Genomic DNA, 72089 nt, shown 5'->3' with positions numbered 1-72089 from the left:
TATTTGTGAGCCAGTGGCATATCAATATTCTTATTCAATATTCTTTCCATCATCTAGCCCTACAACACTTTCCATCTGTGGTAATAAGCATTGTGGATGTAAGATTTATATGAATGAATACCATTGGTGGTAAGATTGTTTTCCCATGACCCAAAAGTTGCCACTGGTTACTCCACTCACCAGTTCATGTCTCTGCTTTAGATCTGTAGTGACTTCCTTAATAAAAACGGGAAAACAGCCACTAAAAAAGGAAAAGGCATCGCCGATGCTACTTTCTTGCTATTTCAGCAGTGCTTCTTTGACATAATATGCTGAGCAAGGGAGGTTTGTGCAGAAAACCTTCTTTGGGGTTTATTTGAAGAATTGCATGCCCTGCTGAAAAGTACATACAGTTTTCAGCAAAGAGCATATGGCACAGTGGTGACCAAGCTGGTTCTCTCCAAATGTTGAACTACAACTCCTAGCATCCCTTACCATTGCCCCTGCTGGCTGGGGCTGCTGGGAGCTGGAGTCTCTCAACACCTGGAGAGCAGTGTGTTGGCTCCCCTTGATACATGATTTTTAAAGCTTCATACAGCACTTTAGACAAGTTTGTTCTGGATCCTGGTAGGAAGCAGTTAAAGCGTCCCTAAAACCACTGTATCCTCTTCCTCTCTTACCCACTTTCCATTATATGAAATTTTCCATTGTATGGATTAGTTCCCCATTGGTTCAGGATGGGGTCCACAGAAAGATAGTGCTGAAGGGAAAATCCTTTTTGGAAATTCATATAGGGGACATGAAGTCCAATAGGGGAGTTTCACAAGCTGTCTGTCATGTCACCACATAATGGAACTTACCTGGGAACATCTGGAAAAGCCTTCCCTGATCATTCTTAACACATGGGCAGGCAGATATGAGAAATACTCATTCAAGGATTTAGGTCCCAAGTTGTGTAAGGCTTTATAAGTCATCACTGGGTTCCAACATAAGGAACATAAGGAGGGTTCCAAGTCAGCAAAGGCTGATCTGGGAGATAGTAAGGCAGGAGGAAATTAAGGTAGCAGGGGGTGTAAGGAAAGAACATTTCATTACTTTGGAAAAGCTTGGCACCTGGAATGGGGTATCTTCTAAAACGTTCCAGCTTTATGTTTTCATGCCTCCATCTGCCTCTCGCTTGATGTAATTTTAAACATTCATGAGATGAATCATCAAATGAAATAGCCACTGGTTGGACCAAAAGGAAAGGAATGCCTTCATATATCTGGAGTCTGAACGTTAATTCAGAAGATGTTTAAACAAAGCTCTGTTGTTTTAAACTGGGCTGGCATAGAGCAAGCAGGCAGATTTCTATAGGCCACAGTGAAGAAGTCCAGGAAGCTCTGGGGATAATGATATTAAAGCTTCTCAACCCCCCCACCCCATCACCACATGCCCACAAAAGCTGAATGGCATCTCTCTCTCTCTCTCTCTCTCTCTCTCTCTCTCTCTCTCTCTCTCTCTCTCTCTTTCTCCCCTCCCCCTTTTGACGGCATGTGTCTTTTGTGGTAATGACGTGCAGAACTTGTGTCTTGTGATAGTGCAGTTTCAAAAAAACTCTTCAGTAACAACACCCCTTAAGGAAACAATGCAGTCACATGCTGAGAGGTGAAGTCTCAAGGTTATGAAACTGGATAAGAGTGAGACTTTACAGTACTTTCACATGCCATGAACCAAGCGCCAGATCAGTGGATTTGCTAGATGACAGAGTCTGCCCGTGCTGTTTGGATTTATGCCAGGGTTACCATCAAAAGAGGCCCAGCGACAGGCGTAAGTAGGTGGGATATCTTGGTATGCAAATGCATCTCTAGATTTATAAACTAGGCAGGGCTAGACTGATAACTTTCTTTGATGTCGAGTAAAATGAACATTTATCTTTTATGAAAACCTTCTGCCTCAGTCTAATGAAACGGAAACATTCTTTCGCCGGCTCATCTAAGGAAAGCATTCCCTCTAATAGCAAACTGTGGAGTTCAAGTGCCTTTCCGGTTGGAAATGAGACCACTAAAAACAAGGCAGCAATCTCGACACACATGAGGGACTCCTTAGTATGTAAGTTTGTTAAATATATCAATCCGAAGCAACTTGACGGGGCCCAGTAAGCTTCCTGGCTAGCAGGATGTAGGTGATAATTCAGCTATGGGGATGCGTAGAGGGATGGCTGAATACAAGGGGAAACAAGAGTCTTAGGAGAGGGTTAACCAACATGGCGCCTTCCAAATGTTGTGGACTACAAATCCCATCGTCTCTAAATGTGCTGGTTGGATCTGGTGGAAGCTGAAGCCCATCAACATCCGGAAAACAATGCATTGTCTACTCCTGGTCTAAAGAAACCACAAGTTTTCTATTTGTGTGTTCAGGAATTTGCCAGAGCATTTGAATACGGAAAGTGTGGTACACATAAGTAGCACCCCAATGTATTTGTACTGTTGTGCCCACACCTTTGGTCCGTGGCTTTCCATGTGTTGCACAGGAAAAGTGTGAAGGGGGCTTCTACTTGCACTTGCTTGAATGCGAGTCACTGTACGGTATTGGGGATCCTGGTAAAGTGGGGGTTTCTGACTGTATCAGCAAGCGAATGCCAGTAGATGCCCCCTGTAGCAGGCTTTATGCAGTATGGCAGAAGTTGAGACACTGAATGTTAGGATATCAGCTGAAAGGAAGGGAAGAAAAGATGGAGGGCAGTGAGGGAGAGGGAAGAGGCCTGCTCAGCCCCCTGACAGCTTGTAATATCATACCTTCCGACATCAGGTGATAGCAAAAACTGCAAGGTTTTTAGCGGGGGCGATTAGAATAATTTTTTGATTATTGATGTAAACCTCCAAAATGTATTTTGCATAGTTAAGTTTTTACCTCAGTACATTTTATTTTATTTTATTTTATTTTATTTTATTTTATTTTATTTTATTTTATTTTATTTTATTTTATTTTATTTTATTTTATTTTATTTTATTTTATTTTATTTTATTTTATTGCTATGGCCAGTGGCTGGTGCAAATAAACATTCTTCTTCTTCATAGCCTCCAACGTTCTGCAGATGAAAACAGGGACGTTTCTCACTCCCCACTGATTCCCCCTCCTCGAACCCCCATTTTGTGTGTCTCCCCACCCTGCAGAGCATTTCCTGTCAGAGGAAGGGCGAGGACCATCACCACCATTCCAAGTAAAGGGACCCCTGACCATTAGGTCCAGTCACGGACGACTCTGGGGTTGCGGCGCTCATCTCGCTTTACTGGCCAAGGGAGCCGGCGTACAGCTTCTGGGTCATGTGGCCAGCATGACTAAGCCGCTTCTGGAGAACCAGACCAGAGCAGCGCACAGAAACGCCGTTTACCTTCCCGGCGGAGCGGTACCTATTTATCTACTTGCACTTTGATGTGCGGAGCGGTACCTATTTATCTACTTGCACTTGGATGTGCTTTCGAACTGCTACGTTGGCAGGAGCTGGGACCAAGCAACGGGAGCTCACCCCGTCGTGGGGTCAGCAAGCCCTAGGCTCTGTGGTTTAACCCACAGTGCCACCCACTGTCCTGAGAAAACTTTTAATCCTTTTAACTTTTAATCCCGATTTTATTTTATTCCTGGGCAGATGTACATAAAGAAAAGCACACACCAATAAACTTTGGAAAGGAGCAAGGTTAGACGTGGATGCACAAAGCATTTGTTGTTGTTTTTTAAATCAAGACTCCTCGTGCACTGCTCCGCTCCCCCTTTCTTTTCGCCCAGGGTGGCCCTGCCCTCTGCCTGCCCCTCAGAGCTTGCACATCACACAAGGCTGGGCCTCAGCGGCCACAGCCATTCACCCTCTTTGCCTGCTCTCCAGCAGCTGCTGAAAGCTGCCTAAGGGAGGAGAGGCCACAGAGAGGCCACAGGAAGCTCCCTTGCAGCTGTCACTTCTACTGCTGTCACAGCTCGGGACAAGCGCTGGCTCCCTGAGCTCGGCAGCGACAGCACTGGTGGGGGAAATAGGGACATTCCAGGATGAAATCAGAAGCTTGGATGGCTTTCATAATTCTGGGACTGTCCCTGGAAAACCGGGACACTTAAAGAGTATGTAATATGTATTCTGCGGGTGGGAGGGATCACATTATAAAGGGCAGCTTCAGAAGGAAAGGAGAAAGAATACCTTTTCTGCTCTCTAGAACTGCATCCCCTCCCACCATACAGCTGTAAAACACTCAGGGTTAGGTCTGTCGTCCTTCTAGCAATATATAGCACAAGATGAGGTGGCTGGGGTTGAGGAGAGAGAAGGTGTTCTTTATCCGAGTCTCACTCCTATCCCCCATCCAGAGTACCAGACAGCACTACAAGACTCTTGTTCCAGACTGAACGGAGCCATGAACACACAGGAGCATTCTTCCTAGGCCTAGAGAAACACGACAACATTGTGGCTCTGTACACACCATCCATTTCAAGCATGCTGTTTTCTACAAAGATTCCAGGAAGCTGTAGTTCACTCATCACAGAGCTACAATTCACAACACCCTTAACAAACAACAGTTCCCAAGATTTTTGGGGTGTGTGTGTGTGTGTGAAGTCATGCACTTCAAAATGTATGGTGTGCATGCAGCCTGTGTTACAGCCCCTCCCTTTCAATTTTATATTTCTATTTTAAAGTACAGCTCCCTCAGAATGGATCTCTCATTTTTATTTTTTTTTACACAGGAATAGTCTGCCTTTCCTCTTTATGAATTTATCAGCAACGTGCGGCAGTTTGGGGCTTGGAAGTTTTAACTGTGCTCAGATGGACTATGAAATCTTTATAGCCAAGTAATTTGACAGTGTTTGGATTGGCTCAAGTCTTGTCAGTGGATGTACAAAAAAAATGGAGGCCTCTTTGAGCAGCCAAGTTGCTTCACTCTGGCCAAAGTCTCCAGCCTCTCGCTGCCCAAAAAGAATTTTGCTCCTCATCAAAAGAGACATCTGTAAGTTAATTGAGCACTAGCACCAATGAAGTTTTTAAGTTTGCAAAACCTGAATTTCCTTTAGCAACTCTTGTTACACATGTTATAAATGGTGCACACAGTATTTAGTGGGTGTGACAGAAACTGGAAATCTACCTATATTTTCAACAGCTTTGTGACAAAATGGTTGATTGCCAAAACTGGGATTTTGAGGACTTGGACTTTTGATAAGAGACACTCTTGTTAATTTCCTGGCAGTGTTGTGCCCCAACTTATATGTGTCAGTATCTAATTAGACTCCTGCAGTGGGAAGGGATTCGTTGATCAAAAGACAGTATGTGTGAAATGTGCATTTTACAGGCAGATCTGCTTTCAAAGAGTTTGGGGGAAATGTACCGCAATGACCCAGTTACCTGAAGAAACCCTAGAGCTGAGATTATTATCTCATAGACACTGGCAAGAATATAACCTGCCATTATGAGTTCATCTGCTCAAAGATGCAAAGCCCAGAATCAAGTGCAGGGAGGAAAGATAATTAGACTCATAGAGTTGGAAGAGACCACAAGGGCCATCCAGTCCAACCCCCTGCCAAGCAGGAAATTATTTAGGCATGAACACCTAACTATTCTCACAATTATGCAGAACATGTGAAATACGTGTTGGCAATTTCTGAGAGCCTTTTAGAAAGTAGGAAGGCTTTCTTACACAAATCGCTTCCAATATGAGTTGTGTTAAGTTCTTCTCTTGTTTCTAATCCAGCTTGTTGTTTACTCTCCTTCTCAACTTCTTGTCTGAAAATCCCATTTTCATTTCAGCAGTGGCTGACCTTCTGGGCAATAATGTTCCTGAACATCTTGAGAAAAGTTCAGCAAGGGAATTCTCACAAATGGTGCAAGTTTTGTCAGTGAAGTGAAAGGTCGGTTTGTCTGGAAAATGCCACATGGGGTCTTGGAGTAGGAAGAGCTATATCCTCTTTTCAAGAAGCTGGACAACTATATGGACACAATGGGATGAAAGGACAGGGAAGCTAGGGAGATCTTGTGGGGTTGGACAGAATTCACATATTGCTTTCACCTTATTAGGAAAACTAAAGTAGGTTCCTTTTGTAATTAGAATAACACGGGAGGGGAATTTCTCTATCTTTAACCTAAGATACTCTATTAGACTCAAATCTTGTGGTAATTAGATGATTCAAAAGTCAATGCCAGAGAAGCACTTGTTAAATCAAACAAAACACTGTCTTGAATAATTTAGACTGGCCAGCTTTCCAATGCTGTTCTTCCATTGTTATTGAGATACTAAATCTTCTCCCTCACTGTGAATAAGGATATAGGCATCATTCTGATTGTACGGCTTTTATCAAGCTTTCTTGTGATATTAGAGTATCCAGCGAGCTCAGAGGACATGAAACCATTCCAGAAAACAGATTTTCCAATTAATGGAAAGTCTGATTAAATAGTTTCACATTGACACATGCAAATACACTATGGATATGAAAAGTAAGACATATTGATAGTTGAGAATTTGCCTGCTTTCAGTGGAATTGGATTTTATTGCTCTTCATGACAGTTTTAAACATTTATTAGCTGCTTCCCATCTCATACTGGAAGGGTGGGGAGTTGCTAGCTAACTTCCATTTTCCTTTCCAGGAAGCTGATCTGCCATGTGACTGAATTTGAGGGTGTCTTCCTGATGTTGAGTCTGAAGGACAGAATAAAGAAGCTATCGGTACCATCCACTCTGTTTCCCAATAGTGTTGGGATACTTTTAACATCTATGCTGAGACCAACTGCACATTATAAGCTCTGGAATTCATTGTCCCCTGCCATGGAGCTGTATCACATATACAAAAGCTCCAACCTGTGGTAGGACATGCTCTTGATCTGATCTTCTCATCAGGGTGTGAAATCTGTTGGTAGAGGGGTTATAGTAAGCTTGTTGTCGTGCTCTGACAGTGGCAGGAACCACAACAGTGATGGGGGTACATTAAGATGGTCCACCCACAGCTTCTCACAGAATCTAATGGATTCCTGAGTGCCCTGAGGTATTTTCAGACTGATATGGTTGGTGCTCCTGTTGATGTTCTTGACGGGAGCTCTTGACAGGGTTGTTCCTAGGTGCCCTCTCTGATGTGGAGCCCATAGGGTCCCTGGTATTCAGGAGACCTGCAGACCATGAAGCAAGGATGGCACCTATAGTGCAGGTGGCATGAGTCTCAGGATGAATTTGACGGAACTCAGGTAAGAGTACACCTTCCTTCACAACATGGACCATATTTTCTGAGGCAAAAATAGGTGGAGCAATGGATGTTGTACGGTAGCTATATTCAGGCCATGCAAATGTCATAAGTTTCTGTATCCCCACATAACACACATTTCTCCATTCAGGTAAGCAAAAGGCAGTATTACAGTTCAAGGACACATTCCAGCCAGGCAAAAGCACCCAAGAAGGCAGAAGAATAGGGCAAAGTCTTAAGAGCCAGATAGAAATGCCCCTGGAAGACTGAATTCCCCATCCCTGAACTAGCTAATACTCCAAGTAGACCTATTATTTAGTCAAGTCCCTTTCTTTCTTTCTTTCTTTCTTTCTTTCTTTCTTTCTTTCTTTCTTTCTTTCTCTCTCTCTCTCTCTCTCTCTCTCTCTCTCTCTTTCATTTTATCACATCTCACATTACAATATCTTCCATTCATTATATCATCGTAGTACATAATACATAATGCCTAACATTTATCCTTTGATAAAGTCCATTGATTTCATTGCTTCATTGGTATGACTTAGTTGGGTGCCACCTAAAGACAATACCAATCAAATCTCTATCAGAAGGGAATGCTAGAGATGGGTGCCACCACTAAGAAGGCATTATTTCATATAGAGGAGGAGCACTGAGGAAAACTCCAGCAGATTATCTCAATGGCTGGCCAAGGTTTATCTGAAAGCAGGAACTTTGACTTGTGCCTAGAAACTTTAGTCAATAATAGCACCACTGTGTTTAACTGCAGTTTCTGAACCATCTTCACATTGTGACACCCATGACGGACTTTTGGACTAGGGGAACTAATACTTTGGTGGTGGTGGTAGAGCAGATTATTTGCCTTGCCCCATAGTTGCCAATCAGCCTTGCCTTCAATGTTGCCAGTTCCCTTTCCTGCAGCTTTGGGCTCTGTAGGAAATGGATAGAAGTGACAGTACAAAACATCCCTAGGGCTTGAAATACTGCTGGAAAGAAAGGTCTCCAGTCATGTGGCCAGTGCTGGATTAATGTATAGGCTAAGTAGTCTGAAGCCTAGGGCCTCTAAATCTAGAGGGCCTCACTAGCCTGCCGGCTCTCCAGTGCCGCAGTCTCCCCTCTCCCAAAATTGCAAACCCAAGACTTCATGTGAGGGAAGGGCAACTCAGGCCCAGCAACTATGAGACTCAGGGCTAGCCAGTGGGGCCCAATTTGAAGCAGTGGGGCGCAACTTGAATTTTTTTTGTAGGGAGCCCAGTTCACAGCCAAAGTCTGCAAAATCTTATAGCTATAAACAAAATCCATCTAGATTGCCCTGGTGTGGGGGCCCCCTTAGGAGTGGCACGCGGGGCCCAATTTGGCCAAATTGCTCTAATTGCCTTAAGGTCAGCCCTGATGAGACTGTGCAGGGGTTGGACTGACAAGCCCTGCACCTTCTAGGTCCCTGGTGTCACTATTCAGAGTACAGACTCAAGGACTTGTTATGGAAATAAAGGGGGGCACTTATTGGAAATCAGTTTTGTCACCTCTCCCCCCAAACCCCGAGTCAATGAGCCCAGCCACCTTTTATTCACAGTCGCATAAGCACTACACTGTAGCATGGCCATAAACCTGTATGATCAACCACTGAAATATACACCCAATATATAGCAATGGAGATTATGTTACTGCATTGTGAATGAACACTGTGTTTTATGAATGGACTCTGTATTTCATGAATTTCCTAAGAGCCACCAATAGGGAGCTCTAGAATCTGACAGCTAACCAATTGGGTACTACCAAGCAGCGGCCCCTATTGCTGAAAGCAGGTAACCAGCAGGGAACGCTTCAGCTCAGCCTTTGCATTGTTCACTGAACACCCCCTGTTGTGCAGATAATGGAGAAAGCTCATAAATTGTATCCCTTCTGGCATCCTGGCCAACTCTATTACGATGTTGTAAACCCTGGTGCACCAGAAGCCCAGAATAGCAGCAAATAAAATCCGCTCATACGTCAACCAGTTCTTCCAAAGTCTTCCTAAATTATAAAACTCCAAAATACAGGCCAAAAGAGAGCAGGTCTGGGAAGAGCGAGCCATACAATGGGCACCACCAGTGAAAAGGCCCTGCTCCATGTAGCTCCTGTCCTGTCATTTGATAGGATGCCCACTTGCCCTCCTTCTTGACATGGAATGCTCTCTATTGGAGTCTCCAGGTCCAATATAGAGACCATAAGAAGGGATAGCATGGACCTTGAAGTTCCCAACAGCTGTTAATCAAGCAAGGAAGCACACAGGTCACCTTTGTCACAGTCAGGATGCCTATGTCCTGGCCAGGCCTGCACCCAACCTTGTTTTTGTACAATCTTGTTTGTTCTCAATAACCAAAATTATATTATCAACACATACAAGCAGAAAAGTTGTTTTCCTTCATTTGCAAGGAATCGTACAAAGCCAAGTGGCACTAATAAAGAAAAGTTCCAGGGTGGCAATAGAAAACAAACTAAAAATGCTTTTGCAGTTCATCAGAACTATCCAGCAATATCAGGTTATAGGAAAACTGATGCTACTGTGTTTCCCTGAAAATAAGACACTGTCTTATATTTTTTCCCCCTCTAGAAAACACACTATGGCTTATTTTTGGGGGGTGTCTTATTTTAACCGCTCCGCATCAGTATGCCACATAGCCATGCCTATCCAGGCCGTCTTAAGGGGGACGCCACGTCACTATGTCTTATTTTTGGGGTATGGCTTATATTGTGCAAATGCATAGAAATCCTGCTACGGCTTATTTTATGGGTATGTCTTATTTTCGGGAAAACACGGTATTAACAGTAATCCTTCTAGTTGGTTAATTGGTTTGGCAACTTCCATGCACATGACGTGCGATGCTAATTATTTCCCCAAATAGTTAAATGATAACTAATCAGAGGCAGCTACAGTTGCAAATGGCAACAAAATATCTGTGAATGGAAGAGGAGCAGGTTTGCTCAAGTGTGTGGCAGGTAGAAATACCATTTGTAATGAAGTGAGAGCAGTAGTTTACTTGCTCGAATTAACAAATGAGAATGTTTTGAGAATTTAAATTCTAGATTAAAATTGATTACTTAACTGAGAAGGGGACTGCAACAAAAACACTGGGGCCTAATTTGAATAGTAGACTGCCTGGTATCTGGTGGGCAATCTCATCCTTTATTTCCACACTGTGGCTGCAGACCAAATCACCTGTCAGGAGAGTTATGAGATTCAGGTGAGGGTCACATGCCTTGTCAATCCCAGCAGGTATATAAGAGGCCTTCGCCCTCGCCAGGCCACTTGGTGAGTGGCATTGCAGCTTGAAGGCTGCTGATATCCATGGTCAGAAACTGGCTGATGTCTAGTGATGGAAACTAGCAGATGTTGGTTACTGGTAACCAGTGGACTTCACATTCAGAAGCCGGTGGATGCTGGAAGGTTGAAGCAGGCTGATGTTTGTGGGTGTGAGTTGGTTGAAGTTCTCCTTCGGTTGCTGGTTGAAAGAAGCTGGTGGATATTTGTGAATTCAAGCCAGACCACGAATGTGTATGAATGAAGAGTGAATGACGAATGAATATGCCCTCTGGTGTTCTTCATGGATGTCAGCTGACATATATTGTGTGAGTAAATTGGAGGCATTGAAGGTGGTCGATGTGAAATGCTGTGTGAATAGGATGTGTGAAAGGTGAACATTTATAAATAGTTGAAACCTGTGGGGGAAGCCATGACCATTAAATTGGTATATTAGTGCTTTAAATGTATGGTGTGGAACTGTGGATTTAGTCAAAGATAGTTGTAAGCTTCTTCCTGACCAAAGCAACTGCAGTCTGAATTTGTGAGAAGCTTGTAGAGATAAATACTAAAATAAAAAGGAGTGTTTGTTCATACATTGACTAATTAGCTAATTTACTTTTTTAATTAATAGTTTTTATAAGTGTGGGCTAATATGCTTAATAAAATAATTGCAAAGTTTGGAGCAGCATATATCAGTCCTCAAGTAGAATGGAAGATGAATGTTTTTAGACATTTCCTCAGAAATTATCAATGACTTCCAGAGGAGGGCAGCATTGCTACAGCTGAACTGATAATCTATAACTTTCAGCAGGTTACTACAGGAAACAGAAGGGGGACTGCTGTATATACTGTAGTAGGATTTTCATACATGGAAGACATTTACAATACCCTGTTAGCTTTGTGCAGATGAACATGTGCAATGGCTGCAGACATGTAAATTTAGCTGACCTCAGTTCTGACTTTCAAGAACATCTACACCATATTATTCGCATATTGAAATATACACAGGTGTAATTTTGTCCCTTGCGATATTGACCTGGATGCCTTTCACAATAAGGAGAAATAATACATTACATTCCAAGTGTACATTTTGGGATATACCTCCTGGGGACATTTGTTTGTGTGTGTGCTGCCTAATTTCTGCTGTGTTTGCTTGCCTATTTTATCTGTTTATGGAAAGGCCATTGTCCATATAGTTGATATAACGAAGGTTTCATTTATTAATGGCACACATCCACACCATGTTTTTAAATTGCTCTTACACCACCTTAATCCACACTTGGTCCTAAAATCAATCCCATCCACAAATTGTCCCCCACAAAAAGTATTTCTAGGTGATCAAATTCAGGGTTAAATATGTCTCTGGGGTTAGGGGAACAGTGTGCCTGCCAGAATAAAACTCCCCTCTCTCTGCCTTGTCTGATGTGACCAGCGAAGAGAATGATGGTTTTAAAAGGCCAATATCTGCGTACATTTCAAAACTTATTTCTACAGTGTGTTTCACAAGTTTCCACAGTATTTCATCACTATGTACTGTAATTATTGACTCACTGAACTGGTTTGTAGCAACCTGGTGTGTATACTGTATGTACATGCACATATTGGACTGCAAGTAATGATGTTTGACTGCAAGTAATGAGCTACGGTTGTGAAAAAGGAGTGGAAATCTATGGGAATGAAGAAACAGGGTATGGAAAAAGAGTTGCACTCTGATTCAAAAGCTAAAGTCATATGATCCAGTGGAAACTATACTGCGAACAGTCCCAATGACTCTCAAGAACAATTTGAAGTTTCCAAAGACTTGAACCAGGAGTAGCCAACATGGTTCTCCTGCAGATGTTGTTGGACTCTCAGCTCCCATCAACCACAGGCACCATGGCCAATGGAGAAGGTTGATGGCAGTTGTAGTCCCAACATCTGCCTTGAACTTGGGAAAACTAAAAAGTAGAGCCCATAATGTAGAAAGCCGGCCAGCAGAGTGACGGCACTCCTCCCCATTTGTGATCCACAGGAAGTACCGGTAGTACTTAAGGGCACCTATTTTTTGTGTGTGTCTCTCCCTCCATTGACTGGTGTAGGTTTGGGTTTTTTGCTCTTTGGGGGATGGGAAGGGGTTGGGAGAATGAGTGGCCTTCGGATCCTGCAGATCCAAGGACTCTTTCATCCACCCCACTATGTCCCATTTCCAGCTCTACTACCCACAGAGCACCATTAATAGAAAAGCAATTCTGATAGAGCTTCCCACTGCTGCACCAGGAAGGCTTTGACCTGCCAACCTCCCACCTTGCTTATGGAGAGGAAAGTCCACAGCATCTCACGGTTTCTCAGCCATACCAATGACGGTATTCAATTCAGTTTTACCCATTGAATGGAGACCCATTGAAATTAAATGAACCTAACTTGGCCATGTTCATTGATTTCAGTGGGCCTACTCTGAGTAAAACTTCATTGTCTACCACCCAAGTACACCTAATAATGTGCTTTTGCACTTGCAAAGCAGTTCAAGCTGGGGCTTTTATGCTTCTCTTTAGTGCAGTGCCACAATTTGCAACACCGTATACCTGGGAAGGCATGAGTTTGGCCAAACTACGGGAGGCAGTGGAGGATAGGGGTGCCTGGCATGCTCTGGTCCATGGGGTCATGAAGAGTCAGACACGACTGAACGACTGAACAACAACATACCTGGGAAACAAATCCCATTCCCAGCAAGTAGTGTTGAATCCTAAATTGCAAGCGTGCTCTGTCTGTTCTAAAAATAAAATGTTGAACAACACATTGACAAAAGCAGGCCATAACCCTGAATTCTTGAAGTTTATTGTAATAATCCATTTTGGTAACATCTGACTGCCTTATTCTACTTGGGTAATCTTTTGGACTTCCATAGATAAGTTCCAAACACTGAGATGTAAAGTGAGCCCCTCCGGAAAAAAACCCTCCCTCCCCTGCTTTCAAAATGGTATAAAGGTTGTGACTATGAAAACAACTACACAAATAAGATATATAAAAATCAAAACATTGTATCGTACAGCAACATTCAATAGTGAATAAGATTATATACATAAATATTTATATAGTACATATATAGCAATGATCACTGTTTCCTGCACTGACCATTTATCAAACAAAAATGCATTTAACAATACTGGTAAGTGTGCTTTTCACGTTCCTTGCGATCTCCTTACACCCATCTGAGTTATAGTGGAAGACTTAAGAACTTCATAGGAGCTCTGGTAGATCAGACCCAAAACCCATCTAGTCTAGCATTCTGTTTATACAGAGGCCAACTAGATGCCTCTGGGAAGCCACAAACAGGACCCAAGTGTGGTAGTCCTCTCCTGTTCATGCCTCCCAGACAAAATGCAAACAGAGATCCAGCTTGTCTTAGAAGGTAATCAAAACAGAATTATAATTGCAGGATCAGGTTTCTGGCTAGCAGAGGCATAATATTTTGCTCACCACAGGGATCCTACCAGAACCAGCCTCCCTCTAACAAGTGCTACAGTGACAAAGATAAGATGTGCTTGCTATGAGATTGTTGTCATCATGTTAAGGGTTCCACTCATCCTTCAGTGGCCACCAGGAATACCTGACAAGAGTATAGAGGCTTCATATAATGCTCATAATGGCGGCATCACTGCCAATTGGAGAAGCTTTGAAGGCCCCCCTAGGGCAAGACACAATCATATTGGTGTGGCTAGTTGTTGTTGATTGTAATTGACAGTAACTGCAACTTGCTGAGAGAGATGGGACAGTTACGCCCCACCAAAAGCAACGGCAGCCAGTTGTTGTTGTTTTTTAACAGGAAAAGGAGATTGCTGAAAGTTATGATGGCCAAGAATTGACCATGCTTGTGCACCTTCAACACAGAGCACTTCTGTGATCACCTGTCCATATAATTTATTGCTCGATAAGTAAAATACTTACAAAGGGTTGGTGCTCACAACTTGACCGTACTTGTTAACTTTATGAACAACCATTCAACACAATTGTTGCTTTTATTTTCTCTTCCCTTCTGTGTCTATGTACATGCATACACACTATACATACATATATACACACACTCAGTTTTGAGCTGTCGGTGGTCTTAGCTTTTGAACAACTCCCAAATATTCCAGCCTCTATCTAGAAATAGGGTGCAACATATTCTGTAATAAACCATACCCACAGACAATTTTACAAGGCACTAGGGTAACTTCTGAGCTACTACATTGTCTCCGTATTCTAGAAACTGTGGTTATCAAAACAACAATAGCAGTAACAGTCTGTTTCAAGGACTATATACACATTTTTTTAATTCTATCCTGGTCCAGAAAAGTTTGGCACAGGCATTAATGCATAAATAACAATCCCTTATTAAAGGGCACTTGAATATTCCATAGGATCCTCCTAGTGGCATTACTAGTAAAAGTCTTTGGAATTTTGCAGTTATTGACTAGAAGCAATGTCCCCTTCTATGTGTCAAAAGTCTTTTCCCCTCTTGTTTTGGATGATTGCATTCAACCATTTCCAACGCGAAAGAAGAAACAATTATTTTCTATTTTTTTCTTCCAGATTAATGCTGCTTGGAACCTGGAGAGTTGTAAATCCAGTCCAGGAGAATTAGTGTCATGCTTCCAATCATAAAGATGACACCAACAATCAGGAAAACCAGAGCCTGTAATTGAGAAGGAAAAAGAGAAAAGAAACCCATATTAGTGGGGGAAAGGGTTTATGATTTGGTGATACTGAACTGCGGTGCTGATTGCTTTCCGTCTACTTACCCCGATCTTCTGAGGGGACCTGAAAGGTTCTTTCTTGACAATCCGGAGATAAAAAGCAGCAGGAAGAATAAAGATCAGCATTGTGGCAGCAGAGGCACCTGAAGCAGAAGACACAAATGGTTAATGTTTAGTAAGAGACAGCAGCCTTAGAGGACCACCTCTCTCCATATGAACTGACCCGGACCCTGTGATCATCATCTGATGTCCTTCTTCATGGGCCACCTCTATGAGAGGCCCAGTGGATGGCAACACAAGAGCGAGTCTTTTCTGTGGTAGCTCCCTGGAATGCTCTCTTCAGGGAAGCTCACCGGGCGCCTTCATTGCATATCTTTAGATGCCAGCCAGAAAGGAAGATGCCAACAACTGCTTTAAATGTATAGTGCAGATGGGGCCTGAGTTTACTACTCACAAGTAAGTGTGCACAAAACTGCAGCCTTAAACTATACAGTCGTACCTCATGTTGCGTTCGCTGCGGGTTGAGAACGGCACGGGATATGAACGCGCCGAACCCGGAAGTAACGGAACGGAGTACTTCCGGGTTCGGCACGTCGCGCATGCGCAGTTGCATGCAGTGGCGTCACGTGCATGCGCAGATGCGCCGAATCGCAACCCGAGCGTGCGCAGAAGCGGTGCTGCGGGTTGCAGACTTCTCAGGATACGAACGGGGCTCCGGAACAGATCCCGTTCATATCTAGAGGTACCACTGTATCTAATAGTTCAATCCCATGCCTGTCTACTATGATATAGGCATTATAAGTTCAATATGACTCACCTCCAGGTAAGTGTATATCGGAAGGCAAGCTTTAGTTATAAAAGGCATGCCTGAAGCGAAAGGTCTTGTTTGAAAGGGCTGGTTTCCTGAAATCTGTCATATCAGACTTGGTAACTGATTTCAGAGCATGGTGTCCACCCTCCAAAAAGGAGCAGTTTACTGGTTGCCAACAGCCTGATTTGGGTGTGTGTGTTAGTTATGGGGTTGTAAAGAAGGCCACATGGCACATACAGATCTGTCTTTCAACCGAGGGGGATGGCCTAGGCCCTGAGAAGGAACAGCCTGGAGGTTGTCAGCATTGCCCCCACCCCCCAGCCTGAAGTAGCTGCCCCACTCTGCCCAATGGTATGGCCATCTTTGCTCCTACTGCACTGAATTCTGCAGTACAGGTGTTTCGGCAAACATTATTTGTTTTCCTCGGAGGAACAGTAAGATAAGTTAGGATTTTATTCCAAAGCATACCTATGAATCCAAAGATGTCTCTAATGCTAGGGACAAAAATAACTAAGACGTTATTGAAGGCGAGGATTGCTGCAGCAATCACAAGGTGTCTTATCCAGCTGAAAGGCCTTCCGGGAAACAAGAGTGCAGTAACCGAAGTACGAATCTGTTGAAAGAAAAAAGAAAAGAAAATGTTAACCAGCATATTTTATCATCTTAAATTTAGAATTGATGCTGGGTAATTATGCAGCATAAATAAATAAATAAATAAATAAATAAATAAATAAATAAATTTAAAGCGCCCTGTCTTTCTCTTCATCTTTATAAGCATTCCCTTTTAGTGCTGAAAATGTTTCTATTCCATATTACGCAGGCAGTTAAGAGTGCATCTCCCACAATGGTCTATCAATGTTTATTTTTAATTTCTTTTTGCTTTTAACTTATTTTTAACTTTTCACAATTTTATTGTTTGGTTTTATCTTTATATAGTGTTGTAAACCACTGTGATATTTATAAGGCTACAGCAGTATATAAATCTTTTTCATAAATAAAACAAACCAACAACGCTAATAGTTTTATGACTAACGTGTGTACTTTGCAGCAGAATTCGAAATATTGATAAAAAGTATGTAAATGGGAGATAAATACTTTGAGGAAAAGATGTTTCTGCTACTAGAAGAAAATAGCACACTCTTTCTTTCTTTCTTTCTTTTTAGTAAAAAAGAAATACCACATGCAAAAATCCTTTGAACTTCTTAACTCAGTAATGGTTAAGTACATGGGGGATTTTTTCCCCTTATTCTCAAAATTATTGTAGGTTATAAAGAAAGCAGACGCCTTTGCTTTCAGTGGAAAAAAAGTGTAATGTAAGTACTCGTACACTCGATCATTCAGTCTATAAATGACAGAGATATATCAGTTTTGTTTGCCCTGACCTTGCAAACTTCCCAAACCTGAACAGCTTTTCTGCAGCTTTTGTACTTGCAGAGATAATACTGTAACTAGGTAAAAGGTCAAGGCAGCGCCACTTGGCAACTGCGGATAGGGTTACACACTCCAAGTCCTTTGCACAGCTGAAGAAGCAAAAATGTCTAAGTGCAACAGGACAGCAAAAACGGCTAGCAGATCAGGGTCAATTCAGACCCATGCTGGATTACCCAATTACCAGGAAAGCACCCAAAAGGTGTTTTTTATTTTTTAAAAGAATTTTACATTTGATATTTCAAAAGTAGTCATCATCGGAAAAATCAGAAGTTTGTTAGACTTCCTTGTCTCTGCCACACATACTTCCCCCATTTTTCTGTCTCTTTAATATTATTTATGCCACCTAAAAAAGGCCCTCGGTGAACAACAATGTGTCAGGACAAACTCGATTCCCTTTCCCTGTTGTGTAGGGAAGCAGACATGCTTCGCTGAGGAACTTCTCCAGAATTTTGCAATCAGAAAACCTAGCAATAAGCTGCTATTTCAACTCCAGCATACATGCAAGTTTTGTGACATTTTGGAAAAACAAAACCGTATTTAATGGTTTAGCCTTGTTTTTTTAAATTTTGAATGACATGGGGGAAGGCACTACAATCATTTCAGTGTTTGGGGCCTCTAGAGGTCTTAATCTGACCCTGTCCATAAACATTCCCTCTAGTACCAATGTTTGGGAGTAAGCACAGACTCTTATATAGCCAAAAAATGCACCACCCTAGCGCATGAGGAAGGTAGTATTCTGCTCAGGAGAGCTTCAAGGTTCGAAGGAGAGAAGAAACTTTTAGGGGGGATTCTAAAAAGGGGGGGGGGAAATCCCACATACACTCAAAGCAGAATAGCCCAGTGAGAATCAAATGTGCTCTGTAGTTAATAGAAAATCTGAATATCTAGTGGAGAAGGGAAAACCAAAGAATAGAATGGGATGGTGTTCTGGAAGAGGGATGAAAGGGTGTCTGGAAGACTAAATCCCACACCACATCTTGTTATACCTCCCACTTCTCCACACTAACTGGGAGCTTTTTTTGGAGTGATTCTGGCACTTCAGAATGACCTTTACAATGTAAGGTTTACCGAGGCATTATGCCATTAGGATCCATGGGGAAATATATTATTACTGTCTGAATTTGGGTAGTGGGGTAGGGGGATATTTCATAGCTTATCTGGACCCTATGAGCATGAGACAAAGCGTAGCCTTCAGTCTTGCAATGCAATATTCCTTTAAGGACGTTGTGTAACTGTAACTTGAGAAACTCAGGGGAGCTGATAGCTGTTGTAGTGTGCAAGCTGAGAAGATCTAACACAGGTTGTTGGAGATCTGTCAACAATTCAAGCTGACTTGAATGCGCCCTGCTTTCATACTTAGTCACCTCCCTGGAGAAAGCACATGTGTGCTTACTACTTTGGGAACAGGAATAGCAACAAATACATAGCCCAAAGTCACCAACAGCTACAGCAAAAGTGGCACTGAGACCTGGGCTTTTCCCTGCCCCTCTGCCATTTCCCCTTAAATGCTTAAAAAGAAGTAGGAACTGCTTCTTATAAGCTCTCTCAAAAAGAGGTTCACGTGGGTAAGTGTAAAGTGGTTAAATCAACGTAAAAAGGAAAAACAAACACCGGGTTCCTTTCTTGTTGACGTAATCGGGGTGGAGTTTTTTTGTGTATCTCTCTCTATCTCTCCCTGTTTGTGAATAATTATTCACACTTGATTTTAGTGGCTTTGACAGATGGGTATTACTGTTTATGGGGCAACAGGGACAAATAACAAGTCCAGACTAGAAATAGGGTTGTCATATGCCCGGAATTTCCCAGAAAATAGTGTCAACAACTTTGAGTTTCATTTCCCCCCAAAAAACTCAACCAGGGTCGTGACTGGTCTGATCAAAAGACCCCCCCATAAACATGGAAAAGCAGCTACATGGCTACAGTTCAACATCCAGTCTGTAAAAGGTCCTCTGGTATGGGCTGCTCAAAGATCATTTAATACCGGTAACAGTCTCTTGACTTACAGGGAACAGGACTATGGGCACAGTCAGGGTCACAGCCACAAGTACAGCAAGGCGAACCATCAAAAGCAGGGTGTCAAAAGTGTACACTTTGGTGTAGGTATGAAGCAGCTCATCTTCCACTTCGCCTGCAAAAGGGAAATGAAGAAAGTCAGCTTTCTCAGGCAATCTCATGTCCACTCACTGCCATAGACATATATGGGGACACACACAAAATTGCAATTTGAGAAGCTATAATTAACAGACCAGACAATTATTTAGCTTTGGGAGGCCCAAATGAGAAATAACACTTAACCATGTTAAACACTAGCAGTTGTTTTAGTTGCCTAACTTGCTCTGAAGCTGCAGGGCAAGCCATGGGCCTATGTGTCGTACTGGAGGGGGCAGGCTCCCTGGTGGCCCATACCCACTCATGATTTGCTGGTTAGGCAAAAGTAGGTGGAGTCAGAGGCTTCCTCTTGCGCCTGGGAAACAGTCCCTGGGATTTCCAGTGTTGGATCTCAGCGTGTGCACGGGAAATCCAGCCTGCAATGGCACCCATCTCAATTACAGAGAGAGTTTTGACTCACCATAGAAAGTCAGGTAGCCAAACAGAGCAGCAAGGAGGTACATGACGAGCATCCCGGTGATGGAGACATTGGCAACGCTTTGCATACGTTTTCGTGATCGGCTGAGTGGGAAAATGAAAAAAAAAAAAAAATTAAAAATACGCATAATGAATGAAGAAGCCATTACTTTCTTGAAAAGACTAATTAGCTGAAGTAATTGTGTATACCGCAATGCCCTTTATTGCAATTCCTTTTATTGAAGGAGTGGGGAACTGTGGGACTCCATCTCCCATCAGCCCCAGCCAGCATGGCCAAAGGTCATGATGATGGGAGTTGTAGTCCACACACCAACCACCACCACCACCAAATGCCTTAGTGACATGACTGGGGGAAACTGAGCCCCTGGCAGAATTAATTTGGCCCTTGGGACAGGGGTTCTCAATCCCTGAACTAAAGGATATAAATATATAAAGACAACAGCAAAAGCAATAAATATATGAGGAAAATTAATAGGGGAAAATAATTCATTAGTAGAAAATCAATTAGTATTTTTTAATTAAAATTAGAAAAGGAGAGGGAAGGTTTCAATAATGAGCCTATTTTAAGTAGAGTATATTGATGAGAGGCAATCTTACTTTTTCAGTTCACTGTATATGGGCAGCACTTCAGGGTGGCACACAAACGCAAAGGCCAGGATCGGTATTGTATAGGCAGTCTAAAGCAAAAAACAAGATCCCAGTTGTTGGTTAGTTTTTTCCACATCTCACTGTGCACGTTTACTGAGCAAAGTGACTGGCTTTATACTGCAGCTGTTCCAGGTAAAGGTCTAGACAAAATGGAAGCACTGAGTAGGGACTAAATGAAGGAACACTATGCAATTGGTTATCAAAATGATATCTTGTGTATAAATTTGGGGAACCATAAACACAGCAAAGAGATGGCATAGCCACTGGCCACCACCATCCCCTGTGTACTGCTGGCTCGAGGGTAGCCAATGTAGTGTCCTCTAGATGTTGCTAGATCTCCCACCAGCCTTAGCCAGCAGGTCCCAATCAGTATTTATTAAAAAGAGACAAATAATCTCAATCTAGATAGACACCCAGTGGGTCTTTGGTCTTCAAGAGGAGCCCAGTAAATGCTTCAGACTGGCATAATGACTGGGGCAATCTGGTGACACCTGCAACTCCCAGAATGACTCTGTGCCATAAAATTCTGTCAGTCAAGGGGCAACAGCAGGCAGGCAGTTCTGTGTGAAGCAAAATCGTAAGAGAGCCTTACCCGTGAGTTAAACACAAAATATTTGGGGGTACACTTCTCATCATCCTCTCCATGGGCTTCATATTCTACTCCGCTCTGATGAGTCTTATCTTTGGCTTCTTCAAAACTGGAATACTGCTTGTAGGTGCTGTCCAACATAAAGTTTACTTCGGAATTGGCAGAATCGTTGGGTAGCATCACGGCATGCAATGGAGCTGTGGTGCTGTTGTAGGACCAATTGCCAGCACCACTGCCCAAGACTGGGAGAGGGCACGGTATCTGGGATTTCTTGTAGATGACCTAAAGTAAGATTACAAATATACATACATATCAAGAGACTGAATATGGCAAATAAGAAGTTGAAATGTTGAATGCCTTTACAAGGCAGCTCTGCCTCTCGTGGTTGAGTTACCCTGCTCTGCTTCTTCTCTAAACTCATTCACAATCTCCAGTTACATGTAGGTCTGCCATAGTCAAGAAAAAAAAAATCCTTCCAGTAGCACCTTAGAGACAACTAAGTTTGTTCTTGGTATGAGCTTTCGTGTGTATCTGTGTATCTGAAGAAGTGTGCATGCACACAAAGCTCATACCAAGAACAAACTTAGTTGGTCTCTAAGGTGCTACTGGAAAGTTATATCTAATTAAGTGATGTTTCTGTTTTCCTGTTTGTGCTGTCTGTGATTGATTCCTTGCAGTCACAAGTGGGGATAAATTCATGGCACAACAGAACTGTCAGGAGGGATTGGGAAAAGAAACCACAGAGCTCGGGTCCTGGAGAAGCATTCCAAAGGTCTGCTCTGCACACACAAAAAGCATAGAGCATTCTGAAGGGCCACTCTAGTCCCCACACTCTGCGCCATGTGCACCAAAATCCTCAGGGGATTTTTTTTTTTTTTTTTTTTTGTTCTCCAGCAGCTGCAACAGAAAATTATGGGGAGCTTTAAGGATTTCATTTGAAGTGGGTGGGTGGACCTTGCAGGTTGACAGCCTCGATCCTGTAGCAAAGCTTATTCATCTTGTTCACAGGCATTTTGCATATATTACAGTGCCCTGGTGTCCTTTGGGTTAGCAGATGGCTACAATACTTATCTGCTTACTCCACAGAAACTCAACTAAGATTGAGATGAAAACATTCTGAAGCACGCAGCTGTCAAATTTTCAGAAGAAAGGGTTTGTTGTTGTTTTTGGTTGCTGTTTCCTAAAGGGGTGTGCATCATAAAGATGTGTGTGTGTGTGTGTGTGTGTGTGTGTGTGTGTGTGTGTGATGAAAGTGGACAGGTAAATGGAAGAGGAAATTGATTTGGACTTGAATGGTTCCTATGCTTATTTGGTCTACTGCCTGGGATGTCTTAACAGGTCTGCTTTGCAGCTTGGAAGCATGGTTAATCCCAGGAGCTGCTTGCCCAGCAAGGTGGAGCTGCAGCAATAGCATTCCAGCATCAACATCACTGGCATTCACAAGGGGAGAGGTCATTGCAGTATGGCACACTGGCTGCAGTCCAGTGCTGACGCCATTGTGCTATGCCGCGCTCAACTTTCTGTCACCTCAACCCTTACCCTCACCCCAAGTAAGCTACAACTAACTACACTGCCGAGGTGAGACTACTGTTGCAGCTCTGCCTCTCGTAGTTGAGTTACCCTGCTCTGCTTCTTCTCTAAACTCATTCACAACACGGCCAGACCATGCCGTGATCTTGTCTCATTTTTATCACTCTGGGCTACTCAGCACACTTCCTAAACCACAGGCTCATACTTCTGTTGCAACAGTTATGGTGTAGACTTAGTCTTGTTTTTAGGGGTGTTTTTTTTTGGTTTTTTTTGTTCTGAGGTCCCAGATCTCCTGCCTCTTCTCCTTCTTTTAAACTTTTGTTGTTGTTGTTGAAAGCTTTGCTTACAGGTGAGACCCCAGCTATCTTCAATTTGCTCAGAATCCTAAATTTGCATCTTTACATATCAATCAGCAAGTGTAACAAATTTGCACCAATGGCCTGTGCCCTGAGTGTGATATGTCTCTAACAGCATCCCTGGCTGGAGCTACAGTCCACACTCTATAAGCACACTCTGTTGCCACTTACACATATATTACACATACACACATGGTTCTGCATATGTTGCTACACCATTTCCTATAATTACTTACCACACTTACGAAGAATACCATGCAGGTAAGTGAAAATCCACTTGTATAACCGAGATACCCTACAAAAACAACAAAGTGAACACACAGTTAAACCACAGGTGCAAATTCGACGACCAACTCAAGAGTTTGATAGAGGTAAGTCATTATAGATGTATTTTAATAAGGTAGTTGATTGGTTTACCTAAATTCTTCAGAAGTGAAAGTGGAAGAATCACACCAATGCTCACAAATATCACAAGGTAGTTCCCGTTTAGATACCATTCCCTAGAATGAGAAGACAGAATACCCATTTATCAATCAAATCTGTTGAGGTTATAAGGAGACTTCGTTGAATTAAAGAAATGTAAACAAGCCCATACCCAGAATTCTCTTCTAGCCCTAGAAATGCTCTGAGTACTTCTGGAAGTTCGTACTTAATAATGAAGAGGTAGCTTGACATTGCTGAAACGAGAAAGGATGAATAGAGTATGAAGACAAGGTCTGAAAAAGGGTACCCAAAACATTCAGATCATTACATTTTCAGTTAAACAGAAATGCTGTTCATGTCAGCTTACATGGGGAAATCATTCATTCAGAAAATGATGAGTTTTAAACTTTGGAACATTCTCCCTTGCTTCTGAACTTTCTCATCATCATTGTGATAGGATTACCCACCTGTTACAATGGTCCTTACACTCCTATATGGGACAGCCAGAAGCCCAAATGCTCTCTTACCCTTTGATCAGAACAGTTACAGCTCATTTTGATGTTGTGCTTCTCTGTCATTTAAGGATGCTTTCATATGGCTTGGTTCAGACCTAACAATCAATCAATGGGCTGTCACATCCCTCTCTTCCATGCTTGGGCAAAAGGAGGAGTCTGAAAACTTCTTCATTTGCTTTTGAATAAACCGAACTTCCCCATCGCACTCAAAAACAGGGAACTGTAGTTCATTCTAATTGTTGCTTTGTTAGGATAAAACCACAGTGCCTTGTTTCTTAACACTGAAGCATCCACAACTACTCTGAACTCAGCTCTTCCAAAGGATATTGTTGGTTGGCTCTGACAGCAGCAGAGTGGAGGCTAGCTCCACCCAGGGCAGGCATGTGGGGCACCCCCACAAGGGGACATGGGCACAAAAGGAACCTGCTGCACCCCTGGGTCAAGCCTGACTTGGGAGTAGAGCTGCCGATGGCAGCGTGCCGCAGCGCAGATGAGGAGAATGAGCAGCAGTGTTGTGGCGACTCTCCCTTCTCTGCTGTGGCTGGTGGTGTTGGACTGATTCAGGTTCCGATGAGGGATCCTGTTGTGGGGGTGCCTGGCGCCCCCTCAAAAAATGTGCTTGCCTCCCCCCCCCCTCACTATGCCACTGGGATGTGATTCCCTGAGAAAACTGAAGTACATTTTGTGCTGTTACAATGATAAGCTAGCAACGCACAGCACATAAAGTACTTCCCATTTTATTCTGGGTTCCTGTAATTTCATTTCTCTGCTTGTGCTTTAAGTATTATACAGGATTAATGAGGTTAGAGCCAGGCCAAAGGCAAGAGTCACACCCACTTTGGCCTTGGGCTCCATCACTGCTGGCATTTGGAAAGTTCACCATGAAGAAATGCGGCCCTTTGGAGAAAAAAGGTTCCCCAGACCAATGTAAGCTATAAAAGATCAACATTAGGTAGCATACAACCTTGGCTGCCAAATGTAACAGAGGAACGGGTCCCACATTGTATATTGTATTTAGGCTTTTAAGTAGATCATGAATGCCATGCTTTGGCCTCTCTCTATGGGGCATTAACATGACTTTTAAAATAGCTTTCAGTATCAGAAATGTCATTGTATGGTAATTACTGTATTGGGCACCATAATTAAGAGTTTATTTCTATGGTGCAGCACTCAGGGCTGCTGTGGCACCAACAGCAGACACCCCCAGCCCCAATTGCTTTTATTATAAGCCAATAAACTCTCTCATTAAAAAGACATTTCCCACTCACCTCCAATGTTCTGCATCGTAAGAGAAACAAAAGCACTAATTTTCCCAGGCCATCCAAATGCCTTTTCGCCTAATTTTTCGTATATTAGTGAACCTAGGAGCGACAGGAAAGAAAAAAGGTTTTACTTCAAATATCTTTTCATTGATTGGGTTTTGCACAACCCTCTGAAGGAAGCCAATTCAGAGGGTAACCATGGATAATAGTGGGGCTAAGGTGCAGTCACTGGAAAGCTATTTCCATGTCTATTCTCTAAGTATGTGATTGATTGTTTCTCTTTCTCCCCACCTGCCCTGAAATCAGTGGAAATTAAAACTGCTTAATTCTGGTTTGTGCCCATAATGGTCACTTACTCCTTTCCTGGGTGGCCAGCAATTGCGGCCCCTCACGTTCAGCCACTATCCCTGGCAGCCAGAGCACATGAGTTTTGGCTGGCCATTTGGGAATTTTCTTGGTCGGCCGGGCCAAAGGGCGGGACTGCCCTCCAAAAAGTGAAAATCAAATGGGCCAATCAGAGGCCCCGCTGGTGGGCAGTGCCTCACTGACTGATTGGGTATTGGCTGCTTCCATGTGGTGTTTTTTTTTCTTGGTCCATGCCCAATCAGGCAGTGGTTGTGATAACACTGTCATTGTTCCTGAGGAGATCTGGGTCATTGTTCTCTGCTGTTTCGCTCTTTAGTGTGCCACGTGCACAAGTTAAACTTGATTTTTTTTTTTTGGTCTGCCTGGTTGGGATGTGGTCTCCTCAAATGACTCGCCCGCCACCTAGATAATAAATGGCATACCTCCTTCCTTGGATGTCTTCAGCAACAGGTGAACCGAATAGAGAGACATTATGGCTACACTGAGCAGCAGGATTCTGTAAGGAAGAACAGGAGTTATAAATCCACGCGCAAGGATAAAATGAACTACACAGATAAGTTAACCATTCCTTTGTAGAGACATCAATTCAGGTGTGCTATTTTAAGTCCAGTAAAGGGGAAAGAGCTTTCATTTTGAAGGACATTGACTATAAGGTTCAAAGGCCTACAGAAGCAACATTCCTCAATGTATTCTAAGTGGGGTTTTTTTTATATATTATCTAGTCTAAATGCAACACAGAGTAAAACATGCTTAAAACTATGGCACATTAAACGCTAAAATATATTTAGCACAGCATGCAGTTTGGCCCACAGATTGCCGATTAGAGCAAGTAAATTTAAAAGCATTATATTTTGTGTCTTTTACCAATGCAACAATGTTCTTCCCTCAGGTCTCTACTTTTTTTTTGAAGAACACCAAAAGTGTTCCTTCTTTTCTTATTAAATAATGCAAGACAACAATCTAAACTTTTCATTCGGCCTTTCTCCAAATTGGAAAGTTCCACAACACAGGTTTTAAGGAATAAAATCATTTGCTGATCTAGAAAGCTTTTTTTAAAAAGAAGTCTCCCAGACTGATTGGCCTAACTATATAGTTTGAAAGTTGCTCAGCGGCATCTGCTGTTGCCTGTCAAAACATATGCTATATGGATGGTGTACGTCAGCTACATGCCAACACAGTCAGCATTTGGCACGGTCAGATGTTAGGGGGCAGCGTGTCTATAGACACATTTCTATTCACAGAGTTTCAGATTTAGTGCCATATGGACAGAGAGCATTCTCTTCCAGTCTCCACAGTAGGGGTAGTATCACTTCGATTGCACAAATACAAATTAGGTGAGTTATTTATTCCTTTGGCATATTTGTCCCAGTTGGAATTGCAACGTTGCTGCTATGTCAAGGAACACAGAGAGAGAGATGGACCCCCCCCTACACAAATATAAATTAATATAGCCAAGTTATAGGCAGGATAGTTGACCAATAATGCATTTGCATTGGATAGATTTTTGGATTAAATATCTAAGGCACGTCTCAAAGTGTGATATGGGATCCTGAGTGAGGGAGACAGTCTTGAATGTGACAACAGCATTGATAACAGTACTGGATTGTGCCATTCCAGACTTTTTGTGTATGTATTTTGACGGGGGTTTTGGTGGCTGTATTCTGCAACATGTCATTGACCCACTAATCCGTGCATTAGTGGTGGATGTATTTGTTGTTCTGCAATGCTTCCCCAATGTTCTTGCATTATTGCAACAAAAGTAGGTCTAAAAAAAAAAGGTAAAGGTAAAGGACCCCTGGATGGTTAAGTCCAATCAAAGGGGACTATGGGGTTGCGGTGCTCATCTTGCTTTCAGGCCGAGGGAGCCGGCATTTGTCCACAGACAGCTTTCCAGGTCATGTGGCCAGCATGACTAAACTGTTTCTGGCACAACGGAACCCCATGACAGAAACCAGAGCGCATGGAAATGCTGTTTACCTTCCCACCACAGCGGTACCTATTTATCTACTTGCACTGGTGTGCTTTTGAACTGCTAGGTTGGCAGAAGCTGGGACAGAACAATGGAAGCTCACCCCATCATGCGGATTCGAACTGCTGACCTTCTGATCGACAAGCCCAAGAGGCTTAGTGGTTTAGACCACAGCACCAGCCGCATCCCTGACCCACTAATAGTGCATTAGTGATGGATGTACTGTATTTGTAGTTCTGCAATGCTTCCCCAGTGTTCTTGCATTATTGCAACAAAAGTAGGTCTGCTCTGAACATGACTAAGTCTAGACCCAACCAATTATACACAAAAATAAGAATAATTTCTTATTTCAGGATATCATAGCTCCAACTAAGACTCTCCCCCCCAACCCCCCCCCCCCACACACACATTGTGGATACCTACACAAAAAGGATGATTCCAGTGTTGGCCATGGCATAGGACAACCCCAAGATTCCACTGCCCATGATGGCATTGCTCAGGTTAAATGATGACATTCCAAATGAAATATCTCCTGGATTCTGTTGGAAAAGGACAAGGAAAATGTGGCATTAGTTATGTTGTGCATCTGCGAGGACACCGCTGCAACTCAACTGTGACTAAGGGACTTACATATTCATCCGTATAATTTTCCAATTTCTTTTTGCCCAGAAAACCATTGGTAAGGAACTTCTGACTTTCGGCATCATCACCAACAAAGTGACTAAAAACAAAACAATCAAACAAACAGATAAGCAAGGAAAGAAGAAATAAATGTCTTTGCACTTTAAAATTCAGGCTTTGGTTTTACACCGGTGTTGCTTTATTTAATAAATGTATACCCCACTTTTTGAAAAAGCTTCTCTGCAAAGCATCTTTCAATCATATTTGGAAATCTCAATGATATTACAATAACTGCAATGCAGAACTAGCACTGCTACGAGTGCCACATAATACTCATTTCCCCCTTGCATGAAATCATTCTTTTATTATGGCCACGCCCGCAACTTTGGAACTCCCTGCCAATTGACACCAGACAGGTGCCTTCGCTGTACTCTTTCTGGCACCTGCTAGAAGCCCTTTTGTTTAGGCAGGCCTATCTAGACATGTAGAATTCCTAGAAAAAGGTAGACGGATGCCTTGCTTAACTCATTAAATGCAACTATACTAAGCAGAACAGTGTACATTATCATTAAATCTTGTGATGTGTGACCCACTTAGAACTGTGTGTTCCTCAAGTAACGACCGAGTGGGTGGGCTTGCCTTTTTTTTTTATCTTCTCATTCTGGCAATTAATTGTACCTGCTAATAGTGGCCTTTTCTGGATCTCCCATATCGGTATAGGTGTCTTCAGTGCTGTCGCCGCTGTTGCTCTCCTCATCAAGGTCTGTGTTGACTTTTCGCAGTTCCATGCGATCCATTTGAGCTGTCAGCGATTTCAAGCACACACACACAACCCCCGAGGCGTCTTCAGTGTCAACAGAACTGTACCTTCTGCTTTAAAGGTTCCGCCTTCGCAATATGTTGACTCTCAGAACACTCCGTTCTATAAACAGAAAACCAAAGACTTCATTAAAAAAATTCCTCAAATTAGGTAAAATATGTGGGAGCACCACGCGGATTTATATTCGTTTTGTTTTTTTAAAAACTACATTTCCCCTCTAGGAAAATTCTGAGTAAATTAGAATTCTATCCAGAGTTTATTTTCAAAACGATGTAGGGAAGAATTACATATAATGGTGAAGGTGCTTTCTTCAGCATTGCTATTATCATTAATATATCACATTTATTTATTTATTTGCAGCCAACCTTTCCTCTAAAAACTGAAGAAGTGTGAATCTGAAGAAGTGTGCATGCACACGAAAGCTCATAACAAGAACAAACTTAGTTGGTCTCTAAGGTGCTACTGGAAAGAATTTTTTAATTTTATTTTGTTTTGACTATGGCAGACCAACACGGCTACCCACCTGTAACTGGATCTAAAAACTGGGTCAAGGAAGCTCACAAAAATAATAATATAAGAACCCATGTGAGCAAAAAAGAGGAAATAATATGAATGATAAGTAACACAAGTCACCACAAGTAGATATTTAAAAATGTAGCTCAAAATAACTATTGAATGCACTCAAATTATTATTATTTTTTTAAAAACACCTCAGCATCTGCCTAAAAAGACAATGAAGAATCTACCCATAGTATAGGCAATACTGTGTGCAATTCACTAGGTGACTGGTGAGATTTCACATGCGGTGCTGCACTTATAGAAGGAATCCATTTTATATGATGGACTAAGGATTCTGATTGGAAGATTGAACAACGGTATTGATGAGACTGTCATTCCCTTGAAATAATGGAATTAAGTCGAGTCAGAGTTAAACAGCCATTGGAAGTGATTCTATGTATCATTTGGGATACACACACACACACACACACACACACAAGCACAGTGCTTTGTTTCTAAAAAAAATTGTTAGGGGTACTCTCATTTTCTTACTCCTATTGAAATTCTGCCCCTCAATGAGGCCAAATGTTTAGGGGTGCATCCCCCCATAATAAGCAGTGTGTGTGTGTGTGTGTGTGTGTGTGTGTGTGTATCAGTTACTGATGCACAGCAACCTGTATTTGAGACAATATCTATCTTCTGGTATTTGGTCAGTTAGATACCTTAACATCCTCTCTGGGATGAGGAATGCCCAGTGACAAAGAGCTATGAAACACCACAGCAGAGACAAGTGAAATATCAAAAGATTGAACTTAATGAGGATAAAGTGCAAGGTCAAAGGGAACTAGTGCAATAAACAAAGACAAAAAAAGGCTACAGACATGATTGATTCACCCACATTTATTTATTTCCCCTGTTCTCCCATCTACTTCAGCCTAAGTTCCAATGAGACTTCAGGGCAAAAGTCTCTCAAATGTCCAAATCCCTTCCTTTTATCCTCATCTGGACTTTGGGCCTCCCCAGACTGGTGACTTTCTTGTGATTGTATTCTGCAACATGCCACTAATGTGCTGGTTGTGAATTTATACTGCACCATCCACAATTTTTCTCCTTTATTAGTTGTTTTGTGATGCTTCTGCAACGTTACCAAATTGTTGCTATCCAGAGGGGTACTCTGGTGGAAAGGATGTCTGGAGTGGCCCACTGTGCCCAAATATCATTAAACGTTGTGGTCAGTCAAGACACCACAAACTCTGAATCCCCAAATAAACATTGATATTGCTGCTCCGCCCACAGTTCCAGTTTCCCCAGTTCTGTGATCAGTTGTGTTATACTTTTGTTGACGGAAACAGTAGCTGCCTTCCCTGTTGAGGTCATCTCCAACTACTCTCTAATTTCCCATTTCTTTTCTCTTTGAGTACAGTGGTACCTCGGGTTAAGAACTTAATTCATTCTGGAGGTCCGTTCTTAACCTGAAACTGTTCTTAACCTGAGGTACCACTTTAGTTAATGGGGCCTCCCACTGCCGCTGCGCCGCCAGAGCACGATTTCTGTTCTCATCCTGAAGCAAAGTTCCTAACCTGAGGTACTATTTCTGGGTTAGCGGAGTCTGTAACCTGAAGCATCTGTAACCTGAAGGGTCTGTAACCCAAGGTACCACTGTACTTGCTATATATTTTTCAGTCAGGTCAATCTACTCTAACTCCCAATCCATCACCTCTCTGTCCTACAATTTGCTGTATCTTGCAGATATATAGAACCAGTTCTCAGGTAATACTAACTATGACTTAGAAGCATTATGTTTAAAGCTACAATGGCTTGTGCCCCCAATACTTCAGTGGGCACTTCACCCTTTACTCTCTTGCCTGCCTATTCAAATCAGTTGGAGGGCTGCTTTCTTCTATGTTCCATCTGTGGGAGCTGTATATTATGTGGAGACATGGAGGAAGGCCTTCTGTGCTATCTCATCCTGGCTGTGGAATGCCCTCTGCTCATTGGCTCCATCACTGGTCTCATTCTTCTGACAACTTAAGACCTGGCTATTCACTTAATTGTTTGTGGGATGTAAACTGCAATTGTATTTCATGTGCTTATGTAACCTGAATTTTAGCTTTTAAGAGGAGTGTTGATTTGATTACTGGTGTGTTGTTTGTAATTTTGTGGCTTGGAACCCACCCTGAAATAAGCATTGCAGTCTGAAAAAAGAAAAGAAAAGAAGAAGCAATGAGAAAATGGCGGCTCTTAGAGAGAAGATCACGACCCCTTTGCTCCTCTCCCAATTCTATTGCTGCTGCACTGCTATGAGCTAAACCATTGTTTGTCTTAGTGTTACATTCAGACCCAGCCTTGTGGTTGATCTTCCCTAGACCAACCACAGAACCAACCTTTGCCATAACTTGTAGCAAGATAAACCATGGAGTCTGGGCTCAGAGTGAACATTAAGGCAACCCATGGCTTCATTCACAGCAGCAGCAGGACTGGAAAAGGAACAATGTGACTACAGTCTTGTCTCTGGGAACCTGTGCATTTGCTTGTTCACATTAATCCATGGGTTGGCTGAGCATTATCTGTGAACTGGGTCACAGTGTGCACATAGGAAGATTGGAGGGTTTGGGATCCTTCCAAGGTGGATCTCCTCTTTGATTGACCTTGCACTTTCTCTTCATGTCTGGGGCTCTTGGCCACTCATCTCTGGCAGAGAGCTACTGTAGTTTAGTGGCTTAGAAACTATGCTGTTTGAATCTTGTCTCTGTCATGAACTTTCTAGGTGACTTTATTGAATCACTCTTGCTCTCATCCTGTCAGGGACTGGACTGAGGAGGAATGGTGGGGACTGCCCTCCCTCTTCCTGAACATTCCCGATAAGAGGAGGACAGTATAGATTTAGAACAGTGGTTTGCAGAAGGTCATAGTTCAGAGGCTGCAGTGGGGAGAAGCTGGGAAATATTGGGAGAGCAGCAGGAAGAAGAAGAAGCACCAGGGGAGAGACAACTGACAGACTCAGTGTCTTTGGAAAGCATTCCTGACCCCTCCCTCCCAGGACCAGGTGAGCATTGAGAGTAGTAGAACAGAAAGCTCAGCGGCAGAAAGCACAGATCAGCCAGAACAGGGATTACATAGAATAGGAGAGACGGGGGGGACGGGACTTTACTCGGAGCAGCGCCATTATCTGAGAGTCAGCATCATCCGGCTCTCTCTGTGAATATTGAATAAAATACCATGGTAAGAACTTCTTGTTTTCCCATTTCTGGCTGCCAGCCATGAGGGAGGGGGATAAGATTCCCTGAAGCCTGACACATCTTCATGTCCCCATCCACAATATCAGAAATAGTGATTTGCCCTAATGGGTTGTTATAAGGCTTACAGGTAGGTCACGCATGTGAAGCAGTTTAAACACCTGAAAGAGCCATACGAATGTAGGGTATTTAGTGTAATGCATGGGTGGACTGCAAGGATCCATCTGAAAGAGTTGCAGTATAGCTGCCCTGATGTAGCGACTGACGTAGTCAGACAAGATCAAACATTATTTTTGCCTACACAGGTCAGCTCCTTTCACTGATGTGAATGGGGAACCCACATGCCCAACAGCTCTATGTGTATTTGAGAATTCATGTGAAGCCCTGCATTAAATAGGATTGCAGCACTTGACTGAAGGGCATCATCATCATTTGCATTCCCACCTTTCCTCCAATGAGCTGAAGGCAGCACACCTGATTCTCTTCCTCCCCATTTACCACACCACAATTTCATAAATTGTTATAGCAAAACCACCCACAAATTCATCAACTCAAGATGTCTGCACAAAACTGTCCACCATCCATTTGATGAAATAATATATTGCGTGCCCAGGTGGAGACCCCCCCCGACCCTGAGAGACCACCAGAAGGAATAATAATTCGTGACAACATGTTATGGAATTCAAAATTGGCCACAATTTTATTAAACCGTTCAGACGTAGGAAGACCTTGGCTTAGTCATTGGGTGTGTATCTCTCCCAGCCAGGGAACTGGGGCTCCTCAGGGTTAATAGGATAGGGGAGTCTCAAGCGGACCAATGGGAAGCCTGCCCATTCAGGTCCGCTCGGCTGGCCCCACCACTGAACAAGCCTCTGGTAGGTTTAACTGGGGTTTGGTGGGAATCCTGAATGACTAAGGTGACAGGGTGGTGGGCCAGCCCCCCCCCCCAGCTGGTGAATCCCACATGGTTCGGGGAGATGCTGTGCAAGGTCCCACAAAGGCTGTCACAAAGGGAGGTGTGAGCGCTCATTATTATTTCCATCTGTTTCTTTTTAAATATCTATATCTTTATCTATCTATTACAGCATGGTCATTTTGATTAGCATTTGTAATTAATTGACACTGATAGCAGTTTACATTCCTGATCCAAATGCACAGATACATGCTAAACTCTAATTCCTATAGAATATTTGAATGGCACATTTTTCAATGGCTTAGAAATACTCAATTACTTACAATCATGGTATTTGCTGAGAATAACCACAGGCAAGGAAACAGAATCACATAGTTGTTAGCCAAGAAACTATCACACTTCACTCTATATCTACCAGTATAACACATTAATTGGATATAGTGTTCCAGAAATTAAGTCCCTAAACTTGAAAGCACCACACTATATTTTAGCATTCTAAAATGTTGCAGAGCTGAATGTTATTATGAGAAATCTCAGCAGCACAAGCAGTTGTAATTTCTTTTGCCCCAAGTTTAATAAGAATTTCGTATTTTTCCACATGGAATATTAGTCACTCGACAGCAAGAAAACTGTCACCCATTTTGTTGAGTGTAAACATACCGTTCCCAACAACGTCCTGTCATATATTTATTTATAGCATGAAAACACTGAAGTTGATGTGCGGAGAACTTTAGCATATTTTCCAGTATCCACCCAGTGGCTAGAAGTTAAAGAAGACTTCAGATCGAAAAGCATATAGCAAAGCCTGTATTAAAACCTGCAGTATCATTTTTAAAGAAAACATAAGGAAAGAACACCGTGCTGTTTGATATAGTTTCCTACCAGAGACAGGCAAACTGCATATGGCTTTCTGTGTGATCACTCCGGTCGCTGTGTGAGAGTGGTCACCTAATCTGGCATTAGGTCAGAGAAAACTAGCCAGGCTAACATTTCAGAGGATTGATTGCTGAGATACAAGGAACTCCAGTTAGAGCAACACAAAATTATGTTGCCTTTGCCATGCTATTTTGTCCCTCTGGCAAGCAGAATGACATTGCATTATGACCCGAGGCATATTCAAAATCTGTATCTAAACTTAAAAGGACAGTAAGCATATTTGAAAGTAAAATGCCAGCTGAAAGAAAGTTTAAAAGTACATAAAGAAAAACTAGCTAAAAAGTCTCCAAATTATTCAAATTATTAATCTTCCAGAGGAAAAATAGCTAAATTCTTTTTTACTGACATTATTCAACAGAAAGATTTAGGGTAATATATAATAGACAATTAGTATTTATTTAAATTTCCCCCCTTTTGCTATAGCTTTGGGACTGCATCTACATAGTTATAAAAAACGCTCTAGAATGCTCTGGAAAAAAACAACAACCTGTTTTAAAGTTCACAATGGAACATTTCATGAAGTTCCAATTTCAGCTCCACTGCACCATCTGGTGTCACAATGTTATAAGGCATTATAATGTTTTCTTTTTCTTTTTCCAATTTGCTGAGCCCTGGTTTGCAAAATGCATTAGGATAAAAATGATCGCTACAATCTAGCAAGGCAGATCCTTGGCACAGTCTTGTTGTGCACATCCGATTTACTTGCAAATCAATGCATGCTTGGATGTGGATCCATATCGCATGCTCGTCTGGGGCATACTAAATTTTCTGGGTGCATTCTGCAATGTGGATGCAAGTTGTGCATCCCATATGTGGTCAGCAGTTGTCTCTGCAACTAGCTGAATAAATTTAAAGCTGGATTCAGGCCAATATTGTTTTAGTCCAACAATGAAATGGAGGACTTGTTTCCTATAGTGTGTTATTCCAACCTGAGAAACACTTAAATTGCTTCTATCTTGGATTTGCTTACAGAATCAAACTAAACTGAGTTCAAAGAAAGTAAAATGCCTCTTTTGAACACGGTCCACTTGCCTGTCTCTGTCCATCACAGGAGAGGTGACCCTGACAGTGTAACCAAGGCCATCAGACAGAGTTCAAAACTCATAGCACGCACATGGTGACCTGAGATTGACCTAAGATGGTGAACAAAAAAAATGTGACTAAGGTTGCAATCCTATACTCATTGACGTGGGAGCTATTGAACTATATGGGCTTTCCTTCTGATTAGAGAATAGTGCAATAAGCATACAGTCATAAAAATCCTCACTTAGACGTCATCACTATTAAAGAGAGACCTACATTTCATTAAGCATGAATAGGATAATTGCCTGGGATGCTCTAGCTGTGTAAACAGATTCAAGGAAAGCCTGAGTAAACCTTAACAACTCTGCAATCCTTGCTGGTGCGTGCAAACTCTGAAGCTGTTCAATGGAGTATAACATTATTTATGTTTGTGTACCATCAATGCAAGCTGTACGTTTCACCCAGTACTGCAGATATTTCTGCCCATGGTGCACGGAGGCGTCAACACGAAGCAATGATACTTTGAAAGACCATTTGGTTCTGGGAGCTTCCTAGGTTTATGCCCCATCTGGTTTCAAAGGAGTTGGAAGTATTATGTAGGCATATCCTGGAACTGCATAATCTAGGAGTTATCTGGAGCCATGGCAGCATTGGATTCAAGCAGTTCCCTATCAGGGATCGGACTCAAGAGGGCGAGATGGAGGAGAGGAGAATGGTGGAAATCACCCCCCCCCTTCTCCTGACATTGCAGGAGAAGAGGGAGACAGCCTTGATTTACAGCAGAGCTTTGAGGGCTTTGAGGAAAGTCACAGCTCATAGAGAGATTAACAGAAAAGTTGGAAAAGGGTGGGAAACTGCGGCAGGGCAGCCAGATGACACATTGTCACTGGAGAGTATTTCTGATCCCCCTTCTCCCAGAACGTGGTGTTTGTTAAGAGTACAGGAACAAAGGACTCAAAGACATTTGATCACGAGTGGCCTCTGTAAGGGAAGAATGCTGTTGCTAGAAAGGAGGAGCCCAGTTAGGAGCAACGCCGTTATTAAGGCTTGCTGCGTTGTTTTGTCTCTCACTATTAGGATTGAATAAAACTCATTAAAAAGGACTCTACTTTGTTTCCTCTGCTCTTGCTACAACCAGGGGAGGTATAGCTTTCCTGGAGCCTTGACGTACCCCTACACAGGAAGCCAAGTCAATGGGCGCAAAGTTGAAAAGATCCATAACTGAGAAGATGCATTGGGGGCACGAAATTTTAGCCTCACTCAGGGTGCCATATTACAAAAGATTACCAAAATCTGCCCTGGCCATGGGTTCTGCAAGCGTGCAGTGGTATCCAGGCAAGACTGCAAAATGGTGCTCTCCCACCGGGGAAGAAGGGATAAGTGAAGAGCCACATCAGGAGCAAGTGGGGAATAAAGATCTAACGGTAAATTGGGAACAAGATTGGGAGGGGACCAGCAGTGCCTCCTATTTGCCAAGAGGACGCTGTACAGGTGGCATGGGGGGGGAATCTGCTGTCACTGCTACCATGGCAAGAGCAGCAGCAGTGGGTCATGCATTCCTTGCAGGCTGCATCTGCTGCCCCTATGGATCCTGCCACCTGAGTCAGATGCCTCACCTTGCCTTATGGATGGGCCAGCCATAGCAGAAACCACATCCACAGAAATATTAGGTAAAGGTAAAGGTACCCCTGACCATTAGGTCCAGTTGCGGACGACTCTGGGGGTTGCGGCACTTATGTCTCCTCTATAGGCTGAGGGATCCGGCGTTTGTCCGCAGACAGCTTCCAGGTCATGTGGCAGCATGACAAAGCCGCTTCTGGCGAACCAGAGCAACGCACGGAAATGCCACTTACCTTCCCACCAGAGCGGGTACCGATTTATTCTACTTGCACTTGATGTGCTTTGAACTGCTAGGTGGGCAGGGACTGGGACTGAGCTCACCCCCATCGTGGGGATTTGAACCGCCACCTTCTGATTGGTAAGCCCTAGGCTCTGTGGTTTAGATCACAGTGCCACCCGCATCCCTTACAGAAATATTACATTCCTTTAAATACAATGAAGAGTTGGGCCCCATTTCCTGAATAGCATACCTAATTATCAAGCCATAGATTGATACATCCATGTTTGCAGGTTGTAAATCTTGCATGTTTTTACAGGTATGGACTTCCATAGAACTAAATTGCATTGGTTTGGGGTATCGCCTGAAGACAGCAATTTTTGTAGAAACTTAGCTAGTTCTGGTCTGATCAGCAACTGAATGGGAGACCACCCAGGAAACTCCTGTATATTGTCCTGTGTCCATGAAGGAAATGCAAGGAAACAGAGAAGCAAATGAATTGGAAGCAATGAATTGGATGAATTGGATCTAATCATTTTCAGTTTCTAGATTGATGGGAATTTAACTCGCTATTACTTGCCAATCACACTGCAGACAAGATTTCAATGAGAGCCACAAAGGCCCTCCCCTTTTCCTCTGTCAATTGTGAATGTAATAATTAGCTACATAAATCGAATCTAGCCAATGATAGCTAAATTATCTCAGAATTTAGAATCAGAGATTGTATGGAATGTCTACACACACACACACACACACACACACACACGCAAAGTAAGTTCCAACTGGTTGAAGAACATTTGGCAGTAAAAATAACCATATAAAATCTGTTACTGAATATTTTTCAACCCGTTTGTATTTAAATGTGAATTATTAATTTCATATTCATTTTAAGATTCCTTACTTAAAAGCACAATGAATCTTGCAAAAATACCTTTCTTTCTTTCTTTTCTTTCTTTCTTTCTTTCTTTCTTTCTCTTTTTCTTATTTCCACACCAAGCTATAACTTATTAATTTAAAAATGGCACCTGTCTTTCAGAGTTTTCTCATTTAAGACATTCTAGAGCTAGACAACGATTTAAAAGCAAATGGGAGTGTATCAGGTAAACCAATCATCAATGCAGATAACCCAACACCTCCATTTGTCATACTTGCGTCAGCTCTTTTTTTAAAAAAAAAAAAGAGAGGAAAAAGATAAAAAAAAATCCTGGTGCACGTTCAGGTCAAATATCACTGCTACTGGAGCTATTTGCTTTTTGGACTTGGAAGTTGTACAAAAGGCACATCTGCAGAAGATCTGACATAGACTTTTTCAACTGTAGGCTGCCTATTTTACTCATCTGTACACTACTTTCAAAGAAGCGGCTTAAGAATTATAAGGTATTTTTTCTGGATATTACAATTTCTGTAGACTAAAGCAAGGCTACAAGAGGTCAACAGCTCCTCTTGTTTTTATCTTGCTCCTTGCCTCAAAAGCAAAGTGCTCTGCTGAGGTTTTCAAAGAGGTTGAGAAGCAAAAGCAACAGAACAAGGTACTTTTCACACAATGCAGAGTTAATGATGACATTGCTTGCTGCAAGAAGCCACTAATTAACATGTCACTGGAAAAAAATATTACTATAAGCCAATCATGGTAATATATGAGTTGTGAACTTCCATGATCAGTGGCAGTATACCTGATTTCCAGAAGTTGGGCATTGGCATCTGGTATTGATATTGTCCTTATACCTTACACGTAAAACTCAGAAAATAGAATGCTGAATTGGATCATTTTATTGATCATTTTATTGATTCATTGCTTGTGCAATGAAGCTGTCCTATCCCAGGGCATCTCCCTACCACCTCTGAAAGTTTGCTTTTGAGGTTTTAACACTATACAGTGTAGAGTACATACAATCACCTGGGAGTCAGTTCCACTGAAGTCAAGGGGACTTACATCTGAGAAGTTGTACTCTTCAAAACCAGGAGACTCTCTAGAACTATGAGGGACGGGTGGAAAGGGCTGCAGGGCAAGGGGGGAAATCAATGGGATTAGGGCACAACTCTTGCACAACACTTTGCAAACAGCCAAACCCCTTTGAATCCAACCACAATATAACCAGAACCCAGGATATATCAATAGTTATGGCAGTTCTCTACCCGCATAACAGCATTCATTCTAATTTCTGTGATCTACCATCAGTGCCATCCTGGTTCCATGGAAAACCAGTGATGATTACAGATTTAGGAACAATGTGGTCTAAACCACAGAACCTAGGGCTTGCCGATCAGAAGGTCGGCAGTTTGAATCCCCGTGACAGGGTGAGCTCCCGTTGCTCGGTCCCTGCTCCTGCCAACCTAGCAGTTCAAAAGCACGTCAAAGTGCAAGTAGATTAAAAAAAAAGTGCAAGTAGATAAATGGGTACCGCTCTGGCGGGAAGGTAAATGGCGTTTCTGTGCACTGCTCTGGTTTGCCAGAAGCGACTTAGTCATGCTGGCCACAGGACCTGGAAGCTATACAGCAGTTCCCTTGGCCAGTAAAGTGATATGAGTTCTGCAACCCCAGAGTCGTCCGCGACTGGACCTAATGGTCAGGGGTCCCTTTACCTTTACCTTTTTACCATCAGTGCCATGGAAAACCAGTGATGATTACAGATTTACAGATTACAGATTTAGGAACAATCAATAAATTTGGAAATATCAGGTAAGGTAGCCATTTTGGATCAGTCCAATTTCTGACTGCCCATTGGGAAATCATGTAGCTGGACACAGTGTAACATTAAAAACAAATTATAGGTAGAAAACCAGCAGGAGAATAGTCTAAAACTGTTCTCTGTTATATGCTGGAGTTCCACTCGCAACACTGTGATTTTTATAGGGGTAAACATTCAAACATTTTCGTCCCTCCATCCCTCGTAGTCTGAAGTGGTCCACTCCCAGGAGGACTGTGACATCTAATTCTGCCCCTACACCCCGAATGTGCATTTGATTCCAAAGAGTAAAATATGGATTAGGGGGTCTGCATTAAAGCTGGTCACACATCGCGCTCTAGTCTTGAAACTCTATTCCCTCAAGGGTATATACTACCTTAGACAAGCTCCTTCTGTGTACCAGCAGCAAAGACACAACACAACACTTCTCCAGCTGTGAAAAAGTGTCATCGGGGAAATGCCTGCCTTGAGAGAAGGGAATGGGCTCTGGGGAAGCCATTTAAGTATTCACAGAATGAGAAGGGAAGTGCAGTTTGGTCAACATCTAGCATTTGACAAGTTAAGGTTTTTGCCAGATACATTAGTCTGAGTAAATTCAGTTGGGTTCTCAATTGAAGGCAAACCTACTTAATTCGCACTTCCAGAAACAATATGCAAAGAGAAACACAGCTCTTCAAAACTGACAATTCTCCTAATTTTGAAATGCAGTTCTCCAGCCAAAAAATGCATTTGCTAGGGTAAAACGTGCCCTAAAATGTATATATAGTGAAGACAACATTAAAAATGCAATACATTAAGCTGCATTTCATGAAAATTTGAAATTTAGAAGATATTCACACTAAAACGCTGATGATGAATTTTCATGAGGACTTCAGAAAAATAGCAGTTTGTGATCTGATGTGGAAATGTGGAACTTAAGACTGGAAAAATTAAAAACCGAGAGATGCCAAAATTGTTGTCAATTAGCCTTACAATGATTTGAAGATGACAAACAAAACAAAACAACTTCCTTTGGAATGTGGCACAACAGAAAGAAACCAAGTTTTCACTCTGTCATTTTCACAAGTTTGCCTGTGATTTTAATGAAACGCAAACTTCACAAAGTATATATTCAAAAAAATAATAATAATCAAGGATATATTTAGTAATGCCACCATATCCACATTGGGGTGGATATGTAGAACCCAACTCAGCAGAATGAGCAGGTTCCCCCCTCCCCCCAAAAAATCAAGGCTCACTTGCCACATTGAAATAACACACATTACCATCTTTTTAAAAAGCATCTCCTGTTAAGCCCAGAGTCTAAAATTACCTAAGTGCACCACTAGCAAAAGAATATTTTTACACTCAACAAACATGTTTCATTTTGTGGCTTTTCCTCATTTAAAAAAACAACAGGCATCAGCCATTATTCCACATATAAGTTTAGAATAATGTTGGTTTCTGATTCTATCACCTCATTCTATCCAATACGCCGACCTTTTCTGTAGATTTGTTATTATATTTATACATTTATTTAGAATATCTCTAAATTGCCCTTCATTATAAACAAGCTCAATGTGACTACAACTCGTTTCAATTAAACAATCACAGTAATAAACCCACTTAATTACAAAGGCAGATAAGACAAGTCTAATTAAAACCAAAATCTTCCAAATGCAGAGTGGGCTCTAGCAATAAGTAATGAAAACTGATATCCTCGGAAAATTCCTCTGCAAACGCATAGGTTTTCACTAGGCACTGAAGTGAGGAAAAGATTAGGCACCAAGTCCCTATTTTAAAGGGAAAGATATTCTAAAACTGGCATGCCATCAGTGAAAAGGCCATTCCTGACATCACATAGTCAACAGTGCCCAATGGTGGGACAGCAACCATTGTTATGGATGCTGTGTAGGAATCATTTGACTGCGGAAAAGCATGCATAAAATGCCTGTCTTTATTCAGAAGTGCCAAGCAGGCAAAGGGAGAGCATTTCCTAAGTTGCCTTTCCCTTTGGCAGTTGTGATGCCAGTGAGGAGAAGGGGGCCCACCGAGGGCATCTTGTCCTAAGTGACAACCCCACTCCTGAACCTACAATCGGCACAACTCTTACCACTCCTCAACTCCTCAAGCAGATGGTTCATTTGTGGGATGGGGAGAAACTACTTCTAGAGCACAAAGTGTTTGAGCTATTACTCCACGGCACCCGCCCCTCCACCCCACCTCCCAATCCCAGTCCCCCCCCCCACATGCGAAACACCGCAGCTTGATTCTTGAGCATATGACCTGGCATTTTGAACGAAGATGAAGTCCTGTTCGGGAAAAAGTTAATGCTTAATTCCCGTGCTGACTAATGTGATCGAGCCAGTAAAAAGATCCAGCCCGTTGCCAAGAGATCAGTTGCTGATAAGAAGTCTGTGACTCATCCAAAGAGTTCATGGCTGGGCAGCAGTGTCTTGAACCCATGTTCCTCCAGGCCGTACCCGGCAAGGCCTGATCGATACTATGCAGAGGACAAACAGCACCCTCCCGACAATCAGCTGGGCGAAGAGAACCGCAGTGAGAAAACCCTGGGGGCAACCTTTTCGGCCGAGGTCAGCCCAGAGGTGTATGATAAACGATAAAGGACCAGAGGCTTTGCTTTTGGTCGTCAGCAGAGAGGGGAGAAAGCGACCAGTTCAAAAGTGATGTAAGCTCTGTGAAGCAACACCCTCCTTGTGTTATGCAATACACGGCAGATTGGAGAGAAACCTGAATTTGGCAATGCTGCACTCTTCTAAATGATGTTTGCCTTCAATCTGCTAAGAAAACCTTTTGGCTAAAATAATTCTACTGGTTACGCTTAGCAGAATGTGCCAGGCATGTAGGAACTTGTACAATAGCCCATTATTTCTTTACAAAGGAAATTGGGATTTTTTTTTAAAGGAGGAGGAGGAGGAGGAGGTTTCTAATCCTGTTTCTCCAACTACCCTTCTCATGCCCTCTCCTCTCCACCCATTATTTCTGCCACACGATATTTAATTCCCCTCCACCCACCCCCACAGCTTTGGCAAATATTTGTAGGGTGGGGAAAGAGGATGGAGCTGGACAGTTAAGATCCAGGTGTGCTTCCTGTAGCTACCACCAAAGCCACAATAATGTTTGCAATGATCATGTGGGAGAAATGTCCACGAAAATGCACCCTTGCAACTAAGGTATCCGAAGAAGTGTGCATGCACACAAAAGCTTATACCAAGAACAAACTTAGTTGGTCTCTAAGGTGCTACTGGACAATTTTTTAAAAATATATTCCCTTGCAACTATTGTTAAGCAAGTTTTCCATATTTTGACAGGACAATGTTTGCTTGTTTTTTCCCCAAAGAAATAATAATAATAAAAAGAGGTCCAATGTCTTTTAATTGTATTTTTTCCATGTAGCAATGGATCATCATGAAATGGGTGCCCTGCTCAAATGGCCTATGCAAAAAATAAGTAGAAAAAAGAGCAAGGATATTTTGGTAGCAAATGCATTTTCCTGTATCAGAAAGTCCTTGCACTGTGTTTATGACACAATGGTGTAATTTTGGGCTAATGCTGATTAGCAATTTTGTAAATCTCAGGAACACAATTTGCAAGGTTGTGTCCATGACCCCCTTGGGGAGAAAAATCTAAGAAAACAAGCCCATTATGAGACTTTGCAACAGATGTTGCTTAGCTTGAACTCCACAAGTACGGCTGCCCGGTGCTTTGGTACATATTTGTTCCTGAATCCTTTCTCACAGGCACTATTTAAATATGATGATACACCAGTGTGTGTGTGTGTGTGTGTGTGTTTAGCCTGCCTATCAAAAAAAGTCTTCACAGATGTTTTTATCAATAGCAAGAAGTAATCCATTGTGAGTTACATTTCGCATTAAAACTAGTGTGTTGGATACACCTTCCACTCATTATTTTATTTTATTTTTCAGATGATTGTATTATTCCCTAGGATTCCTAATTTAAATTATTTCTAAAACGCTTGTGACAGAGGAGCCATGGGCTTCTGAGGAAAGGGAAAGATTTCTGTATATAGAGACTGTTGATGGGCTGCATGTGTCTAATTTGAAATGTGGTAGGAATATCACACGTGGCATGTGTTTCTCATTCCAAGTGGCAGGAGTTGAGATAGGAAAGCAAGAAAGTGACAATAGCAAGGAAGCGTTTCTGGACCAGGTAGCTCTTCCACATCGCTGCCACAATATGGAAAAAGGAATGTATGTTGTGAGTGGCATTTGGTATGTTAATGTGGAGGTTAGACTCTTTAGGCTGGAACTTTTCATGGTCTTGGATACCGTATTTTTCGCTCCATTGGACGCTCCGGACCACAAGACGCAATTAGTTTTTAGAGGAGGAAAACAAGAAAAAAAATATTCTGAATAAAATGTTGTACTAAACGACTGTATTTAATAAACAACTGGTATTGTTGTTGTTCAGTCGTTCAGTCGCGTCCGACTCTTCATGACCCCATGGACCAGAGCACGCCAGGCACGCCTATCCTTCACTGCCTCTCCCAGTTTGGCCAAACTGGTATATCACCCCCCAATATTTTATTATTGCTGCCTGTGAACACTGTTTTTCAAGCCTGTTTTTGTGAACGGAGGTGGTGGGGAGGATCCAGCAGCTTCTCCGCTGCCATCCCCCACCCCCCGCTGAACGTGGAGGAGGGGAATCTGCAGCGGGGAGAGCAGCAGCTGCTGCTGGATCCACCCCACAACCTCCGTTCCCTTGTTTTTGGGAACGGAGGTGGTGGGGAGGATCCAGCAGCATCTCCTCCGCTGCCCACCACCGCCCGCCGCCTCTCGCAGCTTGCTCGACAGGGAGCCTTCGCTCCATAAGACGCTCCAACTTTTTCCCTTACCTTTTCGGAGAGAAAAAGTGTGTCTTATGGAGCAAAAAATACGGTATATCCAGTTCTCATGGCTACATGTTAACGGGCCTCCTTCAAAATCTGTTCTCTGATATTTGCAGATGGTTTATTTTGGTAGCAGACTCAGTGTACCCTTCTGTTGATGGGCAGGTTGGCAGTGGTGCTGGGAGCTTTCTCATTCCTGCTTTGCATCAGAACAGATTGCTAAAACTGAAAGGATAGGCAGGCAGGGATGAGTTGCTTTTCTTCTGGATTAAATAACCTCAGGACTAGCAATGTACACTCTTTAGCCACCAGAGGGTATAAGCTAATTTGCATGGTGACTTTTCAAAATGTTTTATTAAATGATCTATTGAAGGCAAATGTCATTCTGAATAAAATGCATTTATTAAAAGATTATTCCATTAAACTCATTTTTGCTAACAAATCATAGCATGGTCCGACTCATTTATGTATTGTATTGTAATGCAATGCAAATTATGTTCATACTCATCTATTATAAAATCAGCATCTTATTAAGAATGTGCTTGCAGTTACATGATAAAGCACAATTTGGACTGAAGACCTATGTACACTTGCTTGAGAGTAAGTCCCATTAAATTCAATGGGACTTACTTCTGAATAGACATGCACACTGTCAGTTGAACAAATGTGTGACTGAGTCCCTGTGTAGTACATTATTTGGTCATTTTCTGGGGTTCCCTGCGTTGGACTCAAGATTCTTCTCTCTTCTTCCATCAGTTTCACAAGAAATCCCCAAGACAGAGTATGCATTTATTTTATGAATTAAAAAAGCTAATCATTAATGGGTGTATGTCAACCATTTATTCTAGACAATGCTTTTTTGAAGAAAAGTACTAAACAGTGACATATGGTGGGGTTTGCTTGCTAAGCTTAAAAAAAAAGTGTGAGAAAACCTTAAATTTCACTAAGAAAATGGAAGACAAAATAGGCACTGCAAGTTTTAAGAATACATATTACTATTTTTAGAAGTTGCTTTCCCAAAAATCCTATCATAATAAGTGGTGCCTCGCTAGACGAAAAACTCGCTAGACGAACGGTATTCGTCTAGCGGAAGCTGCCCCGCAAGACGAAAAAGTCTATGGGGCTGCTTCGCAAGACGAAAAATTTTCGTCTTTTTTTTTCTCGTTTAGCGGAGCATGGCTGTCATTGCCGCTTCGCTAGATGAAAAAAACGCTGCCCCCTGTCACATGATGGAAATTATTTTCGTCTAGCGGGGCACCACTGTACAAAAATTACTTTTGCTTGTGCCTGTATAAATGTGGCATGATTTCTTAGTGATAACAAAACCCTTAAAAGAACCCTGGTTGATATGTGGACATAGCCTCAAGTCAGGTGCCTGTGAAGCAGTGAGTGTGGTTGAGTGAATATTACCTAGAATATTGGTAGATTTCTACCTAGGTAAATTAGACTAGGTTATAGAATCTGAACCAAAAAGAAGTGAGAGCTGGACCATAAAGAAGACTGGTCGCCAAAGAATTGATGCTTTTGAATTATGGTGCAAAAAGATCAAACTTATCCACCCTTAAAGAAATCAGCCCTGAGTGCTCACTGGAAGGGCAGATCCTGAAGCTGAGGCTCCAGTACTTTGGCCACCTCATGAGAAGAGAAGACTCCCTGGAAAAGACCTTGATGTTGGGAAAGATGGAGGGCACAAGGAGAAGGGGGCGACCGAGGACGAGATGGTTGGACAGTGTTCTCGAAGCGACTGGCATGAGTTTGACCAAACTGCGGGAGGCAGTGGGGGATAGGGGTGCCTGGCGTGCTCTGGTCCATGGGGTCACGACGGACAGACTGAACGAACTGCTGAACAACAACAAAATAGAATCTGGATTTCTGCATGTTTCTGACTGTATAGGAGTACCAGAGACATGCCTAGCTTCCTGTCTTAGGAGTGATATGAGGTGTGACAAAAATCCACTATGGTAGGTTTTCTGCGACTTTCCAAAACTGCACTGTGTACTGGGAACCTTCATATGATCCAGTTCCACCATACAATGACTGCGTAAGTGACTTCATCAGGGAAACCTGAGTTACCTGAATATCTCTCTCCCTCTTACCCCCCCAACTTCTTTTCCGCTCATCATTACCGGACTGCTGAGAAAGAATGGCTTGCTCAGCAGTCTTCAACAGCTTCCCATATAGTCAGTTGAAACAACAACATGTTCCATCCATTCAGATTTTCCAGAACAAAGCAGGGATAGATTTAGATATATCTCTATAGCCTATTCCCATGTCAGCCGGTTTGCATATACAATGTTTATTGGTAATATACAAAAGAATACTTTATTAAGACTTACGTAACATATGCAGCTCTTACTCTTGTTCACAGAACAAGAAAAACAAATCCTCAGAAATATCATTGGATTGCCTAAAAATGTCCCATCCCTCACATATCCAAAATGAATAAAATGAATTTCTAATGAAGAGCTCTCTTTCTAAAAATGTAATTTAATCTATGACTGTTCTCTAGAGCCTAAATAGTCATTGAAAGTACACATTAACTGGATCACTAATGCATAATAGCACACAGCCGACTTCTCAAAGTGGCTCGCTGTGCCAGAACCTTTGAAACAAATGGAGCTTAGAGCACTTAAGATTCAAGTTTCTATATAGCTCTGGACTTTTAAGTTTGTCATAAATGCAGAATCATTGCACAGGAGACATTTCTACGTAGATGCACTAAGCAGCCAGTCCACAGGTACAAAACATGCCCAATAGTGGCCCAATATATCCAAATTTATAAGCAGTACTATGGATTAACAAGTATGTCTCCATTAAAACGACTGCAGTTTATCTTCTTCTTCCAACCAGCTGCTGAAAATTGCAGATGGGGACAGTGCTGATGCTCTTAACCTCCTGCTTTCAGGCTTCCATAGGCACAGGGTTAGCCATGGTGGGAAGGAATGCTGGATTATAACAGGCCATTGGCCTGACCATGCAGTGCTCCCTCATATGTTTTTATGTCCCTCCCTAAGGTTACTCTTGTGGGGAAGGCAGGGCCCATGTTTCCTTTGCCCACAAGTGAAAAGGCCATTGTGGCAGCTTGACTGGTGACTGGGAGTGGCTGCCGAGACCATATAACACTAGTCCTGAAAGACCTACATTGGTTCCCAGTATGTTTCCAAGCATAATTCAAAGTGTTGGTGCTGACCTTTAAAGCCCTAAATGGCCTTGACCGTTCAGGTATACCTGAAGCAGTGTCTCCACCCCCATTTTTCAGTTCCTCCTGCTAATTAACAGGCAGAATATCTGGAATATCCTCTCACAGCAGAAGGAAGTGTTCACCCACCACACATTATAGGGGAGAGGCAACCTGCCTCCCCACATAGTGGCCTGCTAAGCCACTATTTTGGGGAAGGCGAGGGCTTGTGAGTTGGCCAACACTGGAGGAGGGAGTGTGACTTGTGAATTTAATTACATCTTCTCTCCACATACATCTTCCTCCCCATCAACCCCCAATAAGTTGAACACCTACCGCTTATGTCAGGTGAATTTTCAGTATATTGGGGGAGCAATAGAAAGAGTGGACCCGACTTTAAAAAAATGTATATAACCCGATCAAACTATATTCCTAGCCTGCTTTACTTGAAGGGGCATGAGATATTGAGCAAGCCTCCTCGTAAACAACAAAGGCCACCCTGCAGCAGCAGTGGGCAAAGTTGCATCTTTTAAGCTGAAGTATATCTAAAACACCTATAAAAACAATGGCTGCTTTAAAAAAGTGTTGATTCTGTTTTCAACTACTGCTTTCTTCTCTTCTTCTTCTTTTGCTTGGACTTCCTCAGAAGACAACCTCCAGATAAAAACAAGGGGTGGAGGGAGGCAACTAGCGATGAACAGAGATGGCTGCAATGATGTGGCTGTTTACTTTGGTACAACATTAAATAAAGGCTGTAGATTCACCATGGCAACCTCCACATCACATAGCTGTCATGCTGCTTCTAAGAAACAGAGGACCTTTTGGAAGAAACATAGAGGACTGTTTGAAAGATCGCTATCATTTCCACATTTTATAGATCACCAGGGCCTGTGCTATCATTAGGCCAAATGGACCATTGCCTAGGGTGGGAAATCTCAGAGTGGTGCAGAAACTGGTCTTTGAGGGACAGTTTTATACCGATAGTTTTTGTTATATCTTATAACGTTTCTGGTAATGTTTTGCTTTTCTTTATATTTTGAAGAAGTTTATCATATCTACAAGACATGTTTTTGAAAAATTGAAGTTAGCATTATTGTTATTATTTTGCAGGGGCGCAAGCAGTTAGCCTTACATAGGGTACAAAAGAGCCCGGCACTGACACTGTATATAACACACACATACACACACACCATGCAACAAAATATAGCCTGCTGTCATTTTAGTTCCTCAGCTAAGATCTGTGCTTTTGTATAGCAATATCACACCTGAAAATGTTCCTTCAACTATGTCTATCAGGACTAAATAGATAAAAATGATACAGGAAAATACGCTCGGTTCTTTCTAGCGATCCTGCAGCTCAAACTTGCCTTCTTATCTCTCTTCCTCTTCTGGAGCCAGTTATTTTCTCAATGGTTTCCTTTTTCTGTAAAGGTTTACTCCAAAGCAGAAAAATGTCCTTATATATGCATAGGGACAGGGGAGACATTCCATTTATTTGCACTTTTAACAAGAAACTACCTAAGTTGCACTACTCAAACCAAATGTGTACACAGCTATCCTTTGAAATTAGCCCTTCTCCAAATTATTTATTCTCCAACAAATGCATATATTAGGGGCAAGTGTGAATAAAAAGGCATATATTCATGACAGTTTACATAAAAATGCATTATATTGGGGAAAACTGATTGCAAAAATGTGTATTAGTTGAAACTGCGTACAAAAATATAGTTCCAGTTACAGGTAGGTAGCCGTGTTGGTCTGCCATAGTCAAAACAAAATAAAATAAAAAATTCCTTCCAGTAGCACCTTAAAGACCAACTAAGTTTGTTCTTGGTATGAGCTTTCGTGTATGCACCAAGAACAAACTTAGATGGTCTCTAAGGTGCTACTGGAAGGAATTTTTTATTTTATTTTGTTTTGACTACAAAAATATATTAAGAGAAAATGTACAAAAAATGATTTTTTTAAGGGTTCTTTTTTTAAGGCATATTGCTTGGAAATGTGGAAAACTGAATTTAAGAATGGGAAAATGAGAAACTTAGAGACATATTTGTCCATCCCTATTTATGCATTTACTTAACATTTAATTTAGAGCTGCAAATCAAAAAGAATTCCCTTCAGACAGGATGGAATAATACAATAAGTAGCAGCAAACTGGAAGAGCATTTGAGTATTTTGGGATGGACTTTTGAAGGCCTTCAATGCACATGTGTAGTCAGATGGGCTAGTATGTTGAAGACTTGTTTGCAAGGCTGTTGTAATAGTAGTGGGACCAGGACATACATAGGATTGCAGTAGAAGTCTTCCTCCTGACTAGCTTCTCTTACTCTCCGGAACTATTTGCTCTGGGAATGGCAGGTGCAAAGTAGCTCCCCCCCCGCCTGACTCCTAGTACATCAATTATTTGCAAAAGTTAAAAACAAAACGGGGGGGGGGGAGAGATTGGAATGGAATACGACTTCTTGACCTCCCTCAAAACAGCCCAGGAGAACTGCAAAGTACAGTAGCCAGGGAATACTGAAAGTCTGTTGACCTGGTGGTGAAATGGGGTGTTCGGGGGGAAAAAACATGGCTCGGTGGCTAGAACATTAAAAGGAGCAACATTTATTTGTTTTGTGGGAGCAATGCAACATTTTGTTTCCCGCTTTTGCAGGAGCAATGCAACATTTTGTTTCAGTTCGCAGGAGCTTTGCTATTTTCGTTGCCATTTTCCACTGCCCTATCTAACAAGGCCACTTCACATCGGTGGCTATGACTTGCAGAACAAATTTATGACAGAATTGATGCAAAATCAGACCCACAGACTGGGGGTGTATGCGGAAATGCCCAGACACACCTGCTTTCTAGATAGACAAGCTCAAGGTCCCTTCTTCAAATCGCTGGTGGGGGGATAATAGGACCTTTCACATGATCCCCAATTCCACTCCTTCAGGTGCCCAGGGAAAGACACACAGGCTGCTAGCTGGGCAATTCTTACCCAGGAAAGCTTAGCTAGTTTGCCAGCAATAGTCCTTCCACTCAAATGAAAGCTGGGGCTACAAGCTTGGGAAGCCACGCATGTCACAACACAAGAAGCCCATCTCCTCCAGAATTCTGTTATACCAATGGCTAGCTAGATCCCTCCAGGAAGCCTGACGCCTGTCGCCCTCGGGGCCTGAAGGCAAAGAGGGAGCTGATCTGCAGCACATCCAACCCGAGTCGAGGCCCTCCGTGTGTTCTAACAAATGGCGCCTGTTGCTCTGCAGCGCCCCCCAGAGGGAGAAGCCTCCTAGCGCAACTCAGCTCGCCTCGGGCCGTTTGGAGGGAGCAAAGCGGCGCTCTCCCTCTCCCCCTCGACCAAGCAAGCGGGAGGCCGCGAGCGCCCGCCTGCCGCCTCACGCGCCCGCAAAGCGGCTTCCTCGCCGCGCACTCCACGCGCCCAGACGGAGCTCGGCCTCGGAGCCGCGAGCGTCTCCCGGGCGGAGACAAAGGAAGCGGGCGGCTAGGCGCAGGGGGCTCCCCGCTCGCTCGGAGAGAGGAGCGCGTGCGCAAGAGACCTTCCCGTGCGAGGCTCCTCCTCTCCAGCCGTCGGGGGCCTAGTGCAGCCGAGGGAAGGCGGGAGGGGGAACCACGCTTCGTGGGAGGCACGATCAGGGAGGGAGACGAGGGAAACGCATATCTAATCCAGGAAGCTGCGGCTGCACTTGGTTGCCACAGTAAACTGCTGATTGTTTTGGAGCGCCTTTCTTATTGAATAAAGGACATTCGGAGCTTTTTTTTGGGGGGGGGGGTGTCATCGTGCAAACCAGGCTGCAGCAATCCTCGCCTTCCTGTACCCAACTATTTAGTTAAACCTCATTGCAGCGTCTGGCCGGCCGAGACTCAACTTTACCTTACTTCTTCCCCATATGCTTTGGATCATCAATATCCATTCCGCCTCCACCCACTAAGATGGGACCCTGGCACCCCGTCTCTCCAGCACCACCTCATTTCCTTGCCACAACCGACTTTCCGCGCCTCTCCCCTCCTCTCTACGCTCGCGCGCTCGTCAGCTCAAGAGTTGACACGGAACCGATCACGTCTGAACGCTCCTCTCATGGCGGAGAGCGACGCGCGTGAGAAACGTAGGCACCCAGAAGGGCTCTGCCTGTCAGCTGGAAGCCCCTTCTTCTCACCCCCCCACCTTCTCCGATCGCGAGAGCCTCGATCAGACGTGGTTGGCAGTCCCACACGCGCGCACACATACACACACACGCAGCTGCGGCCACCCGCCAACTACGCGGGATGGTTTGAAATGGGAAAAGCCAACCCGGTATTCCGAGAGAGAGACACTCGTTTCTAAGCTCCAGCCGCCCAGCAGCCTCCCTGCGGGGGACACAGAAAGATACCTGTAGATCGGTAAAGTCTATTATCTGGCTGTGCTGTCTCGTCTGTAATTCCTTGGGAAGAAAAATAAAGCAGCTCATCGGGAGCTTTAAAGCCGCTTAGTATTTCATCGAGAAAGAGAGTAAAGTCTCCAGTGAGTTACTCACCTTGAATGCTGGCGAATTCTTTTAGGAAGAGGCACTTGGGACATGAGGATGTTGTTGCTCAGAAGACACGCAAAGAAAGTGTGGGCAGAGACCCTCTCCCTCTCACTCCTTTCTTCCCTTTCCTCTCTTTCGGAAAGAGTGGAAATTTCCATCATGTGACAGGGGGCAGCATCCCCAGCCTCTGCTTGCAGGCGGACCCCTCCCTTTCGGGGGGGGGGGGAAACCACCCACCAATGGCAGCGAGCGGGCAACCTGAGATGTCAACAAAAAAGCATCCTCTCCCAGGTGGAGACTTGTTTGGCAGCTCTGGAGGGCGAATGCGCAACACATTGCCTGAATGCATGCAGATGGAGCAGTGGTCTTCGGCTGCTGTTTTGTTCCCAGCTCGCCACTTGTCTCGGGATTGCGCTCTTCACCCCGCAAGCCATTAAAAAAACCAAACAAGAAAAAGCCAGGCACCTGAAAATATTCCATGGGCCTTCTATTCTATTATTACAAAAGCAAATGCATTTTGAATTTACCTACTCTTCTAAACTCATCCCCCCACACTCTCAACAATTTGTCCAGGACCCCTAATCCTGCACCATACCAGCTGTATGGCCCAGGAACCACATGCATAGGCTCATAGAAAGCTGCATTTTACTGAGTCAGACCATTGGTTCATCTAGCTCCATGTCTAGCAGTGGCTCTCCAGGGTTTCAGATATTCCCTGAGATTGAACCTGGGACCATCTGCATGCAAAGCAGTGAGCTCTACCAGTGAGCTATGGCCCTTCCAGAAATAAACATGCATATGACAGGAGGGGTATTAGACAATTTCGGCATGAGTGCTGATCAGTTTCCCTCATCCACTCATGCCCTTAGTTGGCATTGCTGGGACCTGCCTTGCATCAAGTCACAGGACAGTGACTGAACATTTCCTTTCTCCTGGTATTGCTTGCACAATTGCTAAAATAAAAATAAAAATGGTGGGGGGCAAGCTGAAGGTTCCTTTAGTCACTACTTGTCTTCCAGCTACAGTGGATCAGTCCCATAACAGCAAGCCTTGCAACCAAACCCTTGCAGGTGTCTCACGAACCCACGCCAAGCCTACAGCCCGAGGGTAGGGTGTTCCAACCCACAGTCTGAGAACCAAGGCCTAGACCCCATTTAGCCATCTTTGGAATAAAACCTCACTGCAGTTATCTGGGAGGAGGGAGTGCGGGGTGGGAATTGGTTAAGACTGTAAAGACTGAGTGGACACAAAGTGCATGTATAGCTCTTGACTTTTTTATTGTTGACATATGCTTGGTTTTGCTGTGCTTGCACTTGTTGGAAAGCTCCGATTGGCTGCAATTCTGCAGCATATGCACACTGGTTCTCAGCGCATTTCCACATTGGGAGGTTTGTTCTGATTCAAGGAAGCAGCAAAGGGCTTCTCCGTAAAGGCTTTGTTGTTTTCGCCCTGGTGCTTACAGCCATTCAGTTTTCCCGACACATGCTAGCCAAATTCTGCTTTTCGTGGTCATGCTTTTTCACATGGTTGCAGTTCCTAGGCCCCTGAGATATCCTACCCCTGAGATATTCTCTTCCTGGAACAGCTTCCTGTGTTTCTGGTTGTCTGATACTGCCTGACTGCAGAGGAATCTCCAGCAGAGACAAAGTTGCTGCTCTGAAAAGGGACTTCTCTGCAAACTGGTTAAAATTGAATTTCAAGCATATCAGTTTGAACTGTCTGGTTTATATGTTTAATTTCATGATACAGGTAGGTAGCCGTGTTGGTCTGCCATAGTTGAAACAAAATAATTTTTTTCCCCTTCCAGTAGCACCTTAGAGACCAACTAAGTTTGTAATTGGTATGAGCTTTCGTGTGCATGTACACTTCTTCAGATCTGAAGATGCACACGAAAGCTCATACCAATTACAAACTTAGTTGTCCTCTAAGGTGCTACTGGAAGGATTTTTTAAATTTAATTTCACGATGTTTACTCTGAGACCCCTTTCAAGGCATGTTCATTTAAAAAAAAACAACCTGTTTGGTACTTATATAGGGAGTGAGTGCACTAGCTCTGATTTTTGAAGGAAAACTACTGGCTACTGGGTGAAAGCAGCACTTGTGAATGACAAAGCTTGCTTTGTGTATACGAAAACATTAGGAGCAATTTGCGTAATCTGTTATGGCAATTCTTCACACATTGCAGAGTCGATAGATGGAAGGGTCTGAGAGCTGTGCTGTGGGAATCTGGTTTGGGACCCATCATATGCTTGTTGGAAAGATAGCGGGATATTTTAAGCTGCCTTATACTGAGATACAATTGTTCCGTCTAGCTCAGTAATGTCTACACTGATTGGAAGCAGCTCTCCAGGGCTTCAGGCAGGAGTTGTTTTCCAGCCCTGCTTGAAGATCAGTGCTGTCAAGTATCCCATTTTCCCCAGGAATCTCCCTTATTTCAAGCAGTTTCCTGCTGCTATCCCTTATTTTTTATATCCCTTTAATTTCCCGTTTTTTCAAAAGAAGCAGCTCCTCTCCCTCCGCCTGCTGGCCAGGGACTGGGAAGACCTCGCCTCCTTGCAGCCTCAAAGCAAGCGGGAGCCATTTCCCGCGTTTACAGGCGTCGTAGCCCACAGGCAGCGTTTCCAAAGTACAGTAAGCCTACTGCGCGCGTTCACACCAGTGCCGCCCACTTTTGCTTCTGGCTCCGCCCACCACTGCCATGTGACTGTCCCTGTCCCAGGGATAGGTGAGGCTGCTGATCCCTTATTTTCAAATCCGAAACTTGACAGCTATGTTGAAGATACTAGAGCTTGAACCTAGGATCTGTTGTGTGCTCAATCACTGTGCCACAGCCCTTGAAAAGAAGGGAGGGACCACATGGAAGCAGGGGTCAAAACCACAACAATCAACCAGATACACGTGAGGATGCTACCTATTCAAGTTCTTCATCCTAAACGGTATTGTTTAGTCATCACAGTTCAAATGAACCCTCACCCATTTCTTAGCTTGCAGGGAGTTACTTCTTCTTGCGCAAAACAGCATTTCAGCTCCCTTCTTCTGGCACCAGCTACCGCCTGCCCAAAGTCAGGAGTCTTCCAAAGCTTTAGCTTTGAAGATCTGATGCCAGGAGGAAAAATTATGCCTCTTGCCTTGTGAATCATTCACCCCTCACCTCTGTGCAAGTGCTTTTTGCTTGCACAAGGAGGTAGTGGTAGGTATACGATTCTAAGGCTGGTTTTTTTCCATCTCACCCTGGAATCCCACCTGGTAAATTGAGCAGGATGATTCACTGTGCGGCCTCTGTGTCAGGAAGCTGGGATTGCACAACCACGTATATCATTTCTTTTTGTGTTGTGCGAGAGGCCCTCAGATGATTAAAACTGAAAGGATTGTGGAAGCCTAAATTCCTTTGGAAGTTTTTCACTGTTAATTTGCTTTATTATGCTGCTGGTTTTTTTTGTGTGTGTGGAAGTTCAGGTTTTTTCCTACTCGGTTTCAATACAATTGTCACAAGCTGTTCGAGAGAATTCAATATCAGACAATATTTGAAGGCTGCTGAGGTGTTTCTTTTTTAATAATAAAAAAATGCATTCCATCCTAACGTTTGTCAGAATGAATATCACAAAAATATCCCTTATATTTCTTAACCATTGCACATTCTGGTACAGAAAATACATCAAACATTATTGGTCTTTTATTTGTGTTCCCCCTATCCCACAGCCAATACTCCTGGGTTTATGACAACAATATTTTTTCATATTAGTCTTCTTATATTCCTGGGTGTGCAAAGAGAAAATGTTTTAAAACTGAAAATGCCCAAAACACAATGAAAAAGCATTTTGTTGCTTACAACAACAACAACAACAAAAACAGTTTTATGCAAATCAAACTGTAAATATCATTTACAGCACATGCTTGTACATTACTCAGAAGTAAGCCTCTTTGAGTTCAGTGGGATTTACTCCCCAGGAAGTGGGTGTGGACGGCAGCCCTTGTATTTATATTGGGCTTTTTTATATAGGTCAAAGAGCTTCTGATGCATTTTCTCAGTAATTCTTACAAAGTCATGTGAGGTAGGTCAGTCAGTTTCCCTCTGTTGCAGATGAGGGGCTGATGAAGAAGACCTTTCAGTGAGCTCGTGGCAGAATGAAGATTTGTACCTGTAACTTCTTAGCCACAACTTACACTTCTTATTTATGAAAATTATATTATTATTATTATTATTATTATTATTATTATTATTATTATTAAGAGTGATGAATGTCTGAAAGCAGCTTGCAGAACATTAAACTACGGAGCAACTTATCAGACATTTAAGAGCCATTGCACAGTAGAAAACACAAGAATGTTCTTCCATCAACAATAATGGAAAGAACATATCCAACCTACCCTTCTGAAAGGTGAATATCAGAACAGGGTAGAAGCAAACCATGCTACAAGCAAATTAAGTCAAAAGGCTGAACATTTTTGCCTCCTAGGACAGTGCTGGCACCAGGCAAGTTTCTCTGGAGGGAATGTTCCATAGCTGGGGATTCCCATTCTTTCTTCAAGAATAGCCCCACACAGAGTACATTGTAGTAGTTAAAAAAAATGCCAAACACAACAACTCATTTTACATGTGAGAATGGGAAGAACCATCTTGAAAAATTAAAAACCAGCCAGCTACCATTAAAAAGTAGGGACAATGCCAAACATGGTGCTAATATGTATTTAAAAGTTTGCTAAAAAGTTATTAAAAGCAACGGACAGCAGCGGTGCTGTGAATCAGCACTAGGTGGCTAGGAGCGGCCACTGAAATTTCTCACAATGCTTCCAACATAGCATCATCCCAAGGCTTTGTGGGAAATTACTACAGGCTGTCCGGAGTATCAGTTTTGGGAGGTTGTATCCCATGCAATTCAGAGTAGACCCATTGAAATTAATAGCTACGGCTCACTCCAGCTGATTAATTTCAATGGGTCTACTCTGAGCCAATCTCAGTTGGCTATAACCCTTTATTATTTTTAAAAGAGTGTGTAAGTCTGAGCCATCTCACTGCACCAGAGAAACAAGTCAAGCCATGAAATCAATGGGAAATAAACTCTGCCAGCTCATTTTTAGATACAACTCTTAGATGCTTACTTCACTTAGAATATATATTTTTTAAATATTTCCAATGGCTGTTTGATATTCTAAGCCAGTATGATTTTGAACAATACTGTGTCATCCCAAATATAATAATAAACAGCACGTGCAAGTTACTTATATCTCTGACCTACACTCAAATGCAATAGTTTTCTAAGGTGAAGGTCTAATAACGGCATCTCAAAATAAATTTCATGGAGATTGTTGCTTCTTTGTGAAGTGCTTTAAAAACCAGCCTGGTAGGAATCCATATTTATTTTCTTTCAAAGGTTTCTGTTCCAACCTTCTGCAGCTTAGCATGACTGTGAGCCTTATAAATATGCCCTGCATTCTGAAAGTCGGCTGTGTTGTGTGCATCTGTGTGTTTTTAACACATGCCAGAAAAAATATTTCACAGAGAACCATTCCCCTTTCCCCATAGCAGTCTCACAAAGATATAGAGTTGTGTTGTTCCTTCAGGATTTAGCATCTTTTTTTAGTTGCAAGCACAACATGCAAGCATAGTTCTGAACAAACACTACATTCAGTAAGGAGGCCCTTTATTGTGTTGTGTCAGTTAGCTGGGCAAGTCCTGAGGCAAAAAGTAACTGAAGGGAGTTTTGGCTTTTCAGAAGCAGAATCTGGACAAGGCAGAATGGGTCGAAGCAGGAACCCTGGAAGCACTTTGTTGTACCACGATGATTCAGACATCACAAAGTATTGCAGACAAGTGTCTGCTGAAAGCAAAAGTGATAGCTTAACAGAATGCCAGGATGAGATGATGGGAGAACAAACACCAGCATATGGAGAAGGAGAAGGTGGAGCTATTTAGTGACTGATATTTCAAGGGAGAATGATTTTACCCCAGAAGTGATTCCTCTTTAGTTGTGATTCCTCTTCAGTTCTTCTCACCTCAAAACCAACTTTAAAGGTGAATAGCACAGAAGCCCCTGGAAATATTTGTCTGTAGTTTGGCAGGTTTCTTTCCCAGGGGCACCTCTGTAATTTTCAACCAATTCCTCTTAAAACACGGGGAGAGATTAAGGAACGCCCCTCTTTTTTACCAGCCCTAAAACTATAATGGCAGCCTTTGCAGGAAAACCACTGCAGCTGCATTCCTGGAGGAGCCTTCTCTGCTTTTCTCACAAAATTGTTTTAAAAGGTATAGAGGTTCCACGTACACACACACTTTGAAGGTGCCCAGCATCCATTTGTCTGTAATTTGGCAGAAGGGCTAGTATACCTGTAAGCTTCATCCACACCTGTCAAAACAAAACAAAACAAAAGTTGTAGTCATTTTTATTATTATTTCCCATTAATGAATTGGAAGAACTGTATAATGGCTATATTGGTCCAAAAACATTGCAGTTATTTTTCTGAAATTTGGCAGGATTCATTCCATTAGAAGGGGCAACATTGCCTGTCCCCAAATTTAAAATTTATAGACATTTCCTTTTTTAAAAAATAAGTAAGTCATTAACAGTTGTTCAGCACCAAAGCCCCTGGATCTATGTGCCTGAAGTTTGGCAGGCTTTATCCATTCCTATGCCATGCCTGCAAATTCCATTCACTTCTGTCAAAATGAAAACAAACTAAAAGCCATTTTAAAACTTCCTATAGCTGATTGGGCAGGGGTGGGTGGGACTTGGATGGACAGCAAGTCAGATTATGCAGCCTATGAAGCACTTTGAACCAGGGCAGAACTGTTTTCCAAAGCACTGAATCAGGGTTCAATCAGAATCTTGTGACCAGTACATACCCTAGTACATGTATTTAAAGACAATACAGTATATACTCAAAAGTCAAGATCTAATAAAAATTGAATATATACTTGTATAATGCAATCCTATACATGTTTACTTAGAAGTAAACCTCACTGAATTCAATAGGAAGCGTGTATACAGTTGCAGCCATTGTCTGTCACTGAATATAATTGTGAATTTTGTCCTTAGCATGTTACCTTTCTTCTGTATGCACTGGGTGTCTGAGCTACCTCCCCTATTCCCTTTTTAAAGGATAATGGATAGTGATCTCATTTTATTGACTGATTAAAGAGAGCATAATAGACATTGAGGCTAATCTTCAATGTCTTCAAAATTACAGATATACAACATGCAACTTTCAAAACTAATTTTGTGTAACAGCCTTGTAGAGGCACTGATTGATATCTCAATACAGAAAAGGCTTAGTATGGTGGACCTAGTTGCAAATCTACCATGAGTTCATGTTCTAGGCAGCCTCTGATACTTTTGAAAGGGACAAGACTTTCCCACAGAAATCTAGGAAAGTTTATTCAGGTCAAGAAAAGGCCACCGTTAATGCAGGACTGGACAAATCTATCAATTTTGGTTACTCTCAGTCTCCAATATTTGCAATCCTAAATTCCATTCTCATGTCCATGTCAATTTGCATTTTTGAAAAAGCCTGCATGAAATTTTGTATGCATCTTTGTGTGCATTCACCTAATGTACTTGGGGGATGCAATTTTTGCAAGCATTTTTTTCTATTACTATGTATCTTTGTCCATTATCTTCACCAATATAAGTACTTTTGAGTACAGTGGTACCTCAGGTTACAGACGCTTCAGGTTACAGACTCTGCTAACCCAGAAATAACGCTTCAGGTTAAGAACTTTGCTTCAGGATAAGAACAGAAATCATGCTCTGGCAGTGTAGCGGCAGCAGGAGGCCCCATTAGCTAAAGTGGTGCTTCAGGTTAAGAACAGTTTCAGGTTAAGAACGGACCTCCAGAATGAATTAAGTTCTTAACCCGAGGTACCACTGTACACTTCCCCTCCATTTAACTTTTTATGTGCTTCTGTTGGCTAGAGAACTGCATTGCAAAATTCAGAGAAAATTCAGAGAAAGCATAAATTTCAGGTGTGTTTGGGTTTGTGTGCTGTTAAGTAGGAATTAAGTCAATCTGCATGAAGAAGTGAAATAAATATTTCTCTCCCAGCCTGGAATCTTATACATTCGTACCTTGGATCCCGAATGCCTTGAGAGTTGAACAGTTTGGCTCCTGAATGCCACAAACCCGGAAGTGAGTGTTCTGGTTTGTGAACGTTCTTTGGAACCCGAACGTCCATTGCGACTTCTGCAACTTCTGATTGGCTGCAGGAAGCTTCCTGCAGCCAATCAGAAGCTGTGACTTGGTTTCTGGATGTTTTGGAAGTCAAACTGACTTCTGGAATGGATTCCGTTCGACTTCCGAGGTACCACTGTACTTTGAACTTAGTGAGACCTATACAAATAGGATTGCAATGCTTTCGAACTCCTACACTGCAGAGCAAAGAATATGTGTAGTTACCATTTCTAGTTGTCTCACATCCTTAACTGCCAATTAAGTATAATGGTTGCTTGAGCATACCACAGGGCTAGACTTACTGGAAACTGAGAACAGAAGCTATTAGGATCAGCGCTATAGACAGCAATGTTTCTCACATTTCACATGAAGCATTCCTTCTGAGGCAGGTGCTTGGAGGCTTGCTGCATATATAGGGAACACCATACTATCCAGGATCCAGACTAGTTCGCCACAGTGTACTGGAGTACTGCCATAGGACTGAGCAACATATGGCCTGGATGCAATCTCTCCCCCCGCACCTTCCATCCTGGTATCATTACAAAAATTACATTATATGCATCCCAAGAGCCAGTGGCCATGTCAGCTGGAATTACGGCTACTTTACAAATTGTGATGTCATCTGTAATGTGAGGTGCTTGAAGCCAGCAGTTGACAGTTAGTAGAAATAATGGGGAAATAATGTTTCCACTGAAATAGGAAAGAAGCAGAAAAAACAGCTTTCATATTTGGAAGGAAAAAGAAGCTCTTATCTTGTGCAATCAGAGAAGAACAACAATCGAGGGAATGTTGTAGAATTTGCATCTATGCTTGAGCTTTAAAAATAATTTTCTGTTCCCACGTGGCTCTGTGGAACAAAGCAGCAAAATAACAGTGTCCTGTGTTTCTGCGGAGAACATCCCATCGAGGAAGCTTAACATCAGGAAATGGTCTAATGCTGTGCACAGTGGACCTTTTGATCCTCAGTTCCTCCATTGTGCCAGGGAGTTTGGTCTTCCCTATTCATCTGACCTCCACTTTTGATTCTTACAGGTCCATAGACTGAAGAATGGAACCACGACATGCACTGAAAATAAACAAAAAAGAAACACAACTTCAGGCTGAGCATAGAAGTGTTTGTTTACTAATACTTTGTAAGAATGTCTCCTGAAATAAACCGCAGTGACACATTTACAGGTGTTGTCTAGTAGGGGTGGAGCACCTGGGGGCCATCCAGATGTTGTTGGACTACAACTCCCTTCATTCTTGACCATTGGCCATGCTGCCTGCGGCTGATAGAAATTGTAGTCCATCAGCTACATGGTTGATGGCTGGCATGATATTTACTAGGAAGCCTTTTCAGGGCTGCTGGAAAGGTTTCGCAACTTTCGCAAAGGTCACTAGAGTATGGGACATTTTCGTTTCCTGTCTTTTCCTCTTTTTGATCTGAAACATCAACAAAATCTTAAAAAGAGACATCTTGTGTCATCTAACACAATGTTGAGAGTTGTGAAGTAGTTACATGATTGCGGTGCTTCAGTCCATGGATGATTCCATGATGTTGCTGGATTACAGCCCAAGTCAGCAAGGCCAATGATCAGGGATGATGGGAGCTGTAGTCCCAAAACTTCTAGAGGACGATGGGTTCCTGTTCCTTCCCTTTTGATAACTGTGCAATCCTATTCACATATACTTAAAGTTGGAAGCATATCCCAGTGGGGCTCACTCCCATGTAAGTGGCTATTGAATTGTAACAGTACTGGGAATTAAATTGGAATCAGCAGTAAGTCACTGCGGAATAAATATATTTTGAAGCTGAAGGTAACAACAAGCACAATATAAAACAGCAGCCAATAGCTTATGCCATCAAAATACCCAAACCAACAACATTACAACAGCAGGTACGTCTGACAAAATAATATCTCATCTAAAAGCCTGGGAGAACAAAACAGTTTTTAGTTGGCATTCTTTTTGTAAAAAAATAAATAAATAAATCTTCAATTGCACACCGGGTTACTCTACACAGTAGCAGATGGTGGAGTGGGGTGGCAGTGCCCACCTGACCTCCTGAGTGCTTCCTTGGAAGGAGAGATGATGAGGAGGTCAGCAAATGCACTGGCAGGGGTGCCACATTGGCTCTGCTTGTGTGTTTGCTCCATGCCCACCTAATCTGATGCCTCTCCTGCCTCTCTTCTCTCCTTCCCAATAAGCCGTAGTGACTCAGCTGTGGGAGGTCAGGGGAGCACCAGCACCACACAGTCTGCCAATGCCTTCACATATCGTATACATGAAGAGTCTCTGAAAGCAGAAGCCAAATCCTCTTCCATTGTCTCTACTCTCCCATTGTCTGCAAAGGAGCAGCCTAACATGAAACCCTGGAGAGCCATGGATAGTCATTGCAATCCAAGGGTAGCCGATGTGGTGGTGTTGGATTACAACTCTGATCAGCCCCAGCTGGCATGGCCAATGGTCAGGTTAGATGGCAGGTGTATTTCAACAGCATCTGTAGGGCGCCATGTTGGCTGCCCCTAGTTTAGGCATTGCTAAGCTAAACAGACCAATGATCTGATGGGGTTTAAGGCTGCTTCCAATTTTATTGGGTTCCATTGAACTCATCACTAAGTAAAAATCTGAGCCTAGGTAGCCCACCTCCAAATTTTACCTTATTCCTTGGATCTTTGCAGCTTATGATGTGTAAAACTATTGATCTGTGAGTAGCCAAAGGTACTGGGATTTCTGAGAGAGGTTTCGGTGGGGATTGGATAGTTATTCTGAAAAATGGATCATACCCAGCCGGAATTTGGTCAGCGAAAATCATGACCTCTAAACAGGTAGATTTGATGAAACCCTACCAACCATTCTCATAGCTAGTTGGTTCCAGCTTTCAAAGAACAGAATGTAACCCAGGGAACGTGCACTCATTGAGAGGAACAGCTGTCATAACTTCAACTTGTATTTAATGCACAGCGCACAGCCAGCAGGGTTGCGAAGTATTTATTTTTAATGAGGGACTTCTTGAAAACAACAGGCATGCCTGTTTATATAATCTGAAATACTGACCTTGTGTTTGGACAATCAGGAGGCGATGACCTGCAAGCTGTCACTTCTCAGTGTTGAAGCATTAATGTGATGGGTGACGATTTGAAAGGTTGCGGCTCGCTGGATAACTACTTCCAATGTTGAAATGGAAGAGCAGAAGGAAATATTCTGAATTCGGGGCATACTTCATTGAATGGCTTATTTAAAGGGCTTATACACAACTCCTTCAAGCAAGATTGCCTTTCAAAGTGGGTTTACAATCGAATAAACACAGAACAGGAAAACACTTGAAACACTTAAAATATCCAAATTCAAAGTCAGCGTTAGGTGAAATAGCGCCTTTAAAACTCCAGTCTGACATCTGGCATCCTAAATTGACTCCTCAAACCCGAAGCAACCATTTATACCAAGGGCAGTGGGATGAAGAGTGCTCTGGGGTTGGACTTGTTGTTTTCCAGCTGATTTCAATCGAAGCATTGCAGTTCTAATTTGCCTTTCTGCTCCACTAGTGTCAGAAAATAGAAATCATTGACAGGGCTCTCAGGATCTGATAGTCAGTATGGTTATGTATCTCAATGCTAATGTTATGCTCCCAGCTATCATGGCTCATGCTGACTAATAGATCCATCTTCTATGTGTTTATGCTGTTCTTAAAAAAATAAAACGAAATAATGGGAGGGATAATCACACAATCATGAGGTCGATTGTGCATTGTAGGAAAAGCTTTGAGAGGTGAGACCAGAGTCCTTAAAAATATGTTGTGTTTAGATTCTACAAAGGTAAGAATTCTGTTGCCTGGATCTTATATGCAAATTTATCACTTGATATTTCAATACTTGATGGATTGTGCTTAAGACGGCATGAAAGCTCAAACTGCGAGGACTCATTCACACATGCACTTCACCACCCAATGCAGCAACGATCAAGAGTTATCTGACATTTATGTGCCAGCCAGCAATATTACCATCCAAATGATAATGCAGTAGGCAGAGAGATGGACTGAGACCTGGGACCTAAACAACAGGAATCTCATTTGGTGACCATTGGCATGTCCTGGACTGTGGAGGCAAAATAACAGGACTTGATTCATGCCACCAGCAACTCCTCAGAGGATGAGCAGGGTGCAAATGAATAAATCAATGACTGAATGCTGCATTCCTTTTGCCAAAGAACATGTGGCGATTAAAAGGTCCAGAACATAAACAGTGTCCTAAAACTGGTGTGGAGGCTGGGCAGGGGACATAGTTCTTAGGAATGCACAGACTACTTTTATGTATGCTTACTTGGAAATAAATGCTGCTCAGTACTTTCTTACAGGTGATATAACACACAAGGCTACAGCCAAAGGGTTAGTCTGATCCATAGCTGTCAACTTTTCCTTTTTTCGCGGGAAATTCCCTTATTCCAGCGCCGTTTCCCATTGCAAAAGAAAGGAAAGTTGACAGCTCTGGTCTGATCATGGGCCATGCACTTCACCGAGAAATCTGGATAAACTAGAACTGCCAATCTTGTACCTATCCTGCATACATTGTTTGCTCAGCTTCTCAAAAGATTGTTACTGATATTGAGGCCATGCTCTTTATTTCAAAGCTGATATGAAACTCCATTATGAATACTTGAGGATGTGCTGGTAATGTAACACAGAGTAGTCACCCCCTCTTCCCCATTCCAGAAATGCAATGAAGAGAGCCACCTTGTATCACCAGTTTTGCTTGTTCTGAAGGAGAGATATGGAAAACTAGGTTGAAATTGCTTTAAAAAGTGGGTGGGTGGGGCATCTTTTAAATCGATGCAAAGTGGTTAGTGAATAAGGGTAATCAAATCTGGTCCTTTCTACAAGGCCATCTAAGAGCCATCAAGTTTCTAAGAACAAAGAACCAATGCCACCTATGTAATGCCAAACCAGATGCATTGCTGTGTGTGAAAGTTATCAGACATGTGAAGTAGCAACTGATCAGGATCCAATGAATTTTGGGGAGTTTTGGGTCACATTTAAAAAATACAACAGCAATGCCACCGCATCCTGAATGGCCAATACATTTTGTATCATTGGTTCTCTCTCTCTCTCTCTCTCTCTCTCTCACACACACACACACACACACACCATCTGATTTTCGCATTCACATCTGTTCTGTGTTGTCTTTGGGATGACTGGTTCTGAAAGTAAACCAGCAAGGCCATTTATTTATAGATGGATGGCTCTGAAACTGATCTTACAGGCCCTGCCCAGTGCAAGTCAGGAATTGCTCAGTTTCAATGGACAAGTGTGAGGATGTCTAAGTCCCAGTATGTGACACATGTCAATAGCTTTGCAGTTTCTTTGTGGGCTGTAAATTTCTAATGCATATGTATAATCTCGCCGCTACATCCAAACAATAAATGAAAGATCTGGATATTAGTATTAATGAATGATATTCAAAACAGAGGCTATCACTTATGCAAGAGGACTGGCTGTGAATATATATGTGTGCAGGTGCTGGCTGTAAGATATGACTGTGCCAATTGAACAAGCTGAATGGAAATATATATATATATATAGTGCAGCCAGGATAGCTCAGTTAGTTGGAACATGGTGCTGATGACACCAAGGTTGCAGGTTCAGTCCCTGTATGGGGCAGCTGCATATTCCTATATTGCAGTGGGTTGGACTAGATGATCCTCAGGGTCCCCTCCAACTATATAATTCTATGATATCATTTGTGTTGTGTCCATTTGACCCTTTATTTTTGTAATTTGCAGGGTGGATTTTTCAAGGACATTCCAGAGAGGAAAGTGATGAAGGGAATTAAAAGATACTGGGCTAGGAAAGTACTGAATATAGGGATATAATGGCAAATGGCAAATAGTTAATCCTTATAGCACAGTCCAGGAAGTCTGGGAATCGCTTCTGGATGTGAATAAAACATCCTGTACTTTCTCTCATTTGATTTAGTTGCTGTAGCAGAGCAATTCGCATGCTCAAACCCCGCTTTCTGATCTGGAAGCAATGGCCCCAATCTCATATATTTGGGCAAGTATCCTGTTATTCACTTGCAAGAGCAAGAGCACACAGCACAGTATCAAAGGCTGCAATCTTACACTCTCTTGCTTGTCAGGAAGCCCCATTGAGTTCAAATGGAAGTAACTTCTGAGCAGATATGTATGTATTGTGATCTAAGTCACTCTTTTCCTATGCTACTGAATCATATGTTAGAGAAACGTGTCCTGACCTTCTGAGATGAGTGAACAGCTGCCACTAGTGTGGAATATACATATATTCTTAGCTAAATAGCTAGAGCTAACTGTTTAAAGTTATTGCATCCTATTGTTCCCCTGGCCCCAATGAATTCCAAGCAGCCTTTGAGGTGCTAGCGACTTGTTTCATGCAAATGTACATATTAGCACCCTAACTTTATTTTTAAAAACAAACAAACAAAAGGAACCCAACTTTGGGAGTAGCTGAAGGCAGAGAATCTAGAGGAGATCCTTTCCTCACTCAGAATTGCTGTCCTATTCAGCAGTTTTGCATCCTTGGGGTGTTAAGTAGATGTGGCACTGTGGTCTAAACCACTGAGCCTCTTGGGCTTGCTGATTGGAAGGTTGGTGGTTCAAATCCCCATGGTGGGGTGAGCTCCCGTTGCTGTGTCCCAGCTCCTGCCAACCTAGCAGTTCAAAAGCACGCCAGTGCAAGTAGATAAATAGGCACTGCTACAGTGGGAAGCCCACTGGGCTCTTGGGCTCCATGATCACTGCAGATGGTGACAGCAGTCACGAAATTAAAAGACGACTGCTTCTTGGGAGGAAAGCAATGAGAAACCTAGACAGCATCTTAAAAAGCAGAGACATCACCTTGCCGACAAAGGTCCGTATAGTTAAAGCTATGGTTTTCCCAGTAGTAATGTATGGAAGTGAGAGCTGGGCCATAAAGAAGGCTGACTGCTGAAGAATTGATGCTTTTGAATTATGGTGCTGGAGGAGACTCTTGAGAGTCCCATGGACTGCAAAAAGATCAAACATATCCATCCTTAAAGAAATCAGCCCTGAGTGCTCACTGGAAGGACAGATCCTGAAGTTGAGGCTCCAATACTTTGGCTACCTCATGAGAAGAGAAGACTCCCTGGAAAAGACCCTGATGTTGGGAAAGATGGAGGGCACAAGGAGAAGGGGACGGCAGAGGATGAGATGGTTGGACAGTGTTCTCGAAGCGACTGGCATGAGTTTAGCCAAACTGCGGGAGGCAGTGGAGGATAGGGGTGCCTGGCATGCTCTGGTCCATGGGGTCATGAAGCGTCAGACACGACTGAACGACTGAACAACAACAACAACAACAACAGTGGGAAGGTAAATGGTGTTTCCATACACTCTCGTTTCCACCACAGTGTTCTGTTGCACCAGAAGAGAATTAGTCATGCTGGACATGTGACCTGGAAAGCTGTCTGTGGACAAACACCGGCTCCCTTGGCCTGAAAGCGAGATGAGCGTTGCAACCCCATAGTCGTCTTTGACTGGACTTAACCATCCAGGGATCCTTTACCTTTTACCTCACCTTGCATGTCTACTTCTCTGCTCTCAGTTATCCACTTCCAAATAAAATAATAACAACAAACTCCAGTATATGCATATGTACATAATGTAGCAGGAAGTAACACATTTTGCCCAACTTCTGCAGAAAGTTTCAATGTCTCTCTTGAATTCCAGATCATTTTGTTACTGTACACCACCATCTCAAACATTTACTCGCTAAGTTTGCATTGCTGAAAAAAAAAAACACCAAAAACCAAAAAACTAGTTTGGACATAACTTGCAATTTTCACATTTCTTTCTTCTTTTATCACCCTGACTTTGATCTTAGGGATAACACAGAGCTGAAACTAATGCTTGTTGGATGATCTTGTTTCCTAGGCAGGCAGAGGTTAAGTATTCAAACTGATTCTGTTAGTTCCATCAGCAACATCAAGATAGCCTTTGATCATCAGTTGTTTGTTAACACACCAGTGGACACTTTCTTGGGGAAGCAGTGTTGCTTTCATGAGGTTCTGTGCCTTCTTCATAGGAAAAGATCCCAGGGGCAACACTCAGTTCAAGCAAACACATTCTTTATCTGCAATTCAGCAGGGTTCTAGCCTGTCACCATTCCTGCACAGCACGGATCTAAGGTCACAAGGGGAGATGGGATGATTTGCCTTACAATGCTATACAGTGCACAGATGACACTTGATTCTGTTTCATTTTCATAAAAACCACAGATGGCCGATGAAAGAGTGTATTTGCTTTCTCGGTGTCTGACTGAGAAAGTTGGCTGAACCCCCAGTCTCAGGAACTCAGAGATGATGCAGTTTGCAGAATTACAAAAATATGAAGAAGATAGGGGTCAGTAAAGCAAGTATTGTAATTGCTGATGAGTTTGAATGTGCCTTAAAGCCAGTAATGGGTGGTCTCTGCCCACCACACCACCCCAGCATAATTAACTTGGTATTTGCCAGTTTTCTCAAAGAACTCTTTGGGAAAAACCCCAAGGCTTTCTAAGATTATTATTCTTATTTTTTTGCAATAGCTTAAGACCAAGACTTCTCAGAGCACTCCCTTGACAGTCCCTGCCTTTCCCCTCCAAATGAATCCATGGAAAAGGGGGATTCTGTATTAATCTTTGCATTCTTTTTCAAACTTTAAGAAAATCTATTTGAATAAGAGGGGAAGGAAAATTAAGAAAAAGGGACTTCTGTAGAAAGGCTTGATGGAGGCAAGAAAGACATTGTAGGCCTCATCCTAAAAGTCTAGAAGCTGCTAAGGGTGGCCAGTAATCTTCTTTGCTACTGGGAGGCATGCAAATCATTCTGTCCAATGCCTTCTGATGCAATGACTTGGGTCAGGAGGCATGGGATGCTACCATTTCCACACATTCTGGATGCAAAAGACACTCCTGAACATGCACAGAACAAGAAGATTCCAGCAAGCCCTGGTTGTTGGTTGGTATCCGTCTGTCCAGGGAAATGGGAGAGTGAGTTTTTGGGGATGAAGCCAATGGAAGTGTCCTTCCACAATGTGTCTTCCTATACTGTACTGGTATACTGGCTCAGAAGTTAAAATAACACATGGAGACACTGAGCCAATCTTCCATGCTTCTCTTCTTTAATCAGTATATTATACAGTTCACCATGCATTGGGTAAGGGGAAGAACCTGAAACAGTGTACATAGCCATTGTGGGAACATATCAAGAATGAGAGTTTATAGAACTTACAGGTGCACCTGTCATTTTACAAAACATCAAAATGAAAAGGGGACAGAACACATTAAAGGTGAAGCAGCGGTTTGGTGGTAATTACTTGACAGACACTTGTTTTGGTCTGATCTTCATGGTAGCTATTGAATATATTCAAGATATTCAACATTTAGGGAATTTTCCACCGAGCTCTAAATATTCAGATCGCACACAGAGAGATTTCCAGCTGTGGCAGTGTAGATAAAAGCATAGCAACCCTGTATCAATTGCAGAGAACTTTTCTTTGAAAGATAGATGGCTTTTTGCAGAGCACTCATATTAGCTACATTGCTTACGAATTCTAATTCATTACCCCCAATTGATAAAACACAGTGTGCTGCATCTTAAAACATAATCGTTTTAGAAGGAGTCGGCACGCTAATGATGCCATCCATAAGCCAATTATGTCTGAGGTTCTCATGAAGCCATTTAGTTATCCATTTCTAAGTCTGATTCTGGCTTCCAGATAAGTGCCTGGGGTGGATATCACACTGAATTACAGGCTGATATACTGTTGTGAATATTTGGGATGAAGGTGTCCATTGACTTCAAATGAAATTACTCAAACCACATGAAATGATATATTTGTGTTTAAGCGAAATTAGTACCTGATGCGCTGATCTAGTGATCTGCTGTCAATATGAAATCTCTGATGTGCACACACAAAGGAATTCTCCAAGAAGCCATCCATTTTGTTGAAATCAACAAGAATGCTTGATGGCCTAAGGACTGGAGAAGTGAAGCATGCATGGTGTCTCTAGACTGGGCTAATGATTTTAGATTATTCTGAAACAGAATGTCCAGAAAGACTCACATTTTACAAGGATGCACATTTCAATCTGAGGAATGCCTTTGGGGAATGACTTGGAGAACCTTTGTCTCTGGGTGCTTTCTGTCACAGCATTATTTTTTTTACATGACCAGCACTGTGAATCAGAGGATCAGTTAATCCATAGTCTACATTTTCAGGATGCTGATTCTCAGGTGACTGCTGCTAATCCAGGTAGATAGGTGCTGGTAGAACCACATATGTAGATAGCATGTAGATAAGCATACTAACAAAATAGTTGAACAAACATCCAAGCTATTTGTTCTGTAAGAACCTGACCACAGCCATAGATAAAATCTTCAGTAGAAAAAATATATGTACAGGAAAGGTTAGGAACTGAAAATAACCTAAGGGTGTTTTAAAAATAATTTCTAAGGTCATTATGCAGTGATAACATTCTAGAAGTACCATTTCACATTCTTTAACATCGCTTTTTTAAAAAGGGAGGACATAACTGAGTTTTTCATGAAAGCAATTCAAACTATCAGCTCCCAGGAAAATGAATACTGTATACACCAAATAAAATTGCTTCTTTTAATTGTAAGGGAGACTACTCAAGTCATCCATCTGGAGGTGCATGTTGGGAGTTTTGATCCTTGTGCTGATTAATGCTAGCCAATGTGAGTAGACAGCAGAAGCACAATAATTCTAAAATAACCTACACCCCTGCAGAAAGAAGGATTTGGTTTTGGAGAAACTTCTGTGATGCTTCCTAGTTCAGCACCACTACCACTGATTGGAGTGAAGCATGGATGTGCCCAAGCTTGTACATAAATTCAGTACAGAATATCCTGCAGTGGGTTTCAGTCCAAAGACTTCCTCATTTGGTTGGTGCTTTGGCCGTAAATATCAGAAGGTGCAATAAATGGAGCTCTGCTTCTACACAAGAACACCTGAACCGAATGGAATTTCTATAGAACAATGGTTGGCTTTTAGTGCACTGTAAACCGGGACACGGGTGGTGCTGTGGGTTAAACCACAGAGCCTAGGGCTTGCTGATTAGAAGGTCAGTGGTTCGAATTCCCACGACGGGGGTGAGCTCCCGTTGCTCGGTCCCAGCTCCTGCCCACCTAGCAGTTCGAAAGCACGTCAAAGTGC

At 42.6% G+C, this 72089-nt stretch overlaps 1 protein-coding gene across 5 annotated transcripts; it reads right to left on the bottom strand.

The window, feature by feature from the left end:
• Positions 1 to 13222: 13222 nt before the first annotated feature.
• SLC38A4 (solute carrier family 38 member 4) lies at positions 13223 to 52865 on the bottom strand. 5 transcript variants are annotated; one of them, XM_033162362.1, is made up of 16 exons: positions 52746 to 52865; positions 28936 to 29179; positions 28267 to 28357; positions 28060 to 28175; positions 26090 to 26163; positions 25308 to 25400; positions 23697 to 23778; positions 23519 to 23601; positions 23338 to 23396; positions 21219 to 21497; positions 20576 to 20655; positions 19962 to 20062; positions 19396 to 19520; positions 16430 to 16574; positions 15196 to 15293; positions 14988 to 15089 (listed from the first exon to the last, which is right to left on the bottom strand). In XM_033162362.1, the coding sequence occupies exons 2-16, from the start codon at positions 29052 to 29054 to the stop codon at positions 14988 to 14990; spliced, it is 1647 nt and encodes a 548-aa protein (XP_033018253.1). In that variant the 5' UTR covers positions 29055 to 29179; positions 52746 to 52865. The 5 variants fall into 5 exon arrangements, with proteins under 5 accessions (XP_033018258.1, XP_033018253.1, XP_033018256.1 ...); XM_033162365.1 differs by lacking the exon at positions 52746 to 52865 and adding an exon at positions 42300 to 42377; XM_033162366.1 differs by lacking the exon at positions 52746 to 52865 and adding an exon at positions 38452 to 38467.
• Positions 52866 to 72089: the final 19224 nt, after the last annotated feature.

This window comes from Lacerta agilis, chromosome 10, assembly GCF_009819535.1.
Source record: "Lacerta agilis isolate rLacAgi1 chromosome 10, rLacAgi1.pri, whole genome shotgun sequence".
In the NCBI taxonomy this organism is placed as follows: domain Eukaryota; kingdom Metazoa; phylum Chordata; class Lepidosauria; order Squamata; family Lacertidae; genus Lacerta; species Lacerta agilis.
This window is presented reverse-complemented; position numbering and strand designations above follow the sequence as displayed.

Bases quoted from the DNA above. Each gene is read 5' to 3' on its own strand.
- SLC38A4 (XM_033162362.1), bottom strand. From the start codon at position 29,054: ATGGATCGCATGGAACTGCGAAAAGTCAACACAGACCTTGATGAGGAG. The intron at 23,397-23,518 runs GTAAACCAATCA...TTGTTTTTGTAG, and splicing joins TTCACTTCTGAAGAATTTAG to GGTATCTCGGTTATACAAGT. The intron at 16,575-19,395 runs GTAAGTCAAGAG...TTCTTTCAACAG, and splicing joins TGCCCATAGTCCTGTTCCCT to ATTCGTACTTCGGTTACTGC.